Source organism: Rousettus aegyptiacus, unplaced genomic scaffold, assembly GCF_014176215.1.
Source record: "Rousettus aegyptiacus isolate mRouAeg1 unplaced genomic scaffold, mRouAeg1.p scaffold_m13_p_3, whole genome shotgun sequence".
Lineage (NCBI taxonomy): Eukaryota > Metazoa > Chordata > Mammalia > Chiroptera > Pteropodidae > Rousettus > Rousettus aegyptiacus.
In genome coordinates, this window is record NW_023416306.1 from 83093230 (window position 1) to 83153490 (window position 60261).

The 60261-nt window shown below is 51.2% G+C and overlaps 1 protein-coding gene across 1 annotated transcript; it reads left to right on the top strand.

Annotated features, from left to right (window-relative positions):
- Positions 1 to 6329: 6329 nt before the first annotated feature.
- On the top strand, positions 6330 to 46585 carry HCN4 (hyperpolarization activated cyclic nucleotide gated potassium channel 4). The gene is made up of 8 exons (XM_016124963.2): positions 6330 to 7108; positions 29678 to 30101; positions 38282 to 38443; positions 40502 to 40720; positions 44050 to 44196; positions 44303 to 44543; positions 44832 to 44996; positions 45090 to 46585. Exons 1-8 carry the CDS (start codon positions 6330 to 6332, stop codon positions 46544 to 46546), a joined length of 3594 nt encoding a protein of 1197 aa, XP_015980449.2. The 3' UTR covers positions 46547 to 46585.
- The last annotated feature ends 13676 nt before the right edge of the window (positions 46586 to 60261 follow it).

The window sequence follows — 60261 nt, forward strand, 5'->3', positions numbered from 1 at the left end:
CAGGGTTTCCTGGGAAAGCCTCCTCTCTCCAGGTCTCCTCACTATCCCTCTCTCCGCCCTCCACTTTGCCCCATTTGCCAAGCCCCTTCCACTTCTCCCAGGCCAACCTGCCTCTTCCTTTCTTTCCCTAATGCCTCCAGCCCAGGCTGTTGAAACCACCTGGGGCCCTGAGTGAATTCACTTCAGCCCTGATATGTGGTAAATTCCAGACTTGGGACAGATGAGTCTCTGGTACTTACTTCTTGGCGGCTCTGCTCGGCCAGCACTTCAGGGCCCCCCACCCCACCTCAAGTGCCTTGCTCTCCAGCCTGGCTCCAAATCCAGGTGGCCTAGACGTCCTGGAGCCCCAGCAGGACACAGGGACACAGTCCAGGCCTGGCTGAGCTGTCAGCACATCTTTCTTCTGACTCCCTGGGAGGAGCAGGGCATGATGTCGCAGCCATCGTCCTGGCAGAGTCCCGAGGAAACAGCTGGGAGCACAGGATGGGGAGAGTTGAGAGATCGAGGGGAGCACAGGATGGGGAGAGTTGAGAGATCGAGGGCAATAAAGCCAGGGCTGGCCTGGAGATGAAAGGACTCTGGGCTCTGCTGTGCTTTGGGCACTCACAGGTGAGGTTCTGCAAAGAGGCAGGGGGTGGAGAAAAGACAACATAATAGTTCACATTCCCAGATTCTAAAGAAACCAGGCAGAAATGAGAAAAAAGCATGTGGCAAGCCCAACTGGAAACTGAGCTTTCTTTCCCTGGTGCCCTAATGCCACTGGGGGAGGGTAGGCATGTGGGCTCCCAGTGGTTTTTGCAGCCAGAGTTTTGGGGTGAGGGTGTTGTGGGAAGGGCATCGGAAGAATCAATACCCTTCTTCCATGGGGACAGCAGACTTCCTCCTGGGGCGAGCTTGGAGCAACAACTCAGTGAGCCCCAAAGGTGGACCCTTACTCCATCCCTATCTCTGTCAATGCCTCATTTACTCTGCTGGGAGACTACAGCAGGACTCACGCCTGCCAGGCTGCTCCGCTTACTGTTTCCCCCATAAGAAACATGTGCACGGAGACACACACATACACACACACACATAGAGTAACTACTGCCTAGAAACCCGGTTCGCCTTCCACCTACTCCAGGAAGCCCAGCTTGACCGTACTCAAGACCACCATCGCTCTGAGCTTCTGAACCATCTACTCCGATCCTTGATTTTGGGATGGTCTTTTGCTGCTCCAATTTAATTGTGAACTGCACAAACTAGGGTATCTCTCTGTCTTCTCACCCTTCATCCATGAGTGGCGGTGCTCAGGGAAGGACAAGCAAGGGCTTGGTGCTTGATTTGTTCTCTCTATACATCTAAATTGAATAGGGCTTGCTTCCTGTGTACCCTTTCCTTCCCCCTCCAGTTTCTCCATCAGGAAGCTTTGGGACAAGAAATCTGAGGGAATGTAGCAGTTTCCTAAAGTTCCTTCTCAGGGGCCTAATTCCCAGGTCAAAACTCCACAGAGCAAACCTGCCTCAGAGCAGAGCAGAAGGTGTACTGGGAGGACCATATCTAAACAAAAAGATGAAGTTGCACCTGTGTACGGTGAGGGTCTGGCCACAGGGTCAAGGGTATGACCTCTGAGTCAGTTCCCTCTGATCCCATAGGCAAATGTGCATCCCAGAGAGAAGAAAGTCTGCCTTCTGGAGAACCAGTCAGGGCTTATCAGGGGTGAAGAATTTACAGAAAGCAATCCTGTATAGCAAGACAGCCCTTACATCCCAACAGCAGTTTTGAAGATGAAGATATGACTAAAATTGGACTCTGGGTGTCTCTCTCTCCATTGGCTAATGCAGGTTTCATTCAATCTTCCGTCATTCAGTATTTATTGAGAACTTACTATAAATGAGATGCCACACTCATCTCATTCATTTCCTTATTTAGTCTTCACAATAACTTATGTCATTAAATCCATTTTACACCTGAGGAAGACTGAGGCATACACAGGCAGTAAACAGCAGAGAATTATTTAATTCTACAGCTTTTATTTGACTGTCTTGTGCTTTATTGTTTACATCAGAGGCTCCCAGACTTACGGAACTCTTAGACCTATCGCATTTCAAAAATAATTTTTGGGAGCAAACACAGAACCCTCTGCCAAATTTTTACTTAGCTAAAGTCCTAAAAAGTACCATCTCATAGCACTATGATTTCAAAGGGCATTTTAACACAGAAAATGCAGTAGGACATAATGTTAGAATAAAGACAGCCTTCTAAGAAAGGACAGTTGGCAACATTACCCTAAAATATCCTGCATTGTTCTCTTTTTAGAGAGGTTAGTTAAATTTCAAGCTGAACTGGCCAAAACCTTGGCATTACATGGTTTAAGAGCCACTACCTTACCCCAAAGCTGCCCCTTTAAGCAAGAATAATACCCTTAGCCCACAAGCAAATAAACTTCCAGAATTTCCTAACCCCATCTCTGCCCATCCAGGTCCCCACCAAATAAGGTCTGAGGTTGATATATAATAATGAGCCATCTCCCCACCCCACTCTTAGCAGGTCTTCTGAATCTCACTGACATTCAGTATCCCTTCCAGGGAAGGAAGCCCATCTTTCCCAGCCCTTTTCTTAGACCCAGATCTTTTCTAGGTTTGCACTCCAGGAACACACAAGCTCCCCTGCAACCCTGTAGGAAGCACACCTGTCTCTTGGAGGTACTCAGTTCCCCACCAAGGCTGAGAGCGCAGCTCTTCTCCCCATCGCAGTTCCAAGGCAGGGCCTTCCCCTTCCTAGGATCCCGAGTCCTCTCCTTTGTGTTCCCAGAAGACCAGAGCAGACCCCAGGCTTTCTCTGAAGCACTGGAAAGAGAGGATGTGAGATCTGGGTGGGGTAATGCGGAGAGCACAGCTTGGGAGGTTTCATTCTCTACCTTCTCTCTGTTTCAGCCATGCCCACCCCCACCCCACCTGAGTGAGTCAGCTGGGCAGCAGAGGAGAACCTGACATGGGGAGCCCTTGGTTGGCATTCCAGCTCCATTTTTTTCTTGCTGTGGGATATTCGGCAAATCACTTAACTATCTGTGCTTTGGTTTTCTTACTTGCAAATGGGAGTAAAAGTGTTAGGTCGAGCCATGAGAAACTGTAAAAATGTGACCAGATTTGGCCCACAAAATCTCATGGGTTTAACAAGTAAAGTGCTGGATACATTTTTCTCACCAAATATGACCTCTTCCTCCAGGAAGTTCTCCCTAGCTACCCCAAACTCAGCGAGGTCCCTCTTCTCAAATCTCTTCATAGGTTGAGGAATGTTTTAGTACACACTTCTTTCTTGTCTTGAGTTTTCTCCTCTTTTCTGAGTTTAGATAAGTTTCAATGCCCCATAACTTGGAGCCCATCAGGGTAAGACCTGGGTCTTCTCAATCTCTGTCCTCCTGACTGCTGGCATGCTACAGCATTCCTCCATTAGGGTTTTCTCACAGAGGAGACAGGGAGAGGCCAGGCCTGTCAGGGGTTACCAAATGCTTATCTGATCTAGTGATCATTTCTGTACCCAAAGGTGGTCCTAGATGGTCCTGAGTGGTTGATGCTAAACAAATTGAGGGGGGAGAGGTGCTAGAGTGATGGGAGGCAGCCTGTGGCAGCAGAATCCCGGGAAGCGGAACCTTGGTCATATCCTCCATCTACTTCAAGGATCCCTTTGATGGCATTAGCTAACTTCCAGGGTCCCTCACTCATGTATAGAGTTGACATTTATTGATCTGCTTATCATCCATGCTTTGTTAGTTCTGAGGTCCCTGGGATGAATAGGACCTGTCCAACCCTCCGAGAATTCATTCCTGAAGGGGACACAGACTACACTATGTAATCAGTGCTCAGATTGATGGGACCTTACAAGACATGGAATCCAAAAGGGAGGACAAGGCCAAGATTTGGGTGGCCAGGAAAGGGTTCCTCAAAGAGGGGGGATGCCCCTACCATGGGTCACTGGGAAGCCTGTTTGGGCTAATTTCCTGAAGCTAGGATAGGGCAGGCTAGCCTCCCCCCCCCCCCCACACACACAGAAGCCCACAAGCAAGTTAAATGAAAATATTCCTACTGTGGCTGGCTGGCACACCAGGGCAGACAGGGCTCATCTGGTTAAGAACACTCCTTCTCAAGGAGACCCAAGGACATTCAAGGATTAGGCCTCCCAGCATCTGTGCAGAGAACTGTCAGCTCGGAGCTGCTCAAAAGTAAAAATGCCAGCTAGGGGTGATGTCATCACCCTAGTAGTTCTCTCCTCCCCCACCACGGGATGTCCTGTGGCCTGTGGGTAGAGCAGAAAAGACCCTGCCAGGCTACCCATGCCCCTCCATCTTGCTCCAAAATTTTCTTCTCTGAATGAGGTGAGGGGGGTGGTCACAAGTGAGCTAAGAATGAGAATAAAAAACGCTTTGAAAAAAAAAACTTTGTTACTCCTCAGAGAGATGGCAGAGCTAGGGAACCTTACTGCCTCCCTGCTGTCAGACTTTGCTGAGGATCCACTTCAGCTTTAACCTAAATACCAACCTTCTCTGCCCAACCCCTTCCCTTTAATTTCCCATCTCCATTTCTGAGCTAATCTGGGATGTTGCCATAAGAGGATGAGTAACCCCTGGGCCATCTTGGCGGCCCCCAGGCCAGAAAGAGGGGGTCTGGCAGCTCAGCCCGTGTGGGAGGTGTCAGGATGTCTTAGGGTACTGGAGAGGAGTGGAACTGTATTATACATCTGTCTGAGCTGGTAGGATTCGTACGGGTCTGGAGACTGTACACAGAGAGAGATGACACACAGCAGGATCACCTGCTGGCCTGGGGGTGGAAAGCGGACTCAAAGGTAGTGGAGGTTGTTCAGCTGTTTGTGGGTAGTGGACTTGGTTGTAGCAGGAACCCATCTAGCGTTGGTCCACATAGGGGAGTCACAATCTGCATGAGACCCAGGGAGGAGGTCCACCGCTAGCCTCAGAATGCCAGGTCGCCAGAGGAGCCCGCCCACTGTCTCCATGCTGCAGCTGCCTGGTCTCGGAAACCCGCATCGGAACCATCCGGGAGAGCTGCGTGCTGGGATCGGACTCCGAGGCCGTGGCTGCTGCAGGCACATTTCCTCGAAGTCTTACCTCGAAGGGCTGGGTCTCACCCGCTCGACCTGTGCGTCCCGCGGAGTTCCCCCCACGCCACCCCTTGCCCCGCCGCAGCGAGGCTCCGCAGGGGAAAGACCGGCGGGAAGATCGCCCCCCGCCCGCCTCACAGGAAAACCCCAGGAGCAGCCCCGACGCAGCGCAAATCCCGGAAACCCCCTCTCCTGGCGCGTTGCGGGAAGGCCGGGGACTCCGCATACAGACCGCCCGCCGGCCTCCCAGGAGGAGGGTCCGAGACCTAGTTGAGAAGCAAAACCGCCAGGGAAAGGCGAGACCAGAGCTCGGAGGAGATATCGGGAAACCCCGCCCCCCGATCTTGGGGTGGGGAATTGGCAACCCAGCCGGAACCCTAGACTTGGGGCGCGCTCCCAGCCCTTGGCCAACGAAAGATATTCGAGGGTTGAATACTAAGGAGGCATCTCATCCCAGTCTCTAAGGTCCGGCGAGGGTGCACCCAGCTCCCCCCTCTGGGCCTGTCCCCCTTCCCCCCTTCCCTCATCCGCCCCCTGGCCCGCGTCGCTGTCCCTTTAAGAAGCCCAGGTAGGCAGGCCCGGCTGCGGGAGCCGCTCCTATGGCAACCCGCGAGCTGCGGCGGCTTCATGAATATTCCGGGGCGCGGGAGCTGAGCTCTGCCGGAGGGCGCTCTGGGGGAGGCGGCCGCTGATGTAAGCCCGGCGGGCCGCTGGGCTCCGCTTGGCTGCGGCGGGAGCCCCGGGACGGGCCGGCGGGGCTCAGCCAGGGGAGGCGAGGCGAGCTCTCGAGTGGCTGGCCACAAAGCTCAGGCGGCGGGACAGACCGATAGCCCGCCTGCCCGAGGGACGCACGCCCGTGAAGCGCACCGACCGTGCGCTCTGCGCTCCGGAGCGGTTCTCCGGGCGCCGCGGCCGAAGCGCCGCTTCTCCCCGCGCCCATTGTTCCCCGCGAGGGCGGGGCGCCTGGAGCCCGGCCGCGCGCCGCGCCCCTGAACGCGGGAGGGAGGAAGGGAGGGAGCCCGGGAGGAGGCGCCGCGCGGCAAGCCCGGGGACCCGGAGCCGGACTAGGAGCATCCCCGCGGCGCGCAGCCTGGCCGAGCATGGGCGCCTGAGGCAGCCCGGCGCCGGCGGCGAAGGACGAGTCCCCGCGGGCGGACAGACCGGCGGGCGGACCTGGAGCGGGTCCGCGGCGCCGCACCCGCGCCCCTGCCCCTGGCCGGGCCCCCGCCCCTGGCGCCATGGACAAGCTGCCGCCGTCCATGCGCAAGCGGCTCTACAGCCTTCCGCAGCAGGTGGGGGCCAAGGCGTGGATCATGGACGAGGAAGAGGACGCCGAGGAGGAGGGAGCTGGGGGCCGCCAGGACCCCAGCCGCAGGAGCATCCGACTGCGACCGCTGCCCTCGCCTTCGCCCTCGGTGGCCGCAGGCGGCACGGAGTCCCGGTGCGCGGCCCTCGGGGCGGCGGACAGCGAGGGGCCCGCCCGCGGCACGGGCAAGTCCAGCACGAACGGCGACTGCAGGCGCTTCCGCGGGAGCCTGGCCTCGCTGGGTAGCCGGAGCGGCGGCGGAGCGGGGGGCGGCAGCAGTCACGGGCACCTGCATGACTCCGCGGAGGACCGGCGGCTCATCGCCGAGGGCGACGCGTCCCCCGGCGAGGACAGGACGCCCCCGGGCCTGGCGGACGAGCCCGAGCGCCCCTGCGCCTCGGCGCAGCCCGCAGCCTCTCCGCCGCCGCCCCAGCAGTCGCCGCAGCCGGCCTCCGCCTCCTGCGAGGAGCCCTCGGTGGATACCGCTATTAAAGTGGAGGGAGGCGCGGCCGCCGGCGACCAGATCCTCCCCGAGGCCGAGGTGCGCCTGGGTCAGGCCGGCTTCATGCAGCGCCAGTTCGGGGCCATGCTCCAGCCTGGGGTTAACAAATTCTCGCTGAGGATGTTTGGCAGCCAGAAAGCCGTGGAACGCGAGCAGGAGAGGGTTAAGTCGGCCGGGTTTTGGATTATTCACCCCTACAGCGACTTCAGGTAAGGGGGCAGGCAGTGATCCTGTGGGTACCCTGAGCGGTCGCAGGCATGCTGCCTCTCTCGGCCCTACCTCTCAGCCCGACTTAACTTACTTTCCTTTCTTACGCTGGGAGCCAACAGAAGTGGGGCGCCTCGAAGCTCCGAGACACCCCCAGACCTCCCGTACCGTGCAGGGAACTTTCCTCCGTGTTCCAGGCTCCAGACCTCATCCTCTTGAGATCTGGGCCACATTAGATGCAGGCTGAAAAGATGTTCTGAGTTTGGCCTAGCCCTGCCAGCAGCCAGGGCTCAGCCACCTTAAGTTACAAATCCCACCTCCCCTCTCTGGGTTGCAGAGTTGGGGTGGCCATCCTAGAGGCAGCTCCAGGTCATTCAGCCTGCAAAGCAGGGCCATAAAGGAAGACATCTCTTGGCAGCTGGGCCAGCTCTTTGAGCACTGTTAATATCTGCCTTTTGATGCCCTGAGAGGCTGCACCTGGGGAGAGAGAGCTGGACCCTGAGGGACTGAGGTCACTGGGGCCTTAGGCCCAGGATGAAAAGCCCTCTGCACCCACCTTAACGTTGGGCCCAGCCTCTCATGCCAAGGGTGGCTAGAAGTGGACACCCTGGACAGTTGATATCCAGACTAGCAAAACAGGATGACCTTGCTCATAGTGGTCAGTGAAGATGCTTGGTGCCCTGACTGATGACTAGCTGTCCTGTGACCCTAGGCTCATCCAGTATACCATCTTCACCGCAGGGGCTCAAGCTCCAGCAACTGCTCAGTCTCTCTCATGGCTCAGTCGTTGGTCCCCAAACAAATGGTGTGACTGCCAGTCAGGGAAAGGGACCCCGCCCCCTCCTGCATCACCTGAGTCAAATGCTACTGCACAGCAGATAGCACTCTGGCCTGTGGGGATATCTATGCAAAAAGAGAGATTAGTGATTGCATCTGAAGTTGAGATCAGGGATGTTCCTTCCTCAGTTAAGGTCTTGGGGTCCCCCAGTTCTCCCTTGGGCTTTCCTGATACACAGGATTGAAGTGAGAGTCTGCAAAACGGTCATTCTTTTGAGCTGGGTTTAATTCATTCTCTCTCTCTGGGCCCTGCCCCCTATTTAGCTCCTTTCCCTACCTACCCCACTTATCTATCAATATAAATGAGCATTTTGTCAACCCAGAGCCCTCTTCGCAAACTCCGGGGAAGTGAGGTTTGTAATGAGAGCAAAGCCATTTTCCATCCAATGAGAGAGATTTCTCGGGCTGAGAATGACCAGTCAGGCAACACTTGATGGCTTAAAATAGGTGGTGAACAGAGGCTCTCCCTTTTCTTTCTTTTTTCTTTTCTTTTCTCTCTCTCTCTCTTTTTTTTTTTTTTTTTTTTTTGAGAGACCACCCTTCCTAACCCTAATGTCCAGGGTTCCCTTTCTCAGGGAATGTGGGAGGCCAGAGAACAGGTTAAAAATATAGCCATAGTCTTCTCATTGTGTGAGTAATGTGAGACCCTCCCATCATGAACTGCAGCTGGTTCCCAGTGCCAGATTCCTAAAGTGTGGCCTCCCCTTTGGTTAGTACTGGGACCTGAGGAACCCAGTCTGAGCTAGAGAGGAGTGGGCAAGAGCTTAGTCTCCTGTAACCCTTTAGGTGTCCTGGGTTTTCCTCTTCCCTCTGAACTCCCTGGTTGGTGGTGGCAGGCAGGCTCTGCCAGTATCAACCACTTAAGATTATTGAGGGGCCCTCCTTTCCCTCGCTCAGCACCCCACCGTCTTTGTTGTCTGAAAGCCTCTGTTCAGGGTTCTCGTCTCCAACCTGGGGTTGAGGGTCTGCGAGGGGCCAACCCCAGGCACGCCTAGCCTCCATGGGCAATAGGCATTGATCGAAGACCTTCTGGGCACTAGGCCATGCCTTCCCAGTTTCTCCTTACCCTGGACGGTGAAGCACCAGGACTGGATTGATTGCATCAATGGGAACCTCCTCGCCTTCCTGATTTCCTCTGCCCATCTTGGCATGTTTGTCTGCAGTCCCCCTGCTGCAGAATCTCCCACTAACTGCAGGCCCCCCGAGACATGGCAGAAGGGGAGGTTGGTGGGGATAGAGGCAGTAGGTTTGATAAATGGGCAACGGGAAAAAGTCAGACTGGTCTTTGAATCTGGGTTTGCGCAAAAGCAGCAGGGTCTGGTAGCTGGAACCATGCATCCTCTGTGCACAGCCTGGTATCTGTCTGGTATTGGGTGGGGTGTGAGGAAAGAAATCCAAGAAAGACTGTCTTTGTGAGTGTCTGGAGGGGCGGTAGTCATGCCTCTCCTGCCTCTAGGCTAGGACAGCTAGTCTCATTTTCAGAAGATCCAAGAGGCAAGGGCCCAACTAAGTCTTTTAAGCTTAGAAACCCCACCACTCAACCTGGTCTCACCCACTCCCCTGCCACCTAGCGTTGCAACCCTCAGTCCCTCAAGTTTCAGACACTGGCCTTGGACCTGTATATGGAACCAGTCCCACTGCCCAGCTCAGGCTTCACAAGAGCTTCTGCAAGCATTGCTCAGGCCAGTTGAGGATTTATCCATCATTTTGACGGGCAGGAAGCATTGATCCAGCAGAATTGGTTTAATAAAGAATCGCCGGCAAACCATGATAGATTGAGTTTGTGGTTTGGAGTTCATAGTTTGCTGTCATGGGCTGCTTTGGACAGCTACTGTTCCTGGAGGAGGAAGGTTGGGTGTCTTTTCCAAGGGCCTGAGTGGGCTGTGCTCTGAGGGACCTCTATATCATATTGGCCATGTCCAATGATAAGCTTTTCTTAGCTGCCTCTGCTTCTCCTCACTCACCTGCCCCCTTCCCACATGCATACCGTGCCCCGGCTTACCCCTGTGGATCCTCCAGGCTTCCAGGGCTTATCTGGTTTCCCCTTCCCTCCCCTTATTACCCTTTCCATCCCCTCCTTCTCCCCACTTGCCTTTCGAAATTTGTATTTAAGGTTTGGTAGGGGAATAGGCCAGGACAAACAGCCCCTCAGGGTATTGTCCCCAGGCTCCTGCCCAAGGCTGCTTGGGCTCTTGGGTCCTAGGTTGTTCCTTCCTTCCACATCAGCCATGTCCTGGAAGCCAGGGTTGGCAGTAGGAACCTGTAACAAATAAAACATAGTATCTGCATGATCCTATTTTCCCAAGAGAAGAGAAAGGGAGAGAAAACGAGTGGGGACCCCAAGTGAAGATGTACCTGGTTTTGTTTCCAGAAGCTGGTCAGGCTTTCGAGTGTCGGGCTTAGGCGGAAGGCTGGGGGATGTTGGCCTGGGTGTGTGTATGTCTAGGTGTCTCCCTGAGTAGTGTCTGGGGGCTGTCTGGGTGGGTATGGGGCTGGCAGGGAAGTCTCTATGTGGAATGTCAGCTCTGGGGCTACTCCTGTGCTTCAAACTCTAGCTTGGCCTTGAGGGTGGAGGCAAGCAAACTTGGCCCTTCCCATCTCTCTGCCCCTTCCCTTTCCTAACCTGAGACTTCTGATATTGTGAGGGAAGGAAGGGCCCTAACAGGTCCTCGAGACAGAAACATCTGGGCACCCAAAAACATGGAAATAGGGCCGATAGACGAGTAAGTCCCAGGGACAACTTAAAACTGACTTTCTGTGCTGGAACTTGGCCCCAGGTACTGCCATTGCCCACCTTACATCGTCTTCCCAGCCCTTTCTGCTATGGGGCCCTGCTTGGATTACGAGTCTTCTCTGAGCCTCAGTTTTCTCATCTAGAAAAAGGGAATCCTGTTGCCCATCACCGTGTCAGACACAAATTGTACAACTGTGGTCACCCACGGGTGCTGTCAGAGACCAGTGATGCTGCTGTGAACCACACTGCCCCTGCCCGCACTGCTTCCTTCCTTCAGTCCTGGGTGGACCAGATGGGTCTCTGTCCTTGGCTCAGACTAGTGGTTCTGAACCTGCCTCATGGACCTAACTGGGAACCTGCTGGAAATCAGAGAAGGGTCTCTATCCAGAAAGATATAGGAACATCCAGACACACGATATAACACTCAATTTCTATGGACCCCCTAAGTCGAAAACCATCTAGGTTGTGAACTCCACTGTAGGTCATCCCAGAAAGGAGTCCTGGCTTGGTAGGGGCAGGTGCTAGCCTCCTAGAGCTGGCCTTCCTGGGGCCCTCTGTAATCTGAGGCTTGAGCCTCCCATTGCCAGCAGGATGGAATGAACACAGGAGCACAGTTAGGTACCTGAAGGAAAGGTGCTCTGCTTGGAGACTAGTTTCTTTTCCGTTTCCTTAGTCTCATACCCATCGCTCTCCCTTTCAACCTTGGGAAGGACTCTTCAAGTAAGGGGTGGTGAGGAGGAAGAAGGCAACAGCCTGGCTCTGGGGCTGAGGGGGTTCTGAGACCCCTCTTTGGGTGGACCTTACTGGGGGGCATTGCCCAGGAATGCAGGTTCTGCCATCAGTGTAGAAAGCCAAGCTGAAAGGAGCTGCAGGCGGTGGTGCCAGTGGAGGGGGAAGGGCGCCTCGGTACAGAGCGGAATTCCAAGGTGAGCTGCCTGGGCTGTGCCATCGCTGGCACGGTGGCAGCAGCAGTCTCTAGTATTGAGGACCTGCTCAGTATTATAAGAATGGGCTGGTGGAGGGTGTCCTCAGGCGGAGGCGCTCCCTGGGTGCTGATAACGCACAGAAACCCCATGGGGCCAGGCCCTTTATATTGCCTGGGTGGGGAGGCCTGAGCTCCAGGGTCACCTTGTTGCAAGACTTCAGGTCCTAGACTGGCCTCTACATGATGAGGTTGGGACCTCTCCTCTGCCCAACCCTGCCCCATTTGTTCTCTTAGCTGCTATGAGCCACTGTAGGTGGCCTGCTTCCCACAATGCTGGGCCGGCAGCCTGTCCATCTGCCCTTCTCTCCCATGTTTTAGGGCTCCCAGATGTTATAGAATGCCCTCTCGGGCCACTGGGGTCACCATTATTCCTCTCCCTCTCCCTGAGCATCTCATGGCATTCGGATGCTGTGCTTCTCATGCTATCATTCAGCTCACCTGGGGATCTGGTTAAAATGCAGATTCTGGCTCATTAGGTCTGGGGCAGGTCCGAGATTCTGCATTTCTGATAAGTGCCCAGGTGATATGATGCGGCTAACACTCAGCCCAGAATCATGCTTGGAGTGCTGAGGTTCAGACCATGCATTTGTCCCATGCCTGGGCTCCCTGACTGAGTTCCCTGAGGCACTCTGTCTTTTCCCGCTTGGCCTCTAGTGCCCAGCATGGCAGGGTGAATTCTGTGAACTGAGCTGAATAGCTCTCAGTCACAGAGGTTGGCCACAAACTTGGGGATGTCAGATCTATAGCCTTCCTCCCTTCCTAAATGGTTTCTTGGACTCTGCTGGCCCTGGGTGCTGGTTGTTGGGTGTGGTGAGCAAGGAGAGGCCAGGCGCCCAGAGAGCCATCGCTTATCCACCCTGTCCCATTGCTGTGGCAGCTTTTCTCTCCTTTAAAGAGAGGCGGACCTGGCTGGAGGAGAATGACAAGGAGTGCGGCGACTGCTGCTGCAGTGAGCTTTCCGGGAAGGGACAGATGTTGTCAGTGAGAGTCCAGAGGTGTCGAGGGAAGAGAGCCAGTGCGACGTGGCTCCAGCTGGCTGCTGGGAGGACAGAGGCGTCCACTAAGAGCAGCTGCCCTGGAAACTTAAGGTGTGAGGTGGGGTGGTATCTGAATCTTAATGCTACCCTCCCCTGCCCAGGCCATGCCTAGCAGCCTCCCCTATGGGTTGGGCTCACCTGTCACTTCTCTCTGCTTCTCTCCTGCCCCAGAAAACACCAGCCTCCATACAGACGATGGGGCTTGCAATTGTCATAGCCGCCTGAGGGGCCCTTGTGCCTGACACAACCCTGGCTACCAATGGGAGGAATTTACCTAAAAAAGAAGGTCCATCCCCAGCCTCTGGGGGCTTGTCACATATCCGAGGAGGCACCAGCTCCAGCACACACACCCCTTGGCTCAAGGGCTTTTACAAAGTTGCTACTGCCAGTTGCTAATTAATAGAAGGGCTACTGAGGCTGGCCAGGCAGTCTTGCTTGGGCCCAGGGAATGTTGAAGAATCTACATTTCCGAGCCAGAACGGGCCTTGGGGAGGGCAGGGGCATTACCTTGGCTTCAGGGAGGATGTTCTCTGCCAGCCAGACTTTACTGAGAAAGCGTTGCCAGGGCCCTGGAAATCTGTGATCTCAGAGCCTAGGAGGACACTCAGAGACACTCTCTTTCATCAGCATCTGCCCAGAACTAGGGAGGGAGGCAGCACAGAGGTGCTAAGCTCCCTGTCACTGAGGGTGCTCAAGATGAGACAGAGGTACTTAGACCAGAGGTTGCCAAAAGACATCCTGTGGACCAGCTACGGTGCCCAGATGTGTCCTGTTTGGCCAGCATAATGTGTCATAACAAATCTGAGACAATATTTTAAAAAGGAAAGATTTAACCAAAATTTGACTCTCTGGCTTCTCTTATAAAACAGGAAACTCCGGCAGCTCTGAACTCACATTCCCACTCCACGACAGAGAGCTGGAATAGCCTAGAGGCTGCCGCCTTTAAATTGGTTTGTGCACTCCAGTTGCCCACAGTTCCCACCTGTCCCTAAGGTCTCTGTCCTATACCCAGCAATGCCGCTCATGCACAGTTGTCTGCCTGATCTCTGTAGGTTTCTGAATTAACAACCCTAGACTAAAGTCAAGTGGATTCACAGACCAGTAGCCACCATTTATGAACCATCTACCATGTGCCAGACTGTGCCAATAGCTTTATATCATTGTATTTCATTTACTCTTTGTAGCAGCCACAAAAACAAGTTCTACTTCTCTAGTTTACAGGTAAGGAAACTGAGGCTCTGATGGGGGGGGGGAAGACGCCCCAAATCATGTAGCTACGAAGTACCAGGACTGGAATTTGAATCTGCCTGTAGGACTCTATACTCATATTTATCCCTTCTCTCTCTTCCTTTCAACGTCCTCCTCCTCCTCCTCCTCCTCCTCCTCCTCCTCCTCCTCCTCCTCCTCCTCCTCCTCCTCCTCCTCCTCCTCCTCCTTCTCTTCCTCCTTCTCTCTTCTTCTTCTTCTTCTTCTTCTTCTTCTTTTTCTTCTTCTTCTTCTTCTTCTTCTTCTTTTAGCTTTACATTACTGAAGTAGTTTGAGACAACATTCTTCTGAGAATGAAAACACTACAGATAATGTTCGACCACACACGATCTGTACAGAGGGGCTGTGAGGGGCTGTGGCTCAGCCAACAAGGGGAATTTAATAGGTCTCAGAATACCAGATCTGGACAGTCCATAGCAAGCTCCTTGCCTAAAGCCTTTATTTTAGAAATGGGGAGCAGAAGACAGGGAAAACGACAGGCCCAAGGTCACAATAAGTCCGAGTCATAGATGAAACCAGAACCCAAAGGGGCTATGTATCACTTGGCTGCAAAGGTCTTAAAGCCCTGCAGTTTCCCCCAAGACCCCAGCCAGGGAGTGTCCAGGGAAGGCCTTTCCTTCATGCTCTTGTCGCTGGAGCCTTTTTTTGTCTCCCCAGCCCTATGCCTGAAGTTTAGAGTGATAAGTATTTTCAGAATCCCATCTTCATTTAAGCTCAACCAATGAGAAAGGAGTCTTTCCTTATCTGAAAATATAGAGTCTAGAGGCAGAGAAATGCCTGCCCTAACCCTCTACTCTGGGGCTGCAACTCCTGGGGATGCTGGATTAGGATGCTTGCCTACCTACTTCTCCCTAGCAGATCCTGATGGGCATGGAAACCTTTGAGATTTGGGAACCACATCCAATGCCATTGATGTACTTGTTCCTTGATAGAAGTGATTAGGTTCAGAGGAGAAGGGGACAAGTAGCCAGTCATATCTGTAGGCTATGTGGGGCTGTAGTCTCACCACCAGAGAAATAGGTGGTCATGTGATCCATTCGTTACATCCTTCAGAGAAGTGAGGAAGTGGAGTCAGCCTGTGATTTAGGGCTTAGTGTATGTCCAGGGTCAGGGCTCAGTATGTGGCCAACATCAGGACTCAGTGTGTGAGGAGGGTTGGGGCTCAGTGTGTGACCAGCATCAGGGCTCAGTGTGTGACCAGGGTCAGGACTCAATCTGAGGCCACAGCCTGGACCCACACTGTGACCAGGGTCAGAGCTCAGTCTATGTTTGGGATCAGGGATCAGCCTGGGACCAAGATAAGGTCTTGATCTGCTATTGGGAACTGGAGTCCTTGCACAAAACCTCTGAGCCCAGCCAGTGCCTCCCTGAGACACCAGAGCTTGGGGCAGTGTGAGCATGTAGCCCAGCCCTCTCTTGTGCCCTTCCCCTTTAGATAGCCCTCCCTTCCTTTAAGCTCGCTGCACTCCTATACCTCTTAGCCTCTGAGCCGGATGCCTCTGGTCCTCTCTGGGAGGTAAAGTATAAATTATAAATAAACAACAGTGCCACCACTGCCGGACACCAGAGCCACCAAATCTCATGTGACCACTCCCTCACCACTTTCTCATTTTGGGGGCTTGTGTCTGTCTTCCCAGCCAGGCAGCCAGCTCTTGGCTTCTGCAGAGCTATGTGGTGCTGGACAGAGAGGTGTGCTGGCTTGATAGAGGGATGCCCTGCATCCTACCGCGCCCCCGGCTCTGGGCTCCCACAAATTGCAGAGCAAGCAGCAGGGCCTCTAGGTCTGCTCACCACAGCTGCGGGGGCCTGATAATTGGCTGCTACTGATTTTGTGTCTGTCTAAGCATTTACCCGTGTGGGTGGACATGTTATGTCTGCATGAACGAGGCTTTCAGAAATTAATATGTAACATGGGGCTGGCTAATATATTGTCTTCTGGGCTTGGGAAGGGGCAAGCCAATAGGGGTGATGCCCCTCAGAGATCAAATGGTCCATTCTAAGACTGTTTTCACCCATGTGGAGGATGGGGGTCACTACCCATCTGGCTAAGAGGAGATAGGAATTCAGCTCCCCTTAGGATCCTTAAGGCTGTTTTAGGAGAGAGCAAATAAGAGGTAGACCAGTATGGATTGATGATCAGGGAAGGCTTTCTGGAGGAAGCAGATCTGAGCAGGATCTCAAGGAGAAAGAAAACCATTTCGCACACTTCTTTGGCATCAGGTATCAGGCAGCTTGAGCTAAGGGGTCATCTGGCTGGATGGGTGTTGGCAGGCATTGAGGGCAGGTTACCCAGAATCTGCCTCTTTGGACCTGTACTCCTTAAGCTCTGCCCCTCACCTGTGAGGATTTTGGCCCCACTGTCCCTGGTCATGCCCTGATGCTGTCTGAGTGTGTGTGTGTGTGTGTGTGTGTGTGTGTGTGTGTGTGTGTGTGTTTGCATGTGTGTTTGGGTATCCTTGCAGCCAGGGGAGCTCCCCTGGGCCCTGCCCCAGCTGCACAACCTGAGAAGACCCCTTTCTTCTGCCATACTCAGCCTGGAAGGCAGGTGCTGCTGCTGCAATAATATCACTGAGCATGTGGCCTGGAGCCCAGAAGTAATTACCCTGCGGTTCCCCATTGCAGGCTGGAACAGTCCCTGTCAATAATTAACGTGAGTCCCAAGACACTCGCAGCCAAAGTGAGCTACAGGCTTCTCCCACCTACAGTTTGTGAGAATACTGACACCATTCCCTTCCCCAGACACCAAAAAGACCCTTAGGCCCACAGGTCTCATCAACGCCATTGTCACCTTTTAGAAGAAACCTGGTCCAGCAGGAGTGACTGTGCAGCTGGGGCTTGTCTTGGTACAGCACTGAGGAGACTGGCCCACCCTGGACCCCTGAGCTTTCTAGCTTTTGGTTGCCCTCCAGACCCTCATCCTGTTCTGCTGTGTGACCTTAGCAAAGCCCTTCCCTCTCTGTGTCTAGGGTCAGGGCTCAGTCTGAGGCTGAGAAGAGAGCAAAGTTAATTGGCCAAATAGGTATTGAACCTGTAATCCTGACCCCATTAGTACAAATTGAGCCAGCGGGGCAGGGACAGCTGCCCACAAGTAGAGCTGGTGAGAGCCTCCCTCCCTCTTTCTGGAGATGCTGCTGGGCCCAGCCAGGCATGATCCTGGCATTCTGCAGCCCCTGTGGTCCTGGAGCAGGTGGGAATTCCTTCCCTATGGTCTTCTTTCTGTTGAGGCTCTGCCAGCCCTTGTCTCGGGGGCCAGGATCTCCCTGGCATGTTGTGTCATATTGATGTGCTTTGTTGAAAAACAGCCCTCCCCCATTAGATCGTGGCCCCTGTGGGAGTGGAGATCGGGCTTTCTTTTCTTTATTCCCTGGGCAAAGGGCCCCAACCACCTTCCCCTCCAAGCCACCTCTCCTCAGAGGCAGCGTTCCCTCCTGCAAGCTCAGGCCTGGCCTCAAAGAGTTCAGGTCACACTGTACAACTAAGGTTGAGGAGTCTCAGGGGGCAAGCCAGCAGGGCCATCAGCTTTGGAACTGGCAGAGGAAGGAACACAGTGAGCTAGCTGTTCATACTGTCCCGCCTGCTCTGGGGAGTCATCATCCCTCTGTGTTGCTCTGTAGCTTTTGGGGACAGAGCTGAGGGGGCAGTGTGAATAAGGGGCCAGGTGAAGGCTTGGCCCATCCAGCTTTCTGGGCCGATCCAAGGCCTTTCCTCCCTGACCTTGATTTTCTCATCTGAAAATGGAACTGGGGAGGGGTTGGGTTTTAACAAGTCCCCAAAGCCAAAATTGACAGCTACAAAGGCACCAGGGAGCCTGACTCAATTACAGATGTCTGGGCCTCCCTGAGTGAGGCCTAGAAAGGTATGATTTTGGGGAGCACCCTGGGGATCCTCTGTCCGTTTCCGATAAGCCCCTCCCACATGAATGGTCTGCAGTTCCTTGACTGCTTGGAGGGGAGGGAATACTGACCCCCCCAGCAAGGAACCAAAGCCCATTCATAGTGGGCCCCTCTCTAGGGAGTGGGCCCCCCTTCTCTTCCTCACAGGTTGTTAGCAATCAATCATAAAACTCTGGGCTCAGAGGACCCTGGGGAACATGACCCTTGCTCAGTGTCCTTGTCAGACTGTGTTTTCCTGGAGGGAAGGCAACAGAGCCCTCTCTGGCTTACGTGCTCAGTGCCTAGGAAGCCCCGGGGGGACCCCCGTCCCAGCAAGAAGGGGACCCTCCCAGAGTCAATATTTAGCTGCCTTCTGTGGGGCAGCCCCCACCCACGGTGTTCTTGTCGTCAGACCCCATCGGTGCTGCTCAGCTTAGGGAGTTCTGCCCCGAATCCATCCAGCTTCCTCCTTCGCATTGCTCTCCCTCCCGCAGGAGCAGGTGAGCTCTCCTACCTAATTTCCCCTGAGGTTGCACTCACGTGCTACTCCACGGCAGCATTCTATTTTTGTTCCATTCTCCTGCGTGGGGAGAGCCGTGTCTGAGCCTTCTTTGTTTCCTATAAGCTGTGCAGGGAAGTTCTCCAACTGCTAGTCCTCTCCCCTATTTTCCCCAGATGGTCTTGTCAGCTGGATTGGTACTCAGAGAGGTTAGGCTGCTAGCCTGAGGGAACACAGCATCAGCATCCTGGCAGCTCAGGGCCCTATAGAACAGATGACTCCTGGTGTCTGTCGCGCACAGACCTAAGGTCTCCAGAGGAGGTTTCAGCCCATCAGAGAGGCGGTGGATTGATATCTTGGTGTTCCTATGGCCAGGCCTATTGAGAAGATGCAGTCACAATCCCTTCCCCCAGGAACTCTGCAGCCTTCATGGCTCCTCATGTCCCCAGAAGAGTCCTGACTGCTCAGTCTGGCATTCAAGATGCCCCATCTTCTCTTTAGACCAGTATTGGTTGGGGGCAGAGGTGTCAGAGTTCTCTGGGATATGCACTCCTCCCTCAGCGAGCTTTCATCTAGCTAGTTGCCCTTGGCTGGCCTCTTTAGCCTCTGCACTGCAGAGCTTCACAGAATCGGCATGTCTTTAGAGATCATCTAGCTCCATCCTCTCGTACCAACAGGGAAACTGAAGAAGGGATTGTGAGAGGCAGGGACTTGTTCAAGGGCACACAGCGGATTAGAGATGGGGATAGGACAAGAACCCAAGACTCTCAGGCCCCTGGCCTAGGTTCTTCTGCCATGTAGCCTAGACCTCTTACTATAACCACAACGCTGACCTTCCTGACCGTTGGACACATGCAGGCCCCCTCCTCTTTGGGGCTTTAGTACCCAGCGGGCCATGCTGTCCTCTGCTCCTCTGCATCCTCGTTTTCAAGCCTGGCAGCATTTCCCCTCTGGCCATCTCCAGCCCGCAGGGCTGCAGAGCCAGACAGTCCCTTACTCCACTCTCCCCTGGCTTCCGGCCCCATCTGCCTATGGAGACAGCCTGGATCATCAGCTCTCCTATGGGGGTGGGTCTTTCTGTCCCCCAGACTAAGGGCTCCTTGAATTGGGACTAGTCCACATACCTCAGGATCCCTGTAGCTCTCAGGCCAGGGACTGTATCTCAGTGGTTATAGGAATAATGACGATGATGACAGCCAGCATGGATTGAGTAGTTACACTGTGTGGCACATATTAAATATTATTTCATTAATATCTCACTGAATGCTGTGAGGTGGGATTAAAATGTTAACATTTTGCACATGAGAAGACAGGCTCAGAGAGGTTAGGTGATTTGTCCAAGGCCACACAGCGGGATCTTCAAACAGAAGAATTCTTAACCACCGAACCATCTTCTGTAGCCTGGCTACTCAATGTGGTCCCTGGACCAGCAGCCTCCACATCCCCTGGGGCTGTTAGCAATCACCCCTCACCTAGTGAATCTGAGTCTGCAACTTGGTAAGAGCCCCAGGTGATTTGTGTGCTATGTCATTAAAGGCTCTCAGAAGGAAAAGGAAAAATTCAGTCCATTACAACCCTCAGGCAGCTCAGCCTTGCCCTTAGGGAGGGGCCAAGACTCGCCCTTACTGTTTGATGAGGGTCTGGAGCCTCAGCCCAGGACAGGGAAGGAAGGGGAAGAGGCAGGAGTAAAGCGGCATCTTTGGATCTGTGAAAGCAAATTTTGTCCCTCAAGTAATTGATAACCATAGAAAAGTTAGAAAATAAAGATACACCCAAATCCAAACCACCCACCCATAAACCAAGCGCTAGACGCCCTTGGCTCTGAATCTGTTTTGGAGGCAGCCCCAGGCGGCCAAGGGAGCAGCTATCTGGGAGCCCTGTGATTCTGAGTCAGAGATTTTGAGGTGGGTTAAAAATAGAGCCCTAGTGGCCAGGCGGGGGTGGGAAGAAGAGAGCAATTCATCAGTTGTAAGGAGGGAGACCCTGGGGTCAGAGAGGAGCAGTAGGGGAAGCTGGGTTAGAACAGGGGTGTAGGGGAAAGAATGGGGTGTATTCCCCTCAGCCCAGGGCTGAGGGCCCAGCCAGGCCCAAGAAGGTTGGGGGAAGCAGATTTCCACTCTGAGGGGGAGGGGGAAGCTAAAATGCCAGTCCCAGGGGCCCAGGCAGGGAGGACTCCCGAGGACCCCACCCCCTACCCCAGGCAGACATCATCCTTTAGGTGGATGTAGGGTAGGGAGGGAGCTGGGCAGCAGCTCTGCCTCAGAGAATGATAGACAGGAAGATGGACAGGTAGGGTGCAGGGAGGGGCTGATCCGTGCTTCTGAGTAGTTTTTATGGTTGTGAGGAAGGGAAGGCAAGGAAAGTGCCCCACATGTGTGCATCCCCGCATGCGTTGTGGGCAGGCCCAAGGTCTCCTTTGCCTGTTATACCTGCCCTTCAAGTGGCTTCTCTCTTGCCTTCATCACTGACCTCCTTCCAAACCTCTGTTCCTCCTGACCTTCCCCACTTCTCATGTCTGCACTGGCCTCTTGAGGCTTCCCCAAGGACCCGGTGTGTGTCCCTGACACATGTTAGGGGCTCTTCCCAGTGTGGGACACAGGTCATTGGTTAAATGTGGATTTATTTTTTTAATTATAAAGGTAATACTTGCCCATTTTTTAGAAAATACAGAATTTAGAGACTATAGGAAGGTGTGATGGAGAAAACACAAATTACCAATAATTCTACCACTTAGCAATCATCAGTGTTAACATTTTAGCATATTCTTTATTTTTCACTCTTTTTTCCCCCTGGCTACAGCCTTTAATGCACCCATCCATTGAACTGAGGTACCATGCCCTCTACTCCAGGCCTAGCCCTGTATTTACATCTCTGAAAAGGGAGAGATTTCTGCTCTTGGGGAGCATGCACACAGCAGGGCTGGGGAGATGAGGCTTATGCTGGGTCTGTGGGCTGGGAGGCAACAGAGGGAGATTCTAGGAGAAAAGTGGAAGTGCTTCCTTCTTTGCCCTTAACCCCAACCCCACCCCACCGCCATACCTCCCACCACCCGCCAGCCTCCTAGATCTCTATTCTAGGCCTACATGAGAGAAGACAGAATCCTTAAGATCCCCACTGAGGGGGCATGCCCATGATGAGGGACATAGTGTGTTCTCCACCCTGGGCCTATGCTGGTCAGGCTGGAAACAGAGTTATGGCCTTGGCTGAGGTCTTTGGCTGGAATCTCTCCCTGCCAGCCCCCTCTTTTATACCATTCTGGCCCGTCTCTTGTTCATCTACCTCCCCCACTTCCAGTGCCTCCCCTTCTTTTCTGTGACTTCTCCACCATCATCTCCAAAACCAAGTGGGGGCCATCTGCTGATGAATGTTGCTGGGAGCCTTGGAGTCTTGGGGATTTGGATGGGATAATTTCCTCCCTGATCACCAGGGGCCTGCAAAAGCCTCATGGGAAGGAGTTAGAGTCTCACAGGGCTGTCTATTTCATGTAGCTTCTGCTGGGTCCCTGCCACTCAGCCTGTGCCTCTGTGGCATTCATTTATTCATTCATTCACTCACTCACTCACCTATTCACATATTTATTTGGACCTGCCATGTAAAAGGTACTATGCCAAATTTGGAGAGTCAAGTGACCACAAGACAGACAATAAAACACAATTTCATAACAGCGGGATAAATGCTGCGCTAGGGGAGCACACACGAGGGACACCTAACCAGATTTTCAAGGGTACAAGGAAGGCTCCCCAGGAGAAGTGATGCCTCCTCTCAATCAAGGGAGTTGGGGTAAGCAGAGCAGGGAGGAGAGTTCTAGGCAGAAAACCGAATGGAAGAAAGCCCAGAACTCAAAGAAAGCACGGTGCATTGGGGCACTGAAAGTTGCTGCGTATGTTTGCAGCAGAGTGTACAAGGGGAGGAATGGTGAGAATCAAGGCAGGAAAAGGAGGCGGAATCCAGATTAGGAAGGGCCTTTGACAGTGAGGAGCTTGGATTTTAGCATGACAAAATCCCCCACCCTGGACCCTGAGGTATGTAGCAGGGTCCTGGGAGGGCTGGGAGCCAAGTTAGGAAGCTGCAGGACAGGCCAGGGATGTGTTGATGAGACTCATTGGATCCTACGTGACTGAGTGTTGGTAGGTGAGGGAGATACAGGGTTGAGGATAACTCCCAGGTTGAATGGCTGGTGGTACTCTGTGCTGGGAACACAAGAGTTTCTTGGGAAAGCTGTTAAGTTATAGCTGGAGATGCCTAGAATGAAGTTCCTATCCAGGTTTAGATGTGTAGTCAGCAAGTGGACACGTGGGGTGGAGCTCTCGAGGGAGGTCTGGTTTGAAAGCCAGCAGAATAATGAAGCCATCAGAGTTGATGAGGTTACCCAGGGAGAGTGTAAGAGGAAGAAGAGGCAAGGGCCCCAAAGAACAAAAACATTTAAAGGTCACGCGGGGGAAGGAGAGGCAGAGAGAATGGAGAAGATCCAGCAGGCGGGGTGTCTTGGCAGAAGGCGCAGTGTCAGGTGATGCTGAGGGGCCACAAGGAAATGGACTGGAAAGTGCCCACTGGATTTTGGATCAGGGCGCGCATTGTGATGTTGCCGAAGGGTTGAGAGGAATATTGGGGATGGAAAGGAAGTGAGTGAGTGCAGACAGTGACACCTCTTTCAGGAAGCTTGATTCTGAGGAGACGAGATATGACAGTATGGAGATGGTGAGTGATTTTATTATTTTTTTAAGTGTAGAGAGCTAAAAGAAAAAGATGATGGAAAAGGACCAGAAGAGAGGGAGATTAAAGATATAGATGAAATGGGAGATAACCTATAGATTAAGGTCCCTGGGGAGGAAAAGGGGAATGGTGTTAAGAGGTGGAAGAGTCCCTTGTGGCTGGAGGAGGAGAAGGGGATGAGGGCGAGGCAAGTAAGCTAGGATTCTGATGGCAGGAGGAGGGAGGGGTCATCCTGGTGGCTCGTCTTTCCTCTGTGAAGTAGAAGACTGTGTTATCTGCTGAGAGAAAGGGGGAAATGTGGTTTTAGAGCTTTGAGAGAGGATGTAATTTGGAATAAGCGCCTTGGAGAATGGGAGGGAAAGTTTACTAGAGTCTCCTGGAAGGGCGGGCTGGTGGAGGTGAAGGCACAGAGTTTGGAAGGGAGAAAATACTGTTAGGCAGTTTTATATTTCTGTAGAGTGGTTAGAGTGGGTGTCGAATGAGGCTGTTTGAGTCTGCATTCTTGATATGCCACATATAGAGAATTTCTCAACTTCTTGTGCCTCAGTCTCTCTATCTAAAAAGGGGAACTAAAGTATCTACCTTATAGGGTTTTTATGAGAATTAAATGAGATAATCCACATAAGGGACTCAGATTAGTGCCTGACAAATAGTAAGTGCCCGACAAGAGTTGTCACCGTCCTCCTCCATTCTCATCATCTTCATGATCACCTTGGGCAGTTCCCTGTGCGGGGGCTGGGAAACCAAGGTATAGATCAGAAATGGAGGGAAATCCCCCAGCTCCCATTTCTTTTTCTTACATAAAGGCTTCTGAATTCTTAGGTTCTATGACTTGTTGGGGGCTGGAAGAAGAGTCAGGTGGTACCTGATGATAGTGGCGGGACGTGACGGTGGCTAACATAAACACAGCATGGTTAAGCAAATTTCACGGAGGAGGTAGTAGTTGAGCTGGGCCTTGGATGAGGGAAGCAACCTCAAAAGATGGGAGCACAGGAGGCAGAAATGGTTCTCCAGAGGAACCAGGCTGTGGATGGAGAAGGGGCTGGGGGTTGGCTGTTCAGTTGGCTACTGTGAAGGAAGCAGGAGGGAGAAGAGGGAAGGGGGTCAGGGGACGCCAGACCAAGGAGCTCAAACTTCCTTCTGTAGTTATTGGGGGGGAAGGTCTACCAAAAAAGTTCAAGCAAAGTGAGATATCATCATAATGTTGTTTGGAAATGTAACCCAGAGAGCCTGTGAGTTGGAAGAAAGAGCGGAGGCTAGAGACCAGGTAGGCGGTAGGTGCAAGAGTCTGAGTGAGGAGTGGTGAGGAACTGATCTGGGACAGAACAGTCAGGGACAGGTTCCGGAGACATCATAGAAGACACCAGACAAGACGTGGTCACAGCTTGGGGGGCCTGCAGGGGTGAGTGGGAGGAAAGAGAAAGCAGCCGAGGATGGATTTGAGGTTTTGAGCCCAGGTGATTGAAATGCTCTACCATTCAGCTTTGAGGAGGAAAAGGCCGAGTTCAGCCTTGGGCTTGGGTGTAGGAGCCAGCAGGCCCTCCAGGTGGCAGGGGGGAATGCAGGTCTGGTGCTAGGAGTTGTGTCTGAATAGGAGCATCTGCAGAGAGGGAGGGAGTAAAATGATGTCACTCACCTGGGAGGAAGCATGGGGACCCTGGCCTGCAGTCAGCACTACAGGGACACAGGTGTGTCTGGGACAAGCCCCTGACCCCACAGTAATCGAGATCCAAAGCCAGGGCCCAGGCTGGGTGGAGGCTCAATTGGTGAGAGTTTGGAGAGGCCCAGAAGAGGTCTCACTTCAGATAAATCTTGAAGGATGGAAAAGATTTTACTGCACAGATGTTATCTTTCTTCCAGCTGACAGTATTCTCAGTGTCAAAATGTGTGCAAATGGGTGTGTAAGAAAGTATGCATATGTGAAAATGGACATGTGTATGAGGGCAAAAATTAACAGGAGTGCATAGACAGGAATGTGTGAACAAAACTGTATTCGTGGGTGTTTTTGTGCATGTGTATATATGTCCTTGTGTGCAGGTGTGTAGATGTGTGTGTATGTGTGTGTATGTGCATGTGCCTGCATGTGTGTGAGCATATGCGGTTGAAGGCAAGCATGGGGGTATGTGGACAGAGGAGGCTGAAGGAGGTGACCCCTATTCTGGGACCTCTACTTCCACCCCGTTTTATCACCCTTCACAACCAGGGAAACCTCCAGGGAGGGAGAGGACCCTTGGTCTGGTCCTCAAGTTCTGACTTCAAAGTCAGAAGTCCCTATCTTCTCTTCCCTCAGCTGCCTTGAGTCCATAACCTTCCTCTGAGATCAAACCATGAAGTGTTCCGGGTGTCAGCGTAAAGGATATTGGGCTTTTTGCCATCCCCCATTTCTTTTACAAATGAGACCTTCACCTTTAAAGCTGGGCTATAGAATACATCCTCCTGCTGAGAGGCAACCTGCTTCCCTGGATGGACTTATTGGTCCACGTAGGAAGTACGGTTCACAATTGATGGAGGATGGGCCTGGGTTCGTGGGGCTGAACCTAGGACAGGGCCTTCAGAGCACATTTGGTGTCTTGCTGGCCAGGACTTCCTGTTGCCTTAGAGAACACTGTGATGGGAGAGGATCATCCGGCTTTGGAGAGATCAAGGCCTCTAATTTAGACATACGCCAACTCCAGCATGTTCATATGTGGCTGTCCAATGCTTCCCTGCCAGGGCCCAACACCCACCACCACAGATGCATACCTTGGACTGTGGGATTTTTTCATGTATTATTCTAGGGGCAGTGGAGTGCTAGGGATGCACGGGCATCCAGCTTTGGAAATGTCACTGTTCTCTCCTTAATTTTCCCTTCTACGGGATGGCTGCAAATGCGCCTGACTAGCTGATGGCAGATTGTTTTAATACTTGAAAGATATGTCACTTCTACCACCCTGGAAATTCCTCGGAAGGCTCTGGCATCACGAGGAATGGTCTTCTTGAAACTTCTTTGTAACCCTCCCTTTTCCTCTCTTGTCTTTAGGGCAGGGGCTGTACCTTTTGTGGTAGGTCACCTCCCCAGAATGATGCAAAGGTGCTAGAAAGGCTTGTCCACCTCCCCAAATCCTACTGAGGTGCCTGAAATCCCAAGAGGTCAGGCTCTGGAGTTCCACAGGCCTCTCTCAATCTTGGGTCTGCTCCTCACTGTCTGTGTCTTGGAAAGGTAGATACTTACCTCTGAACCTCAGTGTAATCATCTGTAAAATACAGACAATAGCAGCCACCTTAGTGCTGGTGTGAGGGTTCAATAAAGTAATGCATGGAAAGTGCAAACTAAGTGCTCCGTACATGTGAAATGTTTGGGGGTCTTTATGGATAAAGGCTTTCCAGTCACCGAGGCGTCCCCAGTGAAAATCCTCAGGGACATTAAAGCATTACTTAAGATGCTCTGGTCACTAGGATTGGAGGAGAAGAGCGGCCAGGGAGCTGAGCATGCCGAGGATGCCATTAGGGAGGCTGTGGCCAACTTCCCCTGGCTGGACTAGTGTAGTGGGGTTGGCAGGCATGTCGGGAGCTGTCCGTGGTGCTGAACAGCATTCTTTTGCTCTGGCTGGGCTGGGCTCTACTCTCAAACGGGTGTAACCATCTGGCGAAGAGTAAGGAAAGGTAGTCTACGAGGCCAAGGGTAGCTCCCAGAGCCCAACTTCTCTCACCTCTTCCTGGAGCACTTTCTCTTCTCACCCTTATGAGTCACCAGGAACCCGCTTTTTCAGATGCCTGGGATGATTTCTTACATCATTTCCCAACTTGTCTTCTAAGCTTTGTCCTCTGACTGGACCATTAGCTTCTGGGGTCAGGGTATCTGTCTGCCGAGGTGAATGGGTTCTATCATCTGATTCTTCAGGGAATATTGTGATCCTTGACTTCCACTGCTGGCTCTAGTGGGACCATTATGAGTTCCCTTCCACCCCCACCTCCAGCAGATGCTTTGCTTTGGTTCTTCCTTGGAAGAGTAAATCCTCCTTTTTCTATGAATTTATTGACTTTTGAATTACTTATTTACTCATTTAATAACATAGCTAGGCATGGGTCAGAGAATTTTACAAGTATAAATTCGCTTAATTCTTACGATTCTGCTAGCTAGGTACTGTTATTATCCTCATTGATCAGATGAGGGAACTGAGGCATGGAGAGATTAAATGACTTGCTAGTAAATGGTGGAACCAGAAATCAAACCCAGGTTGGCTGGCTCCAAGAGCCTATGCGTCTTTCTTCCCATCACATTATACAGCCTTTTAAGTAGCTCTGAAATGCTCCAGCATAGTGGTTTCTGGGGAAGAGTGCTACAGCATTCCGACCCCAGCCCAGATTAGACACCAGAAATATCTCTTAGCATCTGGAAACTCACGATTGAAACAATTAGTCAGAATGTGAGGAAATGGGTGTTTTTGCCTCATGTAATTTGGTTTTATGAAGACCACTAAATGCAAACATTCTCCTGTTAATTACTGTCTTAAATTTGGTCTGTAATTGAGAGAACTAGAGTTAGGAGAGTGTAGAAACCCGCTGGAGTGGCAGGCATGCCCGAGTCAGCATTCACAGCCGCTCGTGCCTGCTCCGTTAATTTTAGAAACTCTTCTAGCCTGGGTGTATTATTAGCTTTATGTACAGAGGACCACAGGGCCCTCAGTGGCCTCTCTCTGCCACAGGTTTTTTTTTTTTTTTTGCTTTGTTTTTCCCATGAGATTAAACAAAAAGGAATGATGGCCATGTGTATAGAAGGGTGTTTGCACACTATATGTGTGAATGGGGATACCTGTGTGTGGTATCCAATGAGTGTCTGAAGCTGTCTTCGAATGATGTGTATGAGGCTGGGTAGAGAGTATACACAGCTCAAGAGCACCCCTTAGAAGCTGAAACCATTCTCGTGGGGCCCCCAAGTGATTAGGTTGTGCTGTGTTCTGGGTACTGGGTTTGAAGGCTGGGTGGGTTTCAGGTCTTAGGTTGGTTTCTTCCAAATGGCATTAGAGGGATTGTGGCTGGAAAGCTGTGGTGAGTTGTGGAGCAGAGAAGAAGCTAAAGTTGACCTCTTGGCATCAGCCTTAAAATGAAAAGCCTTAGCCTAGTGAGTCTCTGACTTGAGATCCTGTCTTGAGGCCCTGAGGGGTTGGCTTTCAAAGGAGCTGCCAGAAGTGGCTTTTCCAGAAGCCACCTTTCCCTGAGCTGTGTGATGTGAGGCAGCCACCTTCACCCACCTTCAGTGAAGCAGACTCTGCCCTCTCTTTGACTCATAGCACCATTTTGACTCTGGCAAAGAAAATGATTTTCTCTGAAGTAATTTTTTTTCAAACCTGGAACTCCTCATGCAGGGGCACTGAGTTTTATGGTGGGCTTCTCTGAAGACTTGAGGAAACCTGGTCTTTTTGTTTCTCACTCCCTTCCTCCTGGCTTCCCTGAAGTAGGAAATTAAAGATGGCTGAAAGGTTACATCTTTGGGGAAACGGCATGCTTATTTCTGCCCTTATTTCTTTGTTAATTAATAAAGATTAATACCTTTACCTGTCATTTTGTAACTGTCTAAATTAATAACAGAGAGAAATAACTCTGCAGTTCAAGTTTTTGGTCTTGCAGCCAGCCTTGTGGTGGCTGGTACTTGGGCTGGGTCCCAGGAGTGATTGGTGTTACCTCCTAGATGTGGGGCCTGTGCCTGCCTGTGCTGTCTGCACACTCCAGAGAGGCCCCTTCCAGGCCAGGTGGGGAGACCTGAGGGTTAACTTTTACCTCCTCATATTGCTTAACCTCTCAGAGGCTTCATCCTGAGGGTCCCTTTCTTATCTCCCTCAGGAAGCACTTGCGTTGCTTTGAGGGCTTAGGAGAAATGATGCTAGAAGCCCCAGCTGGTCTCACTCCATTGCATTGAGTGGTACCTCACTGGTACTTGAATTCACCCCATTAACACTTCCTGCCTTTGAAGATGTCACTGTCCCTCCTCAATCCCATGTTAGAATGCAAACCTCTGGAGGAGACAGATCACCAGACGTTTTCTAACTATAGGGGATTGGCTAAAGGGTATTTCCAGAGAGTGTTGAGGCTCCACCTCTCATTGTTGTAGGAAACTGAGGCCCAGAGTGGGGAGGGCACCTACCTGATGTCACACAGCATCAGTGACAAAACTGGGGCTGGAGCCTGGGCCTCCTGCCTGCTGTGTATTTGGACCTCGCCTGCTCTCCAGTCATAGTCTGTGGCATGTCTGTTGCCAGCCTGTCTCAGGCCACAGCTGCCTTATGGGAAGGGTAGTACATCCTGGCCTGAACTTGGGGTGGTGCAGGCTAAACTGCTTCTGCTGCTGAAACATCCTATCACTTCTCTCTAGTTGCCATTGTTTGCTTTGCTTTTCAACCTGACTCTCACTGGGGCATAGAGATGGGGATAGGAAGCTTGTCATTAGGGGCAGACAGAGGGTACCCTTAGTGAAGGAAGAGCCTCTTCCTATGCCATTGTTTACATTTTGCCATGGTCACCATGTCACAGAACATCCCTCAGTGTCCCAAGACTTCTCTCTCCCACACTTGCTCTCCCTCAGAGCTTCTCTCTCAGTCTGTGACTTGTCCTCACTCTCTTTCTGGCTACTGACCCCTATATCTCTTGACAGATTCTACTGGGACCTGACCATGCTGCTGCTGATGGTGGGGAACCTGATCATCATCCCTGTGGGCATCACGTTCTTCAAGGATGAGAACACCACACCCTGGATAGTCTTCAATGTGGTATCAGACACCTTCTTCCTCATCGACTTGGTTCTCAACTTTCGCACAGGGATTGTGGTAGAAGACAATACAGAGATCATCCTGGACCCACAGCGGATTAAGATGAAGTACCTCAAAAGCTGGTTCGTGGTGGATTTCATCTCCTCCATCCCTGTGGACTACATTTTCCTCATTGTGGAGACACGCATCGACTCAGAGGTCTACAAGACAGCTCGGGCCCTGCGCATCGTCCGCTTCACCAAGATCCTCAGCCTCCTGCGCCTCCTGCGTCTCTCCCGCCTCATTCGATATATTCACCAGTGGGAAGAGGTGAGTGCTCAGACCCAAAACTTGTGGAGGAAGGGTGTCTTCCACTAGGGAGAGTGAAGGGCCAGGAGGTAATCTCAGTTGGATGTGGGCTGTTGGATTTTAATAGGCACGCCTGCTCCAAGAGGACAAATATTAGTAATTTCTTGAATATTGTGTGCTAGATACTGTGCAAATCACTTTACAGGCAGGATCCCTACTAAGTCTCTAAAATCCATAGAGGTTACCATATAGGGACCATTTTTTTACACGAGGAAACCGAGAGACAAAAAAATTGAGGGATTTATTAAGATCACAGAATCAGTGATTGGTGAACCTGGACTTCAGAGCCTGTACTGTTAACCACTGTACTATATTGTAGGGGTTGCAAACTCAGAAGCCTGTAGGGACCAGACAAGGAATGTGAATGGTAAAGGGCCAGTTGGAAGGCAATAGGGGTGTGGTAGACTGGGGAAAACTGGAGAATACAGCTTCTGTCTGGATCAGGTCATCCCTACTCAGTTCTAGCCACTTGTTGCCAAGTGAGAATCGGCGCAGGGTTGCTGGATCTACAGATTTATCATGAAAAGCAGAAATCTGGATTATTGTGCAGATTTTGTTGGCAACTATCCTTGCCTGGGTTCCTCTGGAGAAGACCCTGAGATGAGGATTTGCATGAAAGTGACTTTTTAGGGGGAGGTGTTTCCAGGAAAATTTGGTAAGAGTTTGGGGAAGAGGGACAGGGAAAGGAAGGAAGCTGATTAAGGGTGAACACCAAGCAAAGTCCCATAGAGGGCGACTTGGGCCCCTTTCCATGGGAGCTCTAGGGGCAGTGTACACCACGCTTCAGAGGTGCCCCATTGAAGGCAAAGGAATTAGAATTTTGATATTCTCTTACTTGCCAGCCACTGGTTCAGGGGCGTCCGCCCTGGGTGCGAGCAGAAAAAGTGGTTTCCAGCAGCCCAGGGCAGGCCCCTGACACAGAGCGGCAGGTGCTGGCTCTAGGAAGTGAAAGCACCAGGGAGCCTGGAGTTGTGTGTGTACAAACTGTAAAAGGATCCTAGGGGCTCTGGGTGGAGCTCAGGCTATAGAAACTAATTAAAAATTGTAGAAAGAAAAACTGAGTAAGCCAATATCTTACTGAACACACCTTTCTCATCCATGGGCTGAATGTAGTAGTCATCTGGGGGTAAAGAGAAGATGACTATTAGCTGGGGTTTGAAAATAGCAGGTGACCTTGTAGGGACTTCAATCTGTGTCTGCTACCCACCCAAGTTACACTTCTTGATAGTAAAGGCAAGCAGGCAGGCCAGCCTGGAGGCACTGGGGTTGAGGGGACAAGTACTTTGTGGCATGGCACTCTATGGGGTCCAGAGTGGGCTGTGATCTGGGGAAGCTTCTGCAGACACGCCTTTCCTGGTGCAGCTCATTGCTGCACTGATGCTCTCCTGGTCTCCAGGACCTCTGCCTGACTGAACGGAAGTTCCCAACTCAGGATATGGTCTCCAGCCCACCCCCAGCAGCAGCCTTGCTGGCAGCACCCAAACTGGTGGTTGAGGCTCTGGAAGATTGAGATTGGAAGCGTCATTAGCACCTGTGCCACAGAAAATGCCTGTGCCAGCCTGGCAGAATTTCTCCATAACAGAGATTCTCTTTCACATTATTTCTGCTGACAGAGGAGAGGCAATGACTTTCCCAAGGTCACTCGGCAAACATCTGGCAGAGCTGGAGAACCCACTTAGTGCTTTTGGCTCCCAGCAGTGTGGCAGACCCTGCCTGGAATTGTGCAATGCTTGAAGGCTTTGGAGCTAGAATGACACATGTGAAATTTGAGTTATAAATCCTGGCTCCACACTGACTAGCCGTGTGACCTTGGTGCCACCTTGCTTCTCTGAGCCTCAGTCTCTTATCTGCAAAGCAGTACCTTCCTCATTGGATTGTCATGAAGATTAAACAAGATGATGTTTATAAAACCCTTTATGTAAAGCCTGGGGCAGAGAACCATTTAATAGAGGCCTTCCCCATATAGCTGTCTGAGTAACCCCCTATTCTTCCACAGGGCATTTCCCTTTTTCAGATACATTTTACCCATTGTTTCACTGGTTCCTCACTTCTAGCTGGCAAAGCGAACAAGGCAGGTGAGGAAATGAGATCAGATGGTCGGCTGCCCCACTAGTATGGTTTTTGACCCAGGCCTCCCGACTCCTCATCCCGTGCACTTCCCACCTTCTCAAGTGTCTAGAAAGGAGGATGACTTTGATTCTGTTATTGTTCCCTCAGTTAGGGACAGCTTCCAGCTGGGATTGAGGTGGCTGGGACCACTCTCTGTGACTGCAGAGGAAGGATGGAGGATTTTCCCCAGAATGCCCTGACAGGCTTGTCTCTTGGCTTCTGTCCCAAGGGGAAATGTAGGACCATGTTGGCTTGCTCAATCCCCGAGAAACCCCAACCATCTGTTTGTCTTGGACTTAGAGCTAGAGTGTAATTGAAAGCAAAGAAGTGGCCACCCTTTCCTTCTCTAATATCGGTTCATGTCTCCAGCCCCAGCCCCTGGGGGGCCAGCCTTGCTCCCCCTTAGCCCAGGCCCTATGGGCTATGATATTTGGAGGAATGGGTAGAGCTGTCAGTGGTAGGTCAGGGTGGGATCTGTGATAGGATCCGCATACCACATATTCTAGGAATGCAGCCAGGCATCCTGTCCTCACTGGCCCCTAGGCCTGGCTGCCCTCTGGGTGATCCAGAACCGGTCGGGCAGGCTCTGGCCCTGGACTTTCCCTGGGGTAGACAGAGAGCCCAGGAGGCCTCAGGTTAGGACATCAGTACCCAATCTCATGGACAGGAAGGGAGATCCCAGGAGGCCAGATGGATGACTCCCCTGTCACACACACCCTTATCTTGCCTAGCAGCTGGGGAGGAAATTGCTTTGAGTGGTTTCTGCCGGGCATATTGCCTAGCCAAAGGCTTCCACTGGACCCCTGGAATTGGATTGGGGTTTCCTAGCTAGCCGCAGGAACCCTGTCTTTAATCTTAATGGCCTGCCCCAGCCCCGGGGCTTCTCCTAACCTGAACTTGGCTGAAGGCAGCAGCATGGAAACCCTTCGAGGCCCCAGGTCTGCATGAGGCCTGGGGAGAGAGGTCTTTAGTAGAGAAAAACCTGCCCTATATCCTCCTCCAACTCCCTATGTTGATCTCTTTCCTTCTTTGGAACTCAGTCTCTGTTGCTGTCAGACATGCTCTAGAGTTCTTGGAAGTTGGGGCTTAGTCTCCACTTCAGCCTTTTTTGGTGAGGATCACATTAGCTGATTCTGAGGACATTGTCATTGCCCTGGGTGGGGGTCTGAGGAGTCAGCCTCCCATGAAGAGGAAGAAGCTTGACCAGGGCCCCCTGGTGAAGCTGCAGAGATGCTGGACACCTGACCCCCAGGCTTCAGCTGCCTCCCTTAGCCCAGCCCAGTCCCTCCATCAGAAAGTTCCCAAGCATTGGTGGCAGGTCTTGCGAGTTAGGGTGGGTGGAGGGTCTCGACAAGTATAGGCCACCATCTCAGAAGACACCAGCCTCTGGCTGCATCCTGGGCGATCTAGGTCAGCATCCTCCCTCCCAGCCAAGCCTCTTTCCTCCCTCTGAGGTGCGAGCTTGTTACAGGCATAGAGGCTATTGTTAGAAACACTGGTCTCCCCCCTTCGGATGTTCCCCTGAAGGGCCAGCACCCCAGCGACCCATCCCAGAAGCCTCTTTGTTCCCTGGGCAGCTTGGATTGGCAGGAGAAGGGCTAGAAGCAGGAGGCCAGGCCAAGGTGGCCGTGCCGCCCCTGGTGAGCCTCCTCCCCCTGTGGGCCTCAATTTCTCCACCTCTCTCAGAATCAAGCATTTGAGACGACACAGAGGGGTGGGCCTGGTGGGGGGCAGAAGCTAGCCCTTTCTCTGAGCCCCAGGAAGGGACGCAGCACGACCCTCAGTTCAGCCACCTCCAGGCTGTGCCCAGGATACACATGCAGCAGCCACTCTCTCAGGCTTGGGGTCTCTCTCCTCCATGTGCCCACTTGTTCCTGAGACACAGGGAGAAATGTGTTCTTCCCTGAGGAGAAAAGTCCCCTGGAAGGAGCAAACCCAGGACTGAGATGAGGGCTTGATGGAAATTCCAGTTTCTGGTTTCTCCTCAGGACTGAGAAATCAACTCTGTTTTGAGGGCTGGGAAAGAAAGGGAAAGAAAAGAACCAACACTGAGTATCTACCACATACCAGCTGCGGACGTCATCCCCCTGACCCCCAAGTCAGCCCCAGGAACTGGCAGTTATTGACCCATTACACAGATGACGAAACTCAAGCTCAGAGCAGAGACTCCCTCTGCGCTTTCACTGTGGTCGAGAAGGGCATGGGAGTGGAGCCTCCCTTGAGTGCCATGCGGGGCATAGGCAGCAGGCTGTCCAGACTGCTCACTCAGCAGGCCTTGCGGGGGCCTGAAAATGAAGGTACTCAACCCCCACAGTCAGAAGCAACATCATAGAGGGGGGTTGTAATGAGGTATAAAGAGCAAGACAAATATTTATACAGTGCAGCTGCCTTGCAGGTGGCCTGTGGCCCCAGCCCACAACCGAGACACACAAGTGTTTAGCAACCTCTCCCAGCAACGTCCAGCCCTGCTCTCAGCAACCTCACCATCTGGGGTACCGTCCCAGCCTGAATGGATGCTCCCCCTGCCCAGCTCTTCACAGGAAGCTCTAGCTTTGCCATGTTGGAGTCTTTGGTTTTGTAGTATTTGGGCGTTATCTGCAGTACCCGCTGTTCACCACCCAGACACCCACCATCCTACCCCTCCCACCAGCCTGCCCCCTCCATGGGGCACTTCCGGCGCCTGCATCCTTCTTCAGCCTGATACCAGGCACTACCACCAGCATGCTGTCTATAGGGTACTTGCGTCTGTGCCCGCCTGCCAAAAAAGGCACCTTCTTTCTTCCTGCAAAGGCAAAGGTAGGTCCCCTGTGGGCTATACCTGCCAAGAGTGGAGTCTTTTTCCAATGTCGCTGTCTCCACTCATGATGGCCCTGATCACCGTCATCCCCATCACTGTCGTCACCTTTACTTTCATCACTAAGCACTTCTCAGTTCCCGAGACCCCGCCACATGCTGTACCATATTTGCTGCTGAGATCACAATAAAGGCAAGATTAGGTAAGGACCCGATCTTGGAAGAAAATTAGTTATGAAGAAGAGAAAAGCAGGTAATACACAGAGAAAAGAAGACATTGCATAAAAATGTGCCAACCTTGATACTCTGTCTTCAAGGCTTAGAGTGGTTCACGGGAAGAGGCAGTTGCTGTGAACTGCGGCCATCTGAGATGCTTGCTAAAAGTGGTCCGAGGCTTCTAATTCTGATGTAGTGTCCAGCTGAGGCTGTTATAACAAAATAGAACAGACTGGAGGCCTTAAACAACGACCAGCTATTTCTCACCATTCTGGAGGCTGGAAGGATGAGCTCAGAGTGCCAGTAGGATCGGGTTCTGGTGAGAGACCACTTCCTGGTTTGTAGATCATCTTTGTGGTATCTCTTCCTAAACGGGCACTAATCCCATTCGTGGGGCCTCCACCCTCATGACCTAATCACCTCCCAAAGGCCCCACATCCTAATACCATCATTTTGGGGATTAGGGCTTCACAGTATGATTTTTTGGGGAGACATTAAACAGTCAGTCTGTTGCAGCTGGGAAATGAAGGAAGTTAATAATAATGACCCTACCCATATATGTGTCCAGGGCCCAGAGCACTTTCTTAACCAGTTTGACTTCTCCAGCAACCTTAAGAAGTGAGGGGCAGATGTCTAGCTCGTCTTAGTTGCGGGGACCCTGACATGTGGTGGGAAGTGAAGGCAGGTGCTGGCCGTCTCAGACTGGGTGGTCCTGTGCCACTCGACCTCCTCATCTCCTCAGAGTGGGGGTAGTTGGTGGCATCCTAGTCAACTAATTGGAAGGCTAATGACTTGCCCAAGGTCATAGAGCTGTTGTGTTCACCCAAGTGCTAAAGAGGCAGAAGTGGGATCTTCCCTGAGAGCCAGAACTGGGTGCCAGGACCCAGGAGCTGCTGTAGGATTGAGAGGAGGGGTTAGGGGAGCTTCCCGGGTCAGGATCCAGGTCCTGAGGCATGGCCAGCAGCAGAGAGATGGCCAGAGGCACCAGCATCATGCTGGGATATGCTCTGTGTCCCAAACACAGGCCCCAGTCCCAAACTGGTCTCTAGTGACCACCAGTACTTACATTGAGATGTGTCAGCTTAGCCTAGAGCTGGCCCACTGACAGCCCAGGGGCCAGTCCTGTGCCCCAGTGGGGCCAGAGTGCAGGGCTCACAGCTCTGTCTATAGCATCACATTGTGTACAAGGCTGATGGAGGCCAGATGCCAGGGAGTCCCACCTAGCCCCTGGGTTCAACTTGCTGTGTGAATCTGGCCATATCACTTGGCCACATTGGGTTTAGTTGTTTTATCTGCAAAATGAAACTACCGAAAACCACCCTTCTGAAAACCACCCTTCTGAAAACCACCATTCCCTGATCTGCCTCTTCCACCGACACCATGATTGTGGGAAAGTCTCTTCACATCTCTGAACCTTGGTATGAAATGGATTAACAATATCTTCAGCAAAGGGTTGTTGTGAGCTTATATGAGATGATGACTGTGGGACCATGTGCCCACCCTCAGGTATGATGTCATCATCCCTTTGTTGCCTGGCCATGGGGGGGTGATAGGATGCTGGAACATCCAGAGTCCTGATACCAAGGGGAACAACAGGGAGTCGTTACCCTGGGAGTGATGGACACGTTGTATTCATCTTTGGTTTTTCAAAACCTAGACCCAGGCTGAGCCCACATTTAAGGAGGGGACAGTGATGTCACTAGTATCAGAATATCCTGCCACCAGCTACAAAAGACCACTGGACAGGAGCTTGACATATCTAGCATTTGTTTCTTTGGACCTCAGTTTCCCTATCTGAAACAGGCTTAAACTTAGGTCTTAAACTCACAGGCATTGACAAGTCTGTAATTTTGACCCAAAACCCATCTCTAGGAAGATTGCTCTGCCTGGGAATAGCAGGAAGAGACTAGGACTAGGGGTGGGAGCACCCACGAAGTCCCTCAGGCCAGAGGCAAGGCCAGAACTTCCAGAGACCTCCCTCGAGACTTCCTTCCATCTCTCTGTCTCCTCTCTGCCCAAATCACCATGGTGATCCCTGCTGAAACTGGACCAACAGGCAACATTGGGAAGAGGAGGTGGGATGTGCTGACCCATGGTCCTGCCCAGACATACCTCAGCCTTTCATTTGGAGCAACAAGGGTAGAAATGGACAAGTAGCAGTGGACTGGTGTTGAGGATGCCATATTTTATTAACCCATATAGGAAAGTGTTACTACTAATGCCTGTTAACTAATCATAAATATTAATTATTAATAACAACTTATCAATTAATAATTGTTTGCAATTTATTGAATACATCTAACCCAGTACTAAGCACTTTATAATTTAATTCTTTTGACAACCCTCTCAGGTAAGAACTTTATTGCCATTTTCCAGATGAGGAAACATGATCAGAGAGGTTCAGAGACTTTCCCAAGGTCATACAGCTAGGAGTTGGGTAGGAAGTGGGCCTGGGATCAAGGTCTATATGAACTTGGAGGCCGTATGTCCAGGCTGCTTCCTTGCAGTTCCATGGCTACTTTAGGCATAGCCCACTCCCCCTGGAGTGAGCTCTCTTGAGAGTCTACTGACCAATTTAGGGAAACATCATGCGCCTGGCATGTCTACAGACTGTGGTCCCTACGGAGCCTCAGGCTGGCTGGTTCTTCTCCCCATTGTCCTCAAAGCCTAGGCTAGCCAGTGAGGTGGTTTCTCTGCCCACCTGAGGGGCGTGTGGGTCTCCAGGTGCTCTCCCTCCCCATGTCCAGGCTGGATGGCTAGACTTCCCATGGCAGTCCCCCCACATCTGCACAGATCCCAGGAGGCTTCCTTCTGGGTCCCTGCAAACTGCTTTTTGCTTCTTCTAGGTCCTGGCCTCACGCCTTCTGTCCTAGCCACAGCCTGGACTGCATTGAACTAGGCGCCCTGCCAAGACTGTGCAGAGCGGTGCCTTAAGCGGCTGCAGGGTCTGATTGGGAGGTGCGCCCCCTCCCCCTTCCTGGTCACCCAGCTACCTGGGCCTATTTCTTCACTTCTGCTCACAGATCTTCCACATGACCTATGACCTGGCCAGCGCTGTAGTACGCATCGTGAATCTCATCGGCATGATGCTCCTGCTTTGCCACTGGGACGGCTGCCTGCAGTTCCTGGTCCCCATGCTGCAGGACTTCCCTGACGACTGCTGGGTGTCCATCAACAACATGGTGGTGAGCGCCTAGCCGAGCCCTTCCTGTGGCATGGGTGGTGGAGGCCCATGCGGCGCAGAGGGGCAGAGCAGGTCCAAAACTTGGAACTCCTGAGTCCCAGCATGTAGGAAGGACCCCAAGGGCACATGACTTTACTCGGTACAGGTCTGTCACAGAGCTTGTGTGCTTTCTTTACAGCCTCACTGCAGTTGGGAGCCTGGGTATTTGTCCCTGATCTCACCCTAGGAGACTAAGCCCTGGGCTCCTTGGATTCTCTCAGGTGTTTCAGAGCTGGGCTGGTGCCTCCTGCCCTCCTGCCTCTGCTCCCCAGAGGCAGATCCACCCTTAAAAGTTGAGCCCAAGGAAAGAGAACCTTGTGAGGGGCACTGTTGGTAGTAGGCATAGACTTGCAGGTTGCGCACAGTGGCCACTTTCTGCTCTAGCAGCAGAACTAGGCTGCCCCCTTACCCTGTCACCCCCATCCCTGCCCAACATACACACACATCCTGGTCATAGGTGGGGTCCTGAGTGGGGAAGGTAGACCAGATGGAGCCTGATCCCTTCCAACCGTGTGGGTGGGTGAGAGAAGTTGGAATTGTGTCTAAAGAAGCCACAGGGCAGAGTCCCCAGCCCCCCATGGATAGGGCAGGCACTAGGTGGGATGGAGGACCCCCTATCTCTGTGTCTGGCAAACTCCAGCCTCCGTCATTCTCTCAGTCAGTTTGGTTTGATCTGTAGGCAAATTCCCAAGGCCCCAGGACCCCAGGGAAGGATAAACAGGCTTTGAAAGAAGTGAAAGAGACCCTGAGGCATCTTTCAGCATCAAACAGGCCTTTACAAAACAGCCTTTTGATGAGCTAAGTGTAAATGAATGGGCCATATGGAACGAATCCCCAGAGGCTCAGCAAGGCCTGAAGCCCTGATGGAGGCAGCTGTTCCCCCAGTGCCCAGGCCCCCTCAACCCCTGGAGGTCAGCCCCACAGACCTCCCACTCTGATTGGGACTGAGAGCACCTGACTAGCTTAGCTCTGTCCAGGGTGGTCTGAGTGACCTTGAACATGGCACGCAACTCCAGGTGCTGAGAACAGACCTGTGACTCTGGAAGTGCTTGAGGCTCTGAGCAGGGATTCTGTGGGTCATGCACTAGGGTGGGTTCCACATTGTTGCTAACACATCCACCGTGTGAGAGGGGTGTTTGGGAGGTGGCTGACACTGGAGTTCATCTGCTGGCCCCCTCATCTGGGACAGTTTTCTCCATGTGAAGGTGACAGGCCCACACCTACACTAAATTCAGGAGATGGCCCTTTGAGCCCAGTGCTCCCACACTGAGACTTCCTTGAGACACAAACTAGCTTTGGAGGCAAAAATAGCCGGAGCCTCACTTCCTTTCTCTCTCTTCCTGCCCCCAAGCATTGTGTGTTCCAGATAGTCTACCTTTCCTCGGGGAAGCTAGTGGCAGTGGCCCTGGACAGATGCAGGCGGGGTTCATGCAGAGAAGCCAGTCAGCTCAGTGGCGGTTTAACTTTTGCTCACCCAAGAATGAGGACAGTGTTTTTGGCTCAGTGTGAGAGCTTATCCCCCCAGGGGAATCATATCTGGTTTTATAATTGAGGTCAGTGGGGAAATGGGCTTCACTTGACAGCACTTTGGGGTAAGGAGGATGCAGCTATTTTAGCAAGCTGAGGATGGCAGGGTGGCTCAGCCTGGAGCCTTTGCTGCTCAGGAGGCCCAGGCTATCCTGTGGGGGCTGAGAGGTCAGGTAGGGGGCCAGGCTGGCTCCCATCCCTTTGTTGGGGCTTCTGATCTGATCTCTGTCTCCCATTGCAAGGGAAAGGCCTGATATGGGATTCACTCTGTCACCACAGATTGCCAGTATGGGCCTCTCTGCCCCTCTCCCAAGGTTTTTAGCCACCAGCAAGGCGGGAGCCGTGGGCTCGGCTGCTGGGAAACAGTTAGACTGGGGTGTGGGAGGGAGTGGGGACTTTTCTAGGCGCGGTGAGAAGGCCTACCCTCTCACTGGTGTGAGCTTTCACTACCACCCTACCATGTGTCTCTGTCCACCTGTGCGCCTGTCCACAGAACAACTCCTGGGGAAAGCAGTATTCCTACGCCCTGTTCAAGGCCATGAGCCACATGCTGTGCATCGGGTACGGACGGCAGGCGCCCGTGGGCATGTCCGACGTCTGGCTCACCATGCTCAGCATGATCGTGGGCGCCACCTGCTACGCCATGTTCATCGGCCACGCCACCGCCCTCATCCAGTCCCTGGATTCCTCCCGACGCCAGTACCAGGAGAAGGTAGGGAAGAAAGCTGTGATCACCTTGGGCTCTCTCAGGAGAACCTGCCAGTTGGTCCCTAGGGAGCACAAGCTCCAGCCAGTTGGTCCCCACCAGGCCTCCATGTGTCCAGCCCACCCCCGTCATCCAGCTTCTGCTGCTGTCTTTTCTGTCATTGTCTTTTTTTGACAAATTCCTAAAATAAACAAAAATCCCACAATGTTTTTGGGTGCGCTGTACCTATATCTCAGCCCATGGAATTGAAGTTCACCAAGGCCCTCCATGTGGCTAAAGCCAGTAGGTCCTTTGGGGTCCTCGTTTTGCTTGGCATCTCAGGGCATATAACAGTTATCCCTCTCTTCTTGGCTTTATGCTTGCTTTCCGGGACCACACACTCGGCTTACCTCTTCCTTTCAGCTCATTCTCCTTGCTCTCCTTGGCTGCTTATCTTCTCGGTCATCATACAGCTCTAACTGTTCTGGTTTGTGCGTGGCCCTCTGCTCCTCTGTCTCGCCTGTCTTCCCGGGTGCTACTGGTTTACCACCCCACCTATGTTCCATGTCCATCGCTATGCAGTGGGGCCCAAATGATATAATCAGCCCCCACCTCTTTCCACAGCTCCAGACTGTCTATTTGATGCCTCCTGAGACACCTTAACCTCATCATGTCCAAATGAGAACAAAGACCCTCATGCTCTCTACTTCAAACTCTTGCCTATCCTGTTAGTGAATGCAGTAACACACACAGTCACCCAGGCCAGAAAGCAGGAGCCATTGTTGACATCTCTTGGTCGTTAATGCCTCCTTCCCTTCCCATCATCCCAGCTGGCCTCCACTTGAGTCACTGCAGTGGCTTCCTCACCAGAGAGCCGTACTGGAGTCAGCCTGGCTGGATTCTAAGCCCAGCTTCTCCATCGACAAGCTCCCCATTGAGCACGGGCATGTCACATCACGTCTTTGTGTGCTATTTGCTCATCTGTAAAATGGAGACAGTTCAAGGGATCATATCATAGAGTTTGTGAGGAGTGACCGTTATGACTATGTTAGCGCAGAGTCTCTGCCACCTTCTGCTCCATTCTCCAGACAGCAGATAGCGCAGGCATTTTAAAAATATAAATCAGATCATATCACTTCACTAAAAGCTCTACAGAGCCTTTATGTTACTCCTAGATGTAGATCATCTCCTACGTGTGTTTTCTCAGCCTGGCATTAAGGACCCTCCCTTTCTCCTGCTCAGAGCATGCCACGGGCGCCATAGCCCTCTTCCAGCCTTGCCAGACCTCCCTGCATGTTCCTTCCTGCCTCAGGACCTTGGCACAGACTCGAGCCTGGAACTCTCCTCTCTTCACATGACCCATTCTCCACAGCTCAGTCTAAACTTCACAACACCTTGATGAAGCCTCCCATGACCCAGTCAGCCCCAACCCATCACACAACTCCGTGGCACCCTCTAATTCTCCATCACGCTTTGCGCTCCCATCATTATTTCGTTATTTGTATGTAGCTGATTTTTTAATATCCATCTTCCCTATCTGGGCCATGGATCCCTGAGGGCCAGGGCCAGGTCTGTCCTTCCCGCATTGAATTCCCAGTGTCCGGCACATAGTAGGGCTCAGTATGTATTGATTAACTAACTGACCGACTCCCTCAGGTGCTGTCCCCTGGCCAGGTGACAGAGATGGCAGCCCAGGTGCCGTGACACCAAGAGGAGAGCACAGTAGAGCCTGCAGAGCCAGGACAGGTTGAGAAGGTCGTTTTGGTGAGGCAGAGGAAGGAGAAAGTAGAAGAGAATTCTAGGGCAGCCATCATGATGAGTGTGAGCATGAACAACTGTGTGGAGGTGGATGGTAAATAAATCAGCCCGATTAGAACAAAGCATTCTGGGGTAGGAGTGAGAGGCAAGGGAAGGGAGAGAGAGGGTTCAGGTTACGAGGGCCAGGGCTTCACCCAGGGCCAAGTGAGGAATCAGTGGAGACCAGCATCAGGGCCCAGTGTGTGCTTAGGGTCAGAATTCTATGCTTGACCAGGGCCAGAGCCCAGTGTGTGACCAGGATTAGGGGCTCAGCGTGTGACCAGAATGGGTGCTTAGTCTGGGATCTCGATCAGGGACAGTTTAGAAAAATTATCTGGGTTTATTGTTGGTCAGAATCAAGCTGCTTGTAGCTCTCTATTTGAATTGTCTTTATTTTATCCTTGAGCTAATAGCTCTCCAGTATGTTATTCACCCATACATCGCTCTTAAACATATTATCTCCCCTTTGTCCTACTACCATCTCTCACCTGAACCACTTCAACAGCCTTCTAACTCCAGGCCTCGCCTCCCACCCCTCTTGGTTCTCCATGCATGGTAAAGTCTCTAAAATACAGGTCTAACTGTTCTGGCTGCCCCTGTCCCCATAGCCAGCCAGGAAGTCGCTATCCCCTTTGAGCAGGCAGAGGCCAGGCTGGCTGGAAGAATAAGAGCATGCCACGGGCCTTATGTTGCCCATTGGCATCTCTACAGCAGCGCTGTGCCTGATGGAGAACAGCCTCCCTATTCTCTTGTTCCTGGGGTAAGGGACTCTCCTTGCATCCCCGTGTGGGAAGAATCTGTTCTTGCCCAGTCAGTGTTCCCGGTCCCTAGCCATGTTCCTGAGGACCCCCACTCTCCACCCACACCCCGAGGCCAGCTGGAGCAGTGCCTACCCCTCAGCCCCAGGGAGGACAGGAGCATTTCTTATTTGCTTGAGCCCTGGGCACTTAGGTTCGCCCATCTCTCGTCCCAGACCTCTGTTTAAGGTCCCTGCTCTACTTGGCCGCTCCCCTGGGCCAGAGCTGCTGTTCCACAAAGTGACTCAGTCTGAGCTGGGGCCACAATTGGATGCATAGCACATGATGGCTCAGACATCCTGGCTTCAGCCTCAGGCCCCTATAACCCATTGCAGCCCATCCTGCCGCCTCTGCCAATTTGTCACCACGAGCAGGAAAGAGTCCCTGAGTCAGTGAGGCCTCCCAGGTCCGCAGTGGCATGGAGGAGACTGATGATCAGAGGGGGAAGCTCACTGACCTCCCGGTCAGTTGGCCTCTTGTAACCGGGCTTTGGACAGTCCCTGTTGTCCCTGGCCAGCTCCACAGTATTGAACACAGTGAAGATAGCACACTCTGATGGAGCCCCTCTTACACCCCAGCCGCTGGCAGTCAGGGCCATTGTTTGGGGCACAGTGTGACCGCCTCAAACTCAAGGAGCCAAACAGGCCCCAGGATTGGTGCCAGCTCTGGTCAGCAGCAGGGCTGAGGCCGGGTGGTGCCAGCCAGACCAGTGGGGCTGGTGAGCCAGGAGGTGACAGCCTCTTCCTTTCTCCCGGGACCTAGTACAAGCAGGTGGAGCAGTACATGTCCTTTCACAAGCTCCCGCCGGACACCCGGCAGCGCATCCATGACTACTACGAGCACCGCTACCAGGGCAAGATGTTTGACGAGGAGAGCATCCTGGGCGAGCTGAGCGAGCCCCTGCGGGAGGTGAGCTTGGTGGGTGGCTGGGCGGGAAGGCAGCCAGGCCTTTCTGCCTGGTGCCTCCCCTCACCCTCCTATCCCTCTTCCCCAATCTACCCTTTCTGGGGAGCAGGAGATCATCAACTTTAACTGCCGGAAGCTGGTGGCCTCCATGCCTCTGTTTGCCAATGCGGACCCCAACTTCGTGACGTCCATGCTGACCAAGCTGCGCTTTGAGGTCTTCCAGCCAGGCGACTATATCATCCGCGAAGGCACCATCGGGAAGAAGATGTACTTCATCCAGCACGGCGTGGTCAGTGTGCTCACCAAGGGCAACAAGGAGACCAAGCTGGCAGACGGCTCCTACTTTGGAGGTGAGGCGGCCAGGGGCCCTGGCAGGACGGGGGAGTGGGCTAGAGAGACACTGAAGGTGACATTTCAGGCCCTTTGCGGCCACTGCGACATACTGAGGGTATGTCGCAGAGGTGGAGGAGAGAGCCCGCACCTGTTTGGTGCCGGGGAGGTGGCATCCAGGGTGTGCACGGCCTGGGCTGGGGGTCTTGTGAGTACATCTGTTAAGCTCCTGTACCAGACGGTGGGGACCCAGGTCAGGGTGGGTGGACACCTCATGGAGCCCATGCTGACTCCTGCTGTCCTGGCAGAGATCTGCCTGCTGACGCGGGGCCGGCGCACAGCCAGTGTGAGGGCCGATACCTACTGCCGGCTGTACTCGCTGAGCGTGGACAACTTCAACGAGGTGCTGGAGGAGTACCCCATGATGCGGCGGGCCTTCGAGACCGTGGCGCTGGACCGCCTGGACCGCATCGGTGAGCCGCTGGCGAGAGGGCGGAAGGAGGCCGGCCGGCCGCCCCCTCTCCTCCCGCCTTGGCCTGAGTCCCTGCTTTCCTTCTATGGTTCAGGCAAGAAGAACTCCATCCTCCTCCACAAGGTCCAACACGATCTCAACTCGGGCGTCTTCAATTACCAGGAGAACGAGATCATCCAGCAGATCGTGCAGCATGACCGTGAGATGGCCCACTGCGCACACCGCGTCCAGGCTGCCGCCTCTGCCACGCCGACACCCACACCGGTCATCTGGACCCCGCTGATCCAGGCGCCGCTGCAGGCTGCTGCCGCCACCACTTCCGTGGCCATAGCCCTCACGCACCACCCACGCCTGCCCGCTGCCATCTTCCGCCCTCCCCCAGGCCCTGGGCTGGGCAGCCTCGGGGCGGGGCAGACGCCCAGGCACCTGAAGCGCCTGCAGTCCCTGATCCCTTCTGCGCTGGGCTCTGCCTCACCCGCCAGCAGCCCATCCCAGGTGGACACGCCATCTTCCTCCTCCTTCCACATCCAACAGCTGGCTGGATTCTCCGCCCCTGCGGGACTGAGCCCTCTTCTGCCTTCATCCAGCTCTTCCCCACCGCCCAGGGTCTGTGGCTCCTCTCCAGCTCCTACGCCATCCGCCAGCATGGCTGCCACCACCACGGCTGGGTTTGGCCATTTCCACAGAGCACTGGGAGGCTCCCTGTCCTCCTCCGACTCTCCCCTACTCACCCCATTGCAGTCAGGTGCCCGCTCCCCACAGGCCAACCAGCCACCTCCCCCTCTGCCAGGTGCCCGGGGAGGCCTGGGACTCCTGGAGCACTTCCTGCCACCCCCGCCCTCTTCCAGGTCCCCATCGTCTAGCCCAGGGCAGCTGGGCCAGCCTCCCGGGGAGGTGTCCCCAGGTCTGGCTGCTGGCCTGTCAAGTACGCCAGAGACACCCCCACGGCAGCCTGAGCGGCCGTCCGTGGCAGGGGCCTCTGGGGGCGCTTCTCCTGTAGCCTTTACCCCCCGAGGAGGTCTCAGCCCTCCTGGCCACAGCCCAGGCCCCCCAAGAACTTTCCCAAGTGCCCCACCCCGGGCCTCTGGCTCCCACGGTTCCTTGCTCCTGCCACCTATATCCAGCCCCCCACCACCCCAGGTTCCACAACGCCGGGGTACACCACCCCTCACCCCAGGCCGTCTCACCCAGGACCTCAAGCTCATCTCAGCCTCTCAGCCGGCCCTACCCCAGGATGGGGCGCAGACTCTCCGCAGAGCCTCCCCACACTCCTCTGGGGAGTCTGTGGCTGCCTTCCCGCCTTTCCCCAGAGCTGGTGGTGGCAGCGGGGGCAGCGGTGGCCTTGGTCCACCTGGGAGGCCCTATGGTGCCACCCCCGGCCAGCACGTCACTCTGCCTCGGAAGACATCCTCAGGTTCTTTGCCACCCCCTCTTTCTTTGTTTGGGGCAAGAGCCGCCTCCTCTGGGGGCCCCCCTCTGACTGCTGTTCCCCAGAGGGAACCTGGGGCCAGGTCTGAGCCAGTGCGCTCTAAACTGCCGTCCAATCTATGAGCTGGGACCCTCCCTCCCTCTTCTCTCTTCTTTTTTCTCTTTTCTTCCTTCAGGTTTAACTGTGATTAGGAGATATACCAATATCAATAATAATTATCATTGAAAAACAAAAACAAAAAAACACCAGACAAAAGACAGCAGAAAATAACCAGGTATTCTTAGAGCTATAGATTTTTGGTCACTTGCTTTTATAGACTATTTTAATACTCAGCACTAGAGGGGGCGGGGCGGGGAGGGGAGCAGGCAAGGCCCAAATGCAAAGCCAGAGGAAGGCAGGGCGTTGCTGGGGCTTGGCAGGGGTGGGGGGAGACCCATGATTGGGGTTCCTAGGGCAGATCTGTCTTTGTATTCGTTTTAGGGCACCAGCCACCACCAGCCCCTTAGCTGTGAACTTGGGACCCCATTATGCTGAGGGTCATCTTGTTCCCTGGGCAAAGGGCTGCTCTTGGGTGTATCCTGGGAAGCCTCGGTCACCCGGGTCCTTGGAACAAAATGAGGCCAGGGACCTGAGAACCTTGCATTTTTTTTTTTTACTGCAAACGTAGCAAGATATATGTATATGTATATGTATATGTATGTAAGATGTGTATATGTATAGCTATGTAGCACTCTGTAGAGCTATGTAGATAGCCATTCACGTGTGTGCACACGTGTGTGCAATCTAATTTAGCCCCATGTTACCAGGACACCCAGGTCACCTTACCTCCAGCAGCCCGCCTTGGCCCAAAGGCAGGGTACCGCATGGCCTAGGGGAAGTATTCTTTCCAGTCCTCAAGGAAGAGGACCCCAGGAACTTTTGGTAGGCCCCTTCTCTCCCCATTTCTGGTCTCCAGTCCAGTTCTAGCTCAGCCTCTCACCACGGGAAGTAGAAGACTCTGGGTTGTGCCTCTCCTTTCCTGTGGGTCCTCAAGCATATCCCGTCATCTCTATGGCCCCCAGTTCTCCCATCCGTGTGGGAGGGAGTGAGGGGAGAACTTGTAGTTATTGATTCTGCTCTGTGCCGAGCACTGGTTTAGCACTTTACACACATTAACTCCTTCATTTTCACAAAGACCATGACGTAGGGATTTTGATTCTCCCCGTTGCACAGATGAGCAAACCGAGTTGTGAGTAATTTTTCCAGAATCACATAACTAGGAGTGGCAAAGCTGGGACTGATCTGAGATTCAAATTCATACCTGCCTGAGGCTGAAGCCTAGCTTATCTCCATCGGAAAGCTGTAGAGAGAGGCTGAGTTAGATAGTCTCTAAGCATGGTGCAGAGGGAAGAGACCAGATTTTGGAGGCGATCAGGCCTGGGTTTGAATTCCAGCCCTGCCACTTAGCTGTGTGACCTTGGGCCAGTTACCTGATCTTTCTGAGTCTGTTACCTCACATGTAAAATGGGAATTATTATGGTGCCTCCCCACAAGGACCAGATGACAAAAGTAGTATATGTGAAATGTGCAGCCCAGCGCCTAGCACACGCCATAGCAGGTGCTCAATAAATCATGTTTCTTCTGCCCCTCCTCATGTGCCCAGCCCGTTGCTCCAGCAAGCTATGGTGAGAGCCCAGGGAGCTTTGGCTGAGGGCTCCAGGGCTTATGATCTCAGGACATGGGAGGTGACTGGGCCTCCCGAAGGGCCTAAGGAAGATGTGTGGCGAGTGGTAGGCTTGGGCCAGGCCTTGAGATGTGGAAAGAGTTGGAGGGAGGGAAAAGGAAAGGAAAGGGAGAAAGGAGGGAGGTGGGGTGGGATGGAGTGCACAGCAGGGACATGACGAAGGTGGATGTGGGGTTGTGGATTCGGAAGCTGTAGGAAGAAGGTGATCCTGAGGCCCAGTGGTCAGAGGGAAAGCCTTGAATGACTAAGGGGCTTGGCCCTGATTCTGCAGGCAACTAGGAGCCAGAAGCAGTTCCAGAGTGGGGGTCAGTGCCTCCTAAGGCCTAATCCTCCCCAGCTAGAATCCTGCCAGAGCCAACTCAGTAATCTGCCTCCTGCTTGTAGGGCGGAAGCAGGTTTGCTGCTAAGACTTGGAATGAGGAGGAGGGTTGGTCCCACCTTGCCCATGTAGAGCTCTCCTTCACGCTCCAAGCCAGAATGCTCGCAAGGTTAGTTTTTGTCCTGAGCTGTCCTGGGTTGTGGAACAGGCCAGTTTCTCCAATGATGGGCCACAGGGACTGGGAGGCAATCATCCAAGAGAGAAGGGGCCAAAGTGTCCTGGGGTCCTAGGTAGAGATGAAGAGCCACCTGGCCTTGGCCTCTGGGCAGGAGAAGCCCCCACAGACCCAGGGAGTTCTCAGTACTGGAAGAATTTAAACAGGAGCCTCAACCTGAGTTCTGCACATACCCTTGCACCCCCAAGGAAGGAAGTAGGGCTTACTTGATCCAAACCCACAGTCTGGTCCCAGAGGCAGCAGGGAGGGTCAGGAAGGGACAGGAGGGCGGGTGGGGGATCCAGGGGCATGAGGAGTGAGGACAGCCCCCCATTGCCATCAGGGCCTGGCCTCACCACCCTCTTCTCTACACGCACACACACACACACACACACACTTTATAAAAACTGACTCAGCCTAGCCACCCTGTGGAGACTGGAGAAGCCAGAACCAGTCAGTGGGCCCTCTTATTCCCAATCCCTCACAGGCAATTTTCAAATCTTCCACTTTTAAAACAGAAAACGGTAAATGCACCGTGTTGTATATTTTATTTAAATAAATAAATTAAAAAATCCAGCAGATGCTGCCTTTTTCTATGGGCCAGGGGTTGGCAGGGAGGAGGGAAGTTAAGAGGGCATACTGGGGGCTCAGGAGTCAGGCTGCAGAGGTTGGTGGGGCAGGTCCCCTAGAGCACATGTGGACACTTGTGTGCACAAAACTCTGCTGGCTATGGACGCAGGTGTGCATTATTTATGGGCTGCTGAGGGTCGGTAAGGAAGAGGGTGATTGAGAGAGGTCATGTGTCCTTTGTTGACTGGTGGAGGTGCAAGACCCTGACCCAGATCCTGCCCCAGCTGCCAGGGCTCCAGAGTCCCTGGGACTCCCTGATGCTCCCCGAAGGAGGAGGGCAGCAATCTGTACATGCACACCTGCTGGGTACTGAAGAGGGAAATGCCCTCACACCCTGATCAGATGGGCCTTCAGAAGCTGGAAAGTAGCTGGGGGAAAAAAAATGACCAGGTCGAGGGGTTTCGTGGCCAGGGTACAGGCGTGTCTTTCACAGTGGCCGAGGCTGGGCCACAGCCTCGGCTCCTGTGTGTACTGGGATACCTGAGGGCATACGCGCCATCCATCTGGGTCCTTGCTGTTAGGAGGTTAAGGGGTTTCTAGGTCTGGCCCCCGGACCCCCTGCGAAGTCCTCAGACAACTGCCTTTGCCTGCCCTGGCTGCAGAGGGTCACCACAGGCTCTGGGACCTCGTAGGGTAGAGTAGAGGCAGCGATTCATGGCTGGAAAAGCGAAGTCCCCAGGGCCTCCGGCGGTGCAGGGAGTGCCGTGTTGCCGCCCGCCTGCCTGCCAGAGAGGAAAGTCCCCAGAAAGGGCAGGGAACCCGGTCCCACCACTGATTGCTGAGTGGATGTTGTTTCCATGGTAACCAGCCTGGGAGTCCCGTTGTTAAGGAGGCAACTTGGCAGGCCCAGCGTCCCCATGACAACTGCCCCCTGTGGCCCAGGCAGCTGTGCTTACTGGGGACCTCTGGGGCTGAGCGCAGGCCAGGCCTCTGTGGCTCTGGGGAGGTCCCTGCAGACAGCGACTCTGGTGAAGTGCTGGGTGGGAGTGGTTGCTGCGGACCCAGCCAAATCCGTGGAGTGGATCTGGGCCAGTACCTGAGGATGCTTGCCCTTCCATCCCCGCTGGGTGCCTGAACAGGGCCACGCTCCTAGGGCAAGGGGCAGGTGGTGAGGCAACACCAGTTACTGTGTTCTCCGTTCCCTGAATCCAAAAGGACACTAAGTACCTATTGTGTGCTTGGCTTCTTGTGTTTTTGTATCTCCTTCCATCCTCACAACAACCCTGATGGGGTTGAGAATTAGCCTCAAGTCCAGCGAACCAAAGGGCACTGAGGCTCAAAGAATTGGCTCTGGACCAATCAGAATGTGAAGAAGTTGGGATGCACACCCAGGTCCTGGAGAGGAACCCTGTCCCCCCACCCTCACTGGTGGCACCAAGGGCCAGGTGCCAGTCTCTCCTGGAGCAGGCAAGAAAAGGTGCATTATCTATAGAGAATTTAAAATGACTAAACAAGAATAAAAATGACTAAATGTCAGTTTGATTCCTCTTATCGTCCACCATCACCATCTACCAGCAGTTCCAAACCAGTCAGTATTAAAGTACTCCTCCCCACATAGCAGACAGCACCCCACCCCCAATGCCACTAAGTCCCAGGCTTCAGCCCCAATAGACACCTGCCATGCTTTTTTAAAGATTTAAAGATTTTTAAAACAACATTTTAAAAATTAAATAAATTCCCTCCCTTGACTCCATACCTCTTCCCAGTGGTGGCTCCTCATCTTTTCAGCCAAACTTCTTAAGAGTTATCTCCACTCCTAACCCTCATTTCCCTTCCTCTGAGTTCCTTGTTCCTCCACTACAGTCTGGCTCCAGCCTCCACTCCACGAAAGGGCTCTAGACAAGGTCACCAATGGCCTCTGCTGTGAAATCCAGGAGCCTTGCCCTGTTGCCCTCCCAGCAGCATGTGACCCTGCTGACCAGACCCCTACTCTACTTGTTCCTAGCCACTCTACCTTCTGTTCAGTCTCAGCTTGAAAGGGCTTTTCTTTCTCCTGAAGGTCAGTGTTCCTGGGCCTCTGACCTTGGCCTCCATTTCCCACTGCGCGCACACTTCCTGGAATCCTCGCCTGTGCCCACAATTCTTCAGCTCAGAGGGGAATGCCTCCCCCTCAGCTCAGGCCCCCACGTCCCCTGGCTGCAGCCTGGGTGGGTGCCTACAGCTGCCGCTATGAGGTTTCTCATCCTTTTATCATCAACGTTGCACTTTTATTCTTTCCTGAGTTTGCAGCTTCCAAGGCACTAGAGAACACCTCTCCAACCCCCACCCCACACTGGATCCATCCCAGCCCCTGCACGGGTCTTCCCTCTTTCATCGGGGGGCTGGGGCAACACCATTCAACCCTTTGTTGATTTTGCTTCTTCAATTTTCTTTCTCTTGAGGGTGGAATATTTCATACATACAGAAGAAGATGTAAGTAAACCCATAAAAAATACATAAACAAACAACACTTCTTGACTTATGATGGAGTTATGTCCCAATAAAGCCATCATAAGTTGAAAATATCATGAGTGGAAAATGCATTTAATCCACCTAACTTACCTACCATCGTAGCTTAGCCTGGCCTGCTTAAACAGTCAGACACTTCCATTAGCTGACAGCAGGGCCCAGTATGTATTATACTACATACTACTAATGTGGGAAAAGATCAAAATTCAAAATTCAAAGTATAGTTTATACTGAATGTATATCACTTTCTCACGATTATAAAGTCAAAAAATCCTTGGTTGAACCATCATTAAGTTGCAAGCCACCTGTACATTAATAAAATATTAAAATATGACAAACAATCGCTCAGTTTAAAAAGAAGAGCATAAGGAATACCTTTGAAACCATTTATTCCTGTCCCCAACCGTATTCTTCTCCTTTCCAGGGAAAGTTACTCATCTGAACTTTAATTTTATCATTTTCTTACTTCTCCTGATACCTTTACTCCAGAAATAAAGTGTCTCTCAACAACGTAGTACGTGTCTGCTTGCATGCCAAGGTGGGGAGAGGGTGGGGATCGGGAGCGGTTGCCCTTGCGGGGAAGATGAGTTTATATTGTTCAGAATTGCTGATGCATGGCGATAATTTAAAAAAAAAGACTGAGTTTCAGTCCATTTTATTATTGTCTAAATTTCTTCACAAATAATGTACCTTTTCATCGCCTGCACCAGAGGTGGCCATACCCACTCCACTTTTATATGCCCCTGAATATATTTGTAAAATTTTGAACTTTATATAAGCAATATTGTGCTGTATGTATTCTTTAGTAATTTGCCTTTTTCATTTGGTCTCGTATTTTTGAGACCCCGTTGATGCATGGAGCATAGTTAGTTCGTTTTCATTGCCATATAGCATTCTAGTATATGAATATGCCACCATTTACATGTATATTCTCCCAGAGATAGATATTTTGGTCAGTTTCACTTCTCGCTATTGTAAACACTGCTACTATAAACGTTCTTGTTTGTGGCTCCTGATTAAGATGTGTAAAAGGATCTCTAAACATTGCATCTAGGAGTGGAATGACTAAGTCAGAGGGTGAATTAATCTTTACTTTACAAGATAATGTCAAGCTCTTTTAAGTAATCCTAACAATTTACACTTTCACCTTCAGTGTATAAGAGTCACTCTTGCTCAATATTCTTACCAATAATTGGAATCATCAGATTTTCTTTTTTCCCAATCTAGTGATATCTAATTGTTTTTTAATGTACAAATCCTTAAGTACTGGTTCTGGTCAAGATAGTGAGGTAAATGCTGTGCACACTTTCTCCCATGGCCACGTTAAAATTGCAACTAGTTTATGAAACAGTCAACCTGGAGAACAATCTGAAGACTAGCTGAACAGAGCTCCTATAACTACTTTTAGTATAGAGGAGACAACATAGAGACTGGTAGGAGGGGCGGAGATGTGAAATGAGCTGGTCCTACATCCACGTGTGGTGGTTGAGCATCGGGAGAGATATCTTGGCCTGACGAGTGAGGGCCCCCAGCCCCACACTGGGGCTCCCCAGCCCACGGTTCCAGGGCTATGAAGAGTCCCTACAAAATCTGGCTCTGAAAATTAAGATTCCAGCTGACTGGGTGAGATGGAAGGCATCTGGAAATCTATACATTACCCTTAAAGGGTCCGCACACAGACTTGTTGGCTTGCAGGCATTCACCAGGGGCTCTGGGGGAGGAACAGCAGCTCAGGAGGTGACAGAGACATACAGAGGAAGGCTGAGTTGTGTTAGGTCGGTGGGGGCTTGCCTGGAGGCTTCCCAGCTTGACATCAGAATCCGGACAAGGGCCCACCCTAAAGCCCTGGTGCCATCGCCCTAATCCACCACCACCCTAATCCGGATGCTCAACTGACAATCCCCATTCTATACCCTACCCCCACATAACCCTATAAAAACTATGCCCTCCTGTCCCAGGGTGCAACTTCTCTGGCCCCTCTCTCCTCTCTGCACCAGAGAACCTTGCCCAGGAGCGCTCTCCCAATAAAGGCTTGCTTTTAAAACTTCTCTGGGCATGTCATGAATTTACCTTACGAGTTGTATGGCTTCAGGGCGAAGGCAGAAGGGACAACCACTGCCTTGCCTGCATTGAGCCCTCCCCGCCATACACATGGCCAAAACCGAATTGTATTGGCCTGGTGAGATCTGCTCACTCCACCCCAGTGACTCCCTGAGACCCCACCCCACCCAACTCGCAAATTGCCCCATGGCAATTTCAGATGGTTACTGGGCAACCAGCCCCACCCTGTGCTCTCAGCAGGAGGTTCCTTCAGCAGCAAGAGGCCTTTGCTCACACATCTCTGGGGACACTTTTGGAGGCAAGTACCCAACCCCATGCTTAGCTAGCTACAGTATTTCTTCGCTGAGGCAGGCAGCAACTGGACTCAGTGAGAGCTGAGACTTTTGTGAGTCGCCACAGGTTCACCTCTGGCAGCAAATCTGAAACTTCGATGGCCTGGGAGCACCACTTGCCCAACCCTGGTGACTCCGTGAGACCCCCCCTTCATCCAACTCTGGTACCCCTGTGGTTCATTCAGCTGCTGAGTCTTACAGGTAGCCAGCAGACAGCCTCAGGCCTGGGGGTGCCCTGGGCCTTTTGCTGAGTTGCTCTAGGCTGGTATTGGTGGCAGTCAGCCTCAATTCACCATGCGGCCACTCCCCTATGTCTCCAGGCTCAGCCCAGGCAGCAAATGAACCCGGATATCTTTGTAGCTCTTATCAGGTAGCCCTGGACTGGTCACGAGCAGTGGCTGATGTTGGCCTGCAGGGGAGTCCGTCCCAAGGGACTTCAAGCCAACACAACTAGAGACTGACATTAGACCTCAACAGAGCACCTGATTAGCCCAAAAAGCAACACCCAAAGAGTGATCTCAGTAGGTACGTGAACCCACCGGGACAAACCCCATTCCCTGGGGTCAGCCCCCACAGAGCAGCTTATCCATTGTGGGCGTGGCCTATTCGCACAGCCGGTCAGCCTGAGAGTCGATCTCACTCACTGATGTGCCAACAGCAATCAGGGCTCAACTAAAGAGGAGGACATACATAGTCCACACAAGGGTCACTGTGGAGCACTAGGCGCAGGTGAGCAGGGAGACTGTGCCTCAGGCCATACAGGACATTTACTACAGAAGGACACCTGGCTAAGACTGGGAGATATAGCAGATCTACCTAATACATAGAAACAAATACAGAGAGGCAAACAAAATAAGAAAACAAAAAAATATGTCTAAAATGAAATAACAGAAGAAAATTCCAAAAAAAAAAAAAAAAAAAAAAAAGGACTAAATGAAACGGAGGCAAGCAATCTACCAGATTTAGAGTTCAAAACACTGGTTATAAGGATGTTCAATGTACTTAGGGGAAGAGTAGATAAACTCAGTGAGAACTTCAACAGAAAGATAGTAAGCATAAAAAAAGGACCTAGAAACCATAAAAAAAGAACCAGTCAGAAATGAAGAATACAATAATTGAAATGAAGAATCCACTAGAAGGAGTCAATAGTAGATTGGGTGAAGCAGAGCATTGAATCCATGATTTGGAAGAAGGTAGCAGAAAACACCAATTGAAACAGCAAAAAGAACCAAAAAAAAATGATTAAAAAAAAATGAAGATAGTTTAAGGGACCTCTGAGACAACATCAAGCATATTAACATTCGCATCATAGAGGTATTAGAAAGAGAAGAGAGAGAGTAAGGAATTGAAAACCTATCTGAGGAAATAGTGACTGAAAACCTCCCTAACCTGGTAAAGGAAATAAACATACAAGTCTAGGAAGCACAGAGAGTCCCAAACAAGATGAACTCCTAAAGACCCACATAAGACACAGCATCGTTAAAATGGCAAAGGTTAAAGAAAAAGAGAGTTCCCTAAAAGCAGCAAGATAAAGGCAGCTAGTTACTTGCAAGGTAATACTCATAAGAACGTCAGCTTATTTCTCAACAGAAACTTTGCAGTCCAGAAGGGATTGGCAGTAAATATTCAAAGTGGTGAAAAGCAAGGACCTATAATCAAGACGACTCTATCCAGCATGGCTACCAATTAAAATTGAAGGTGAGATAAATAGCTTCCTAGACAGGAAAAAGCTAATGGAATTCACCACCACAGGAAATGTTAAGGGGACTTCTGTAAAAAGAAGTGGAGTGAGGGGAACCCATAAATATGAAAAATAAAATGGCAATAACTATGTACCTATCAATAATCACTTTAAATGTAAATGGATTAAATACTCTAAGCAAAAGGCATAAGGTAGCTGAATGGATAAGAAAACAAGACCTATGCATATGCTGTCTTCAAGCAACCCACTTCATATCAAAAGACACACAGACTGAAAATAAAGAGATAGAAAAAGATATTTCATACAAATGGAAATGAGAAAAAAAAAAAAGCTGGGCTAGCAATGCTTGTATCAGACAAAATAGACCTTAAAACAAAGACTAGGATAGAGATAAAGAAGGACATTACACAGTGATAAAGGGATCGATCCAACAAGAGGACATAACCCTAGTAAACATTTATGTACCCAACGTGTGAGCTCCTAAATATATAAAGCAAGTGTTGGCAGGCATAAAGGGAGAGATCTACTGTAATACAGTCATAGTAGGAGACTTTAACACCCCATTGATACCAATGGACAGATTTTCCAGGCAGAAGACCAATAAGGAAACGGAGGCCTTAAGTGATACACTAGACCGGATGGATTTAACTGATAGTTTTAGAACATTTCATCCCAAAGTAGCAGAATATATATTCTTCTCAAGTACACATGGAACATTTTCCAGGATAGCCCACATGTTAGGCCACAAAACAAGTCTCAGTAAATTGAAGAAGACTGAAATCTCATCAAGCATCTCTGACCACAATGATATAAACTAGAACTCAATTACAAGAAAAAAGACTGAAAAATACACAAACACATGGAGGCTAAATAACATGCTACTAAACAATAAATGGGTTAACAATGAGATCAAGGAAGAAATCAAAAGATACCTAGAGACAGATGAAAATGAAAACACAACAACTCAAAATCTCTGGGACATAGCGAAGGCAGTCCTAAGAGGGAAATTCATAGCAATACAGGCCTACCTCAAGAAACAAGAAAAAGCTCAAATAAACAATCTAACCTTATACCTAAAAGAACTAGAAAAAGAAGAGCAAACAAAGCTCAAGTGGGTAGAAGGAGGGAAATAATAAAGATCGAGTGGAAATAAATGAAATAGAGTCTGAAAAAACAACACAAAAGATCAATGAAACCAAGAGCTGGTTCTTTGAAAATATAAACAAAGTTGATAAACCTTTAACCAGACTTGTTAATAAAAAAGAGAAGACCCAAATAAATAAAATCAGAAATAAAAGAGGAGAAATGACAACTGACTCCACAGAAATATGAAAGATTATAAGAAAATACTGTGAGCAATTATATGCCAACAAATTGGACAATAGTTGCATTCCTAGACCACAATATTTGCATTCATAGACCACAATATTCCAAGACTGAGTTGCATTCCTAGACCACAATATTCCAAGACTGAATAGTTGCATTCCTAGACCACAATATTCCAAGACTGAGTCAAGAAGAAACAAAAAATCACAACTGGTCAATTACTACCAATGAAATCAAATCAGTATCAAAAAATTTCCCCAAAACTAAAGTCCTAGACCAGATGGCTTCAGAGGTGAATTTTCCCAAACATTCAAAGAAGAATTAACACCTATTCTTCTTAAACTATTCCAAAAAATCAAGAGGAGGAAAGGTTCCCAAGCTTATTTTATGAGGCTACCATTATCTTTATTCTAAAACCAGACAAAGATATTACAAAAAAGAAAATTATAGGCCTGTATCCCTAATGAACATAAATGCAAATATTCTTAACAAAATACTAGCAAATTGAATTCATCAATACATTAAAAAGATCATACACAGTGATAAAGTTGGAGTTATTCCTGGGATGCAAGTTTGGTTCAATATCTGCAAATCAATTAATGCGATACCCTACATTAAACAAATTGAAGGATAAATATCATGTGATCATATCAACAGATGCAGAAAAAGTGTTTGACAAAATCCAGCATCCATTTATGATAAAAACTCTCAGCAAAGTGGGAATAGAGGGAACATACCTCGACGTAATAAAGGCTATATATGACAAAACTACAGCTAATATCATAAAAAAAAACTAAGAGCCTTTCAACATTAAAAAGCTAAAAGCCTTTTTCTTAAGATTAGGAACAAGACAAGGATGTCCACTTTCACCACTTTTATTCAACATAATTCTCGAAGTCCTAGCCACAGCAATCAGACAAGAAAAAGAAATAAAAGGCATCCAAATTGGAAAGGAAGAAGTAAAACTCATTAGCTGTAGATTACATGATACTATATATGAGAAACCTAAATATTCCACCAAAAAACTGTTAGAACTGGTAAATGAATTCGGTAAAGTAGCAGGATACAAAATTAATATTCAGAAAACAGTTGCATTTCTATATATCAATAACAAACTATCGGAAAGAGAAATTAAGAACATAATCCCATTTACAACTGCATCAGGAAAATAAAATATCTGTGAATAAATTTAACCAAAGAGGTAAAAGACCTGTACTCGGAAAATTGTCATAGAAGAAAGAAATTGAAGAATAGAAAAACAATTCGGATAATCAACAAAAGTAAAAATTGTTCTTCGAAAAGATCAACAAAATCAACGTATTTTGACAATTTGATAATTTGACCCTGTTGGAGACTATAAGGCAATTGACTCCATTTCCAAAAGTGATGTAATAGGATTGTAGGCTCTTTACAAAATGCACATGTTTTGTGTAAAGTGGATGTATACATTATTACAGCGCTGTCAAAACTCTTAGCTGAGAGAGCATTCTCCCTTCTCCCACCCCCATAATTACAGCTCTGGGATAGAATTACCATTTTGAAACTTTCTAAGTTACACATCTTTTGATTTCTGTGAACAAATTTGAAGTTGCGGTTTCTTTGGACAATTAATAACTTTAACAAAGATCTGAATAAATGTTTCAAGGAAAGTTTTCATACACAAATATTGCTATTTTTCTCATTTGGAGTATTAAATTAACTTAATTCTATGTCAAATAAAATAAACTTGCTACTTGCACGAACAAAACAAGACAACTAAACTGCTAAAAAGCGAAGGTGGTGGTGGTGGGGAGAAAGAGGGAGAGAGACAGACAGACAAAGGAGACTCAAAATAGTAACTTTAGAAATAAAAGATATTACTACCAACATTTAAGAAATAAAAAGAAATACAAGGGAACACTATGAACGGTAGTGTGCCAACAAATTAGATAACCTAGATAAAATGGACAAATTCTTAGAAACACACAAGCTACCAAAACCGAATCAAGAAGGAATAGAGAATCTGAGTAGGCCTACACCAAGCATAGAGATTAAATTAGTAAGAAAACTTCCATAAAGGAAAGCCCAGGAGCAGATGAATACTACCAAATGTTTAAAGAACTATTAACAACGATCTTTCACAAATTCTTCTAAAAGGAGGAAGAGGAGGGGACTTTCCTTTGTCCATGAGGCCAGTATAACACTGATACCAAAACTAAATTAAAAAATACACCAAGAGAAGACAACTACAGCAACATCCCTTATGAACAGAGACCCAACAATCTTCAACAAATTCTCAAGGGAGATGGGTACTTTTGCTTATTTTTTAAACGGAGCAGTGCCAGCCAGTCAGGCTTCCCTTTGGCTTCTTTTCCTGATGGGGAGATTTCTCCTGGGCCACACTCTCACGAGAGTTTCCCTTTCCCTTTCAGCATTCTGGCTGTGTGCCGTGTCAGGTTGGCTCGCTCCATCCCGGGGGTTGGAGGGGTCCCCCACCCTACCACCCCATCCAGGTTTCCAGTATTAAGCTTTTCTCCAGGGAAGTACCAGCTTCTCTTCTAGCTTGCTACTTGGGTTCAGTTTTCTGGTCCTCTTGTTAGGGAATTCTCTTTCTTTCTTTTGATCAAACCATTTAAAAGTATTTCTGGCTAAAAGTAATTTGGCCAGATCTGAAATTTCTCTGCTTTTCAGATCTAGCATAGGCAGTGCTAGAAGAAATTCCACTTTCTTTTTCTGGTGAAAGCCCACCATTCTCAGTGTTACTTACTCTGTGACCCCCAGACTCTGAAGTTAGGGTCAGCAAGTTCCTTTCTTGCTTTGCCAGGTCACTTTGTCAAATGTCTTAGCACTTTTCATGCTGGATGGTAATTTCAGTCTGTTAAGTGTCTATATTCTCCTCTAGACTGAACAGATCAACACAGGCTGTCTTACTCGTTGTACATTCTCAGTGCATGGCATACAGTAGGCCCTCAGGAATATTTTTGAAACCATGAATGATTTCTAGTTTCTTGGGTGAGGAAAACCTTTTCCTGACTGGCCCCAAATACTCCTCTGACCCCACCTTCCTGCACCGAGATCTCTTTAGTTTCAGTTCTAGCTAGTT

What these genes read in the sequence shown, in the direction of transcription:
- HCN4 (XM_016124963.2), top strand. Translation starts at nt 6,330, where the DNA reads ATGGACAAGCTGCCGCCGTCCATGCGCAAGCGGCTCTACAGCCTTCCG. An exon ending in CACCCCTACAGCGACTTCAG is followed by an intron (nt 7,109 to 29,677) that starts GTAAGGGGGCAG and finishes ATCTCTTGACAG; the next exon opens with ATTCTACTGGGACCTGACCA. An exon ending in ATATTCACCAGTGGGAAGAG is followed by an intron (nt 30,102 to 38,281) that starts GTGAGTGCTCAG and finishes TTCTGCTCACAG; the next exon opens with ATCTTCCACATGACCTATGA.